General features: G+C 35.4%; 8 protein-coding genes across 10 annotated transcripts; 1 reads left to right on the plus strand and 7 right to left on the minus strand.

Annotated features, from left to right (window-relative positions):
• The first annotated feature begins 7,271 nt into the window (after positions 1 to 7,271).
• LOC110724955 (type-2 histone deacetylase 1-like) lies at positions 7,272 to 9,945 on the plus strand. Its single transcript, XM_021904441.1, has 4 exons — positions 7,272 to 7,814; positions 7,923 to 8,255; positions 8,368 to 8,671; positions 9,224 to 9,945. The coding sequence occupies exons 1-4, from the start codon at positions 7,533 to 7,535 to the stop codon at positions 9,358 to 9,360; spliced, it is 1,056 nt and encodes a 351-aa protein (XP_021760133.1). The 5' UTR covers positions 7,272 to 7,532; the 3' UTR covers positions 9,361 to 9,945.
• A 6,097-nt stretch (positions 9,946 to 16,042) lies between these two features.
• Positions 16,043 to 18,635, minus strand: LOC110724983 (copper transporter 6-like). Its single transcript, XM_021904468.1, has one exon. The coding sequence runs from the start codon at positions 18,601 to 18,603 to the stop codon at positions 18,067 to 18,069; it is 537 nt and encodes a 178-aa protein (XP_021760160.1). The 5' UTR covers positions 18,604 to 18,635; the 3' UTR covers positions 16,043 to 18,066.
• On the minus strand, positions 16,244 to 16,579 carry LOC110691321 (17.9 kDa class I heat shock protein-like). The gene has a single exon (XM_021868265.1). The coding sequence runs from the start codon at positions 16,577 to 16,579 to the stop codon at positions 16,244 to 16,246; it is 336 nt and encodes a 111-aa protein (XP_021723957.1).
• A 385-nt stretch (positions 18,636 to 19,020) lies between the features above and the next one.
• LOC110724964 (probable inactive shikimate kinase like 1, chloroplastic) lies at positions 19,021 to 23,607 on the minus strand. Of its 3 annotated transcripts, XM_021904452.1 has the most exons (11): positions 23,358 to 23,607; positions 23,072 to 23,121; positions 22,073 to 22,127; positions 21,894 to 21,966; positions 21,706 to 21,793; positions 20,177 to 20,259; positions 19,948 to 20,065; positions 19,754 to 19,832; positions 19,601 to 19,665; positions 19,319 to 19,433; positions 19,021 to 19,110 (listed from the first exon to the last, which is right to left on the minus strand). In XM_021904452.1, the coding sequence occupies exons 1-10, from the start codon at positions 23,533 to 23,535 to the stop codon at positions 19,365 to 19,367; spliced, it is 858 nt and encodes a 285-aa protein (XP_021760144.1). In that variant the 5' UTR covers positions 23,536 to 23,607; the 3' UTR covers positions 19,021 to 19,110; positions 19,319 to 19,364. The 3 variants fall into 3 exon arrangements, with proteins under 3 accessions (XP_021760144.1, XP_021760139.1, XP_021760150.1); XM_021904447.1 differs by lacking the exon at positions 19,021 to 19,110 and having other exon boundaries at positions 19,180 to 19,433; XM_021904458.1 differs by lacking the exon at positions 19,021 to 19,110 and having other exon boundaries at positions 19,180 to 19,433; positions 19,601 to 19,662; positions 23,358 to 23,606.
• A 6,496-nt stretch (positions 23,608 to 30,103) lies between these two features.
• On the minus strand, positions 30,104 to 39,078 carry LOC110724993 (uncharacterized protein At2g33490-like). Its single transcript, XM_021904476.1, has 11 exons — positions 38,584 to 39,078; positions 38,175 to 38,247; positions 36,587 to 36,661; positions 35,826 to 35,887; positions 35,675 to 35,743; positions 34,157 to 34,185; positions 33,866 to 34,073; positions 33,532 to 33,765; positions 32,397 to 32,450; positions 31,261 to 32,282; positions 30,104 to 30,425 (listed from the first exon to the last, which is right to left on the minus strand). The coding sequence occupies exons 1-10, from the start codon at positions 38,698 to 38,700 to the stop codon at positions 31,263 to 31,265; spliced, it is 1,941 nt and encodes a 646-aa protein (XP_021760168.1). The 5' UTR covers positions 38,701 to 39,078; the 3' UTR covers positions 30,104 to 30,425; positions 31,261 to 31,262.
• A 13,389-nt stretch (positions 39,079 to 52,467) lies between these two features.
• On the minus strand, positions 52,468 to 55,522 carry LOC110724999 (glycerophosphodiester phosphodiesterase GDPD1, chloroplastic-like). Its single transcript, XM_021904481.1, has 6 exons — positions 55,154 to 55,522; positions 54,862 to 55,049; positions 53,882 to 53,941; positions 53,494 to 53,775; positions 53,097 to 53,389; positions 52,468 to 52,981 (listed from the first exon to the last, which is right to left on the minus strand). The coding sequence occupies exons 1-6, from the start codon at positions 55,377 to 55,379 to the stop codon at positions 52,768 to 52,770; spliced, it is 1,263 nt and encodes a 420-aa protein (XP_021760173.1). The 5' UTR covers positions 55,380 to 55,522; the 3' UTR covers positions 52,468 to 52,767.
• Positions 55,523 to 60,307: 4,785 nt separating this feature from the next.
• LOC110725015 (double-stranded RNA-binding protein 5-like) lies at positions 60,308 to 62,790 on the minus strand. Its single transcript, XM_021904497.1, has 4 exons — positions 62,504 to 62,790; positions 61,990 to 62,281; positions 61,592 to 61,811; positions 60,308 to 61,446 (listed from the first exon to the last, which is right to left on the minus strand). Exons 2-4 carry the CDS (start codon positions 62,230 to 62,232, stop codon positions 60,755 to 60,757), a joined length of 1,155 nt encoding a protein of 384 aa, XP_021760189.1. The 5' UTR covers positions 62,233 to 62,281; positions 62,504 to 62,790; the 3' UTR covers positions 60,308 to 60,754.
• Positions 62,791 to 63,825: 1,035 nt separating this feature from the next.
• On the minus strand, positions 63,826 to 69,727 carry LOC110725008 (probable protein S-acyltransferase 7). Its single transcript, XM_021904491.1, has 5 exons — positions 69,182 to 69,727; positions 67,641 to 67,823; positions 65,743 to 66,039; positions 64,761 to 64,994; positions 63,826 to 64,654 (listed from the first exon to the last, which is right to left on the minus strand). The coding sequence occupies exons 1-5, from the start codon at positions 69,269 to 69,271 to the stop codon at positions 64,133 to 64,135; spliced, it is 1,326 nt and encodes a 441-aa protein (XP_021760183.1). The 5' UTR covers positions 69,272 to 69,727; the 3' UTR covers positions 63,826 to 64,132.
• Positions 69,728 to 70,950: the final 1,223 nt, after the last annotated feature.

The following is a 70,950-nucleotide window of genomic DNA, read 5'->3' on the forward strand; positions in this document are numbered from 1 at the left end:
ATATCACATATTCAAACAATAATCGACAATTCAATCACCTCTTTTACTGATAACGGATATCTCACACGCTTAGCTTTCAGGCTTAGCTCTTATAGATTTCATAGTTAACTTATTCTTTTGAAATTTTTAGCTTTCAAGCTTAGCTTACTTCTCATAAATTGATAACTATGCAAACAATTATCGGCAACACATACATCTTTCACTGATAACGAACATCTCACATTTTTAGCTTACAGGCTTAGCTCTTATAATTTTCATCCTTAGATTTTTCTTTTGAGATTTTTAGCTTTCAAGCTTAGCTCTTATAAATATATAAACACTAATCGACAACAATCACATCTCTCGGTCCACACGACTCTAGAAGAGTATTCGAGTAGGTCAAGATGTGCCACAGAGTGAGCGGCTTCATTTAATAAAATACGAGTAATAATATGCTACATTAATTCTTATAGAATTTTGAACATTTTCCAGACAAACTCTCATGCATACTCAACCTACAATGTTCTTAATCCTTAATTCCATCACTTGAGGTGGAAAACTTACCACCAATTCCTGTCCCCTCTTATGCATCACGGTCCCATAAAAACATATTATGGGTTTCTAAAGATATGGCCTAAATACTTAACAAATTAATCTTTGGATTAATCCAAGTAATCAAATAAAAAAGCAGGGATTATTGCCGATAATAACGATGGTAATGGTACGAAATTAATGGATTAGTTGACACAACGCACTAGTACGTACAACATAGAAAAAAAAAGGTTGATTAAGCTGTCATTTGATCTAATATATATGATAATATTGTGAACTAATCATGATAAATACATTTTGATTTTCTTTGGTTAAAGTTTAACCTAATAAAAGGCTAAAAGGTTCCTTTTTGGGGGCCAAAACCCACCATTTATGTTAAAGGATTTGGATAGTGATTAATGAAACAATGGGGATCCACCCAACATTGCTTATTTAATTTGCTTTTGCATGAAAATCTAGCAATGAAATATTCGGTGCAATCATTATACTATTTACGCAACTCTATCAATTAGATTTTAAATTTTTAATCAAACTGTTTAAATATGTGCCGTATATTTCAAAAGTTGTAAGAAGATTACGACAGTCATAAATTACATGCGTGGTGTTATTGTTGCATAAGAAAGCTTACTTATGAACCAATGAAATCATACAATATATACAACTTATTAAGTAGAAGGATGAATTGAGTCAAAAGGGTATGTATTAGTGATTTAGTGGGGGTAGTTTTATTGATAAAGAATATTTTTTTTGGTGTTCTATCTGGTTCACCCTTTGGGCTAATTCGAATTCGGGGATCAGTTATGGGTGGTTAGGTTTCATTCCCCTACCAATTGTTATTGCGGGGGATCGAACACGGGTCCTCCCTACCAAGTATAGTCTCAATCACCACTACACCAACAACCAATTGGTTATTGATAAAGAATATTATTCCTAGTGTAGTTAGTTAAATTTGAAACCAATGGAATAGAAGACTAAAAACATAAAAATTATAATTAAAAAAGACTATATATGTTATGTTGCATTCTCACTTGTGGTACCTAAAGTTGAAGGGAACAACAAAGGTCAAAAAGATGCCTAAAACATGAAACTTAAAATAGGCCAAGTGTGTGAAAAGGTTAATAAAGCAAAATCCAAATTCCAAAGTAGCCATTACTATATTCCTTCACTTCTTCTATTTTTTGCTTACACTCACACTATGCTAAACTTTTAGAATTGATTCAATCAAATCAAAGATCTAATTAGGGTTTTCTAATTAAAGTCTCAATAATTGGTATTATTAGATCAATATTTATTCTTTTATTATTTCTTGATTAATAGTTTCTAGGATCCAATATTACGGACCATTAATTTGGGTGGATATCTTTATATGATTTAAACATTACTTCTAAGTTTTGTATTTCAATCTTTTCTTAACTTTTAGACTTTCAAATACATGTATCAATATATGGGATCTGATTCCCTTATTATTGGGTGCATTGTTGGAGCTTGTTTTCTATAAGTGGACATTGTCCTTTTTTTTTTTTTTTAATACCTTGGTCAATGGGGTGTACTTAAGTTTCAACGAAAGAATCAATATGATAAATATACTTGTGTGTTTTGATCCTCTCCTTCAATTACTCTTTTGTTAATACTCCATTTAAAATAGATGGTCTAAACTTGCACATGACTTTTACTAATGGATCAACTAAGTATAAGGATGTTGAAAAAAAAATATATATAAATTGACAAATACGAAGTAATAGCTAGTTATTCTTCAAACTCTATAAGACTATAAAAGTTAAATATATATAGTACGTGGTATCACTGTTACGGTTTGAGATAAAATAATTTTAGTTTTATAATTTAAAGGACAAGTTTAGACTAGTGAATGTATAGTTTGTCTATGATTATTATAAAGACAAATTTTTGAATTTTGTAATTGTAAGTTCAAAAATTAACCTGGCCCAACAATATAAAGCAGTACAGTAACATGGAGTACAGCTGTACAGAGTAAGATGACAAGGTTGCATACAAAACTAAATTGGTGCTCAATAATTCCACAATGATATAAATCCAGACACTTCGTGGTACGTTTTAAGAAGAAAGTACATAAACTATAAAAGGTTTTACACTTAAAATTGACTATTCTATGTTTATATAATGAAATTGTCATTCTGGGAAGTGAGATGCAGAGATGGTAAGGTGTTAGGCTCTTTGGGTGAGTATGACAATGAGACTTTTAATTTGAACTTGAGTTTTCTCGATTAAATTTTGTCAATGAAACACAATATACCATGCAAAATGATTTTCTAAATAAATTAGGTCTCAATCAACACCCCATAAATCTCAATGGCTTTGTCAATCGTGAATCGTATAATAGGAAGCAATTTAATTCATGTCAGTGAACTAGCTAGTTTAAGCTTGGTTATTAAGTGAAATTGACAATTATATTAATATTCCAAGAAAATTAAACAACCAATGAATTACCTCTAACAATGCATGTAGAGAGTAAAGTAGATGTATCATACATTTGTACACAACAGTTCAATGACTGATACCCTAAGCGATACATAAAAGTCAACTATATAGATAATTGACTTTTTTTATAAGGAAAATGTGTCTTATCAGACTGAAACCTCTCAATGGTCAAACTAGTCCGGTTTAGCGGGCACAACCTCTTGAGAAGGGGAAGGGAGAGAGATGGGAAAATATGGAAATCCCCACCCCAAATTAACCTAGCTTAGTGGCCCGAAGATTAGTCTCAGGCCATAAGGTTTCAAGATACAATCTTTATCAGTAAAGCAAATACAGAAAACGTAGTATTAGTTGACATTTTGTCATCCAACATAAATAAATGATGTTGTATGGTACACCATACACTTTGTATATATATACTGGTTGACATTATTTGTTATACATGGATTAATTAATCAAGAGTTAAATAATTTCATTCCCATCCGCCTGGTTATGTTCTTAATGACATAGACGTGCTGAAGGTGAAGGTGTTGATGGGAGCATGATTAGCATTAGCAATAGGCAGTCGTTAATTAGGGTGTATACGTCTTCGTCAAAAGTCGACAAGTCTTATAATTTTCATTTTCCATGAACAATTTATTTAATTTACTTTTCGTATTGTACAAAATCTTCTAGCAATACGTTAGATCATATTTAATTTGTAATATTTGTATTGCTAGTCACCGTCAATACAACTTTAGAATAACGTACCACGATACAATTGGGGTAAATTGAATCTAGGCTTAATTAATTTACTAATTTTGTGTATTAGGAGGGCGGTCGTATGTACAAAATTATAAATTCAATTATAGACTAATTATAAAGGGCCCAAATATATACCTGTATGAGGAAAGATATTCTATGATGTTCACAATTCGATCTTATATAGTATAGTGAGATGTTATCTAAGAGAATCAAATGATTTGAAGAGAGATTTGGCAAAGTCCAATATTTGTGTTTCGTGTTTATTTGCTGATTGAAGAGATATTTGGAATCAGTGTTTTTTTTTTTTTTTTTCAAAAGGTTTAGAATAGAATAAAGAAGAAAAATGTATCTAAAAGCTTACATTTACGAAATAAAGCACTTCAACAATAAATCTTGTTGATTTTTATACGTCATGTCATGTTAATGTATACTTTCTTTTCAAAAACAATCTTCCAGATATAATATACTTCTACATCTACAATCAAATACTAGTAACTTATAAGTATCAACTTAGGATTCTCAATCACATTCAGGGGTGAAGCCAGGATTATAAAGGGGGGTATTATTATCTTATTTATGGCATGATACTACTATGTCATACGCTACACTTAGCAACATTCCTAAGATGTTTAATAAATATACAAAATGTTATGGAGGCCAAGAGTAAATTTAATAGACACAAAGTTGGGTTGCGGGGTCTCCACTCTCCACCCCCCCTCCCCCACACCGTGGCTTCGCCATGATCACATTTATACTTTGAACTTGCTGCTAGTTTATCATTAGGTCAAAACAAAATTGTGAAAGATAAGTTTGATCTAATTTGACTTATTTTAGACAACATAAGTTTAAATAAATTAAGACAAAATAAGTTTTCTTTTTTGAAAAAAAATTAGACAAAAATCACACACACATGTAATTATTACATAATTTTTCTTAAGAAAAAAATATAGGTTCACACAAATTTAAAGAATTTCAGACAAATTAAGAATTTAAGATGAACCAATAGAGCCTACTTGAATTGGCTGTTTTGAATCTCATCATGTAAATCTTGCCTTGTGAACTGTGCATGACCGTTGTGTAATGATCATAGTGAATTATACACACTACAAAGAATTACAAATTTTAATTACAAAAAAAAAAAAAAAAAAAAAAAGAAGATGTATGTTAGGTTGAGATACATGAATGGTTTCCATATGTAATGCTTACCCAATAAATTATTCTCTATTTAAAAAAAAAAAAAAAAAAAAAAAAAACTTATATCAATTGGTAATCTGGTAAATTTGAGTTCAAATAGAGTGGATTGTTTTGGGCTAGGCCTATATTATGGTTAAAACAAATTAAAAGTACAAAATTAAAAATTAAAAAAATCTTAGACTAAATTAAATAAATTTCGTGGAATTATGAATTAAATTTAGGTTGGATCTAAACCTAAAATTGAACCTAAGTGCTAAGTTAATGGGATAATTAACTCATGATCAAGTCCGATCCATGTTTAACTAATAAGTCGTAATTTGATATGTTATACCATAATTTGTAAGATTATCTCCCTTTCCCGCTGTCTATTCCACTAAGTTTCTTACTAATTAATATTATGTTTCAACTCAAACGACATATTTCGTTCAATACCTAATTAGGTACATAAAACAAAAGCACTATCCTCACATATTGGTGAATTTAGTTGTTAAACTTCCTAGTTAAGGAGACAATGAAATCTATGTTTTTTTTTTTTTTTTTTTAAGGAAAAATCTATGCTTGTTTAATGTTTTGAGAAGGCAGCAGAGTAACTTTTTTTTTTTTTTTTTTTTTTTTTTTTTTGTAAAAGAAACAAGCACATACATACGGAGTATGTTTTATTAATTCAAACCTTGTGGAAAAGAGTCCATACAAACACAAGTATGCTTTAAGCTAATATGTGTATCTCTCACCTTCTGAAGGTAACACAACAGCTTATTCTTATATACATATTTTTTCTACGGAGTAAATATTACAACAAATTAGTAACTTGTCTAAAACATTTATAAATACCGACTATAATGCAACTTTGTTAGTTTCACAATTAATTTTTACTCGTAAATTGCAGTATTAATTAATTACTTAAATAACTACTCCCTCCGTCCTAAAAAGAACGATCCATTTGGCCAAAACTTTGTCCCAAAAAGAATGACCCATTTGTATTAAAACACCACCAATTTGCAACAATATTTGTGCAAAATTAGCTTCCCTATATAAAAATTTGATTTTCCATGTTATTTTATTATTTTCTTTCTCTATTTTTTTTACAAACCCCATGTAAATTTATCTTTCCAATATACTTTTACTTCTTTTTACTTAACTTCCTTAATACCTGCGTAATCAACCCAAATGGGGTTGTTCTTTTTGGGACGGAGGGAGTAGAAAAAACCAACTAAGATGGCAGCTAGTCAAAAATTTGGTCGGATGAATGACTAAGATTGAGCACTAGGCTCTAGTTGCAAAAGTTGCAACATTACCCGAAAAAGAAAGAGTGAAGTCTTTTTACCGGTTTACAGTACTTAATAACAAAACAAATCCGTAGTTACTACTTGTAATTAGTTGTAAAAACATTGGACCAAGTCAAAACTAAAAAAAAAAAAAGCTAAAAGCAAGGACCACTTTTAAATTTTAAAATTTATTCGGGTTAAATATGAGTCTTAGTTGTGAAGTAAACGGGTATAAAAGTAAAATCGGGTCCCACTCTTTTACTTCCTCACTTTCGTCAACTACTGCATTGTGGTGTATGATCCGGGTACACGTTCTACTTCTTTTAGGGTTTCCTCCTTTTTATTTCATTTTTTACAAAATTTAAAAAAAAAAAAAAATGTTTCCTCCGTTTTTTGTAAGTTACGGAGTACTCGTATTAGTTAATTACCTACTCCGCATTTAAGTTTTTCTAAAATGAAAATTTCAGATTAGTTGTATAATTATTATTTTTAATTAATACGAGTAAATTTTATTTTATTTTATTTTTTTGAATATCTCATCTTAAAAATTGTCTAATAATCAGAAATTTATAAAGCTTAGGAAAAAAAAATTAATTAGTTGTTGGTATAGCAGTGATTGGGAATTTGAGATTACACTTGGTAAGGAAGACCGCGTATTCGATTCCCACAATATCAATTGAGAGGAGACTGAAACTAATCAATCAAAACTAATTTCCGAATTCGGATTAGCCCAAATAATAAATTGGGTGAAATACCCAAAGAATCTATCTATACTATATAATAAAGTAATCACCTAATACTTCGTAAAATAAAACTTGAAAAAAAATAAGGAATGATATGTAAATTTATTTTTACAAAAAAAATAAATAAATTACGGCCCATTTACAGCTATGTGTATACAGATGGGCCGACGCAAATATATTTCCAAAAAAATGAAGATATTATAGACACAATTCCAGACCACATAATCTGAAAATACCCAAATCACATAGATATCACGCGCTTCTTAACAGCGTCATAACCTTCCTTTTTATAGGATTCTCTCATATTATTTTTTTTTTAAAAAAATTATAAATAATGAAAGTAAAAATTAAAATAAAGGCCCACAAACAGATTTTACAAATAGCAGTCGCACCCCACTTCGCCCACTCTTCCCCTTATTTCTCTCCCATATTCCCCCCAACATCAACTTCCTCCACTCCTCCTTCATCTTCTTCCCTCCTTGTTCATATAAATATATAATCCTTTCTATTTTATCTTCAAAAATCAGCATAATCTGTTGTTTTTGAGTTTTTATCTCTCTCCTTTTATCTTTGAAACATTTGCCGCCTTTTCGTTGAAGTTATGGCGGAAGATTTGGATGATGGTGAGTTCTGGCTTCCTTCGCATTTTCTCACCGACGATGATATTCTCATGGATTTTGATTTCTCCGCTCCTAAAGTACCCAACTCGGGTTTGGGTTTTGTTGGTTACGGGTCATCATCTTCTAACTCGAATTCGGATTTGGAGTTAACTTCTGGTTGTACCGAAACCGAGAGCGACGAAGAGGATATTTTACTTTCCGGGTTGACCCGGAAGATTGCTCGCGTCGACCTACAAGATTCTTCGTGTCCTGTTCACTCTAAGGTCCGCCTCCAAGATTTTCTCCCCTTTTTTCTGTTTTTTAGTTATGTTTTTGAATTTTGAATTTTATTTTTTGAACTATTATTTAATATTATTTTTAAAAATTAACAGGGGTATGTGCTGTCAAGTTCGCCGCAATCGACGCTATGTGGGTGTTTTTGCAACCATGGTTCAAGCCGGGAAAGCCTATCGCCGCCGCAACCGCCGCCGCAAAACAACGACAAAAGCGACGACAACAACAAAGAAAACAGCAACAACGCAACATTAGATCTGCTAAATAAGGCGGCGGGGGAGGTGGCTAGATTGAAGATGAAGACTGAAAAAAGTACCGGAACTGGATTCTTCGATTGCAGTCAAAAAGAAGTTTTATACCCTTCTCCTCTTAGGAATCCTGACCACTTTCCTCCCATTTATTACCAACCTCAATTCCACCATTTTCCTCCGGTAGATTCATTCATTTCAAACTTAATTCTTATTATTTATTCTTATAATTAAATTAATTAATTTTAAGGAGAATGAAACGTTTATTAATTAGGGCTTATGATTGTGATTACAGATGGTGTGGGCGCCGTCAAATGGTGTGCAGTATAATCAGGCAAAGCAGCAACCGTTGCCGCAAAACAGAGCAACCAATAACAACAAGAGCAACAATAAGAGCAACGGTAACAACAACAGCAATCGTCCTTTAGGGCTGCCGCCATCTGCTTGGCCTACTCTGCAACAAGTGCAGGCCCAAAATCAGGCCCATCCGATGCCGCCTCAACCCATGTTTGTTGGGCCCAAGAGGGAATGTAACGGCACCGGTGTTTTCTTACCCCGTAGCGTTACCACCACCCCTTCCGTACCCCGCAAAAAAGCTGGTATATAATCTTTTTTCGTTCATGTATTATTTGCCCCTCTTTTTTTTTTAATTATTTAATTCAAATTTGTTATTTGTTTGTCCTTGTGTTATTGGTTCAATATGAAGTGTCTAACTGTCTATTAGTATAAAATTACCATAAGTTAATAAACCCTTGACAGATCTTGATATCCACGTAATAAAATCAACCCCAACATGTGTGGTGTAGATTGTTACTCGTATACGGGTATTTGAGGTAAAATGAAGGTACGAGGTAACATAGTTTGTCTAAAAATTTGCAAGTCCGGTCTAGATCTGAATATTATTCTGTATCCTAAGTAGATGGTGGAGTGGTTCAATTAATTGCGGCTGTGCCTAAATTTCCAATAAAGTTAATAAGGTGTTGGTTAACTTTTGGTGGGATAAGTTGAACTGTCTTACAAAATGATGCAAACTGGAAATAGAGAGTGGTCCATGTTTAAAGTAGGAGTACTGAAAACAATTTGTTGACAGTTGCAATTTGATTTATTTTGTAATAATACTAATCAAATCTGATGTGTTTTTGTTGTTGTAGATGGGAATGCAACAAAGTCGTCTAAGACGGGAAAAGGTTCACAATCACAGTCGAGCAACCGACGAAACGCTAGTGCTACAACCACCCCAACGGCAAGTAATAATGACATCCAGCTGCCTCAGGAGTGGACTTATTAACACCACCCGCGTTGGGTGTTTTCGAATGTTTGTTTCATCGGTAGATGTGGTAGATGATGACGACAACGACGACAAAGACGACTAGAAGTGATGAAAGGATTAGCAAAATTTAGGATTAGTAATATATAGACTAATAGATATGATGCGTGAAGAAAAATAAGAATTTTGAATAACTACAGGATTTGGTGATCAGGTATTTCTGGTCTCCAATGATAAAATAAAACTTATAGGAAATATTATTATTAATAATAATTATAATTATTAAGTTTAACTTCATGGGTTGGTGTTTTCTTGTATCCCACGGAGTTTGTCAGCATAATAAGATCGCAAGGTCTATTTTTTATTTTTCTTTCTTTTATTGGTGATTTTTAATTACCAGTTATAAAAAATCTAGTGGTAGTGCTATAGTGGTGGTGTTGTATCCATAGTGTTACAATTTTTTTTGTTCGGGGGTTTGTGTTTGATTTTGTGTCAATTTGATATTTTGATGTATAACCTTGCCGCGGAAAGTGTGGATGGGCAAAATCAATAAAAACTGCTACTACTGCTTTTGTGATAATAATATTGTACCTATTTTACTTTCAATGTCTCAACTACTAATGTCCCAACTCCCGTTTTAGGTTTTTTTTTCCTTCAATGTTACTCGTACTTGTATGAGTGTATCAAGTGAAACAGCTTGATTTTTATTTGAGTATTATTGGTGTACTCTGTTATTTTTTGACTCAATTTTATTTTCACTATGCTTTATTGGTTTTTATTTTGACTTTGTTTTGTGATAACAAAAGTCAATTATCGTCAATATGTTGTTGTTTATGGAGTAATATAGTGAGATTTAGGGATTATAACAAACATTTATTGCCTCCATATGTTATCCTCATGAGTTTTTTCCTTTGTATCTCACAGAAAGACTAACTGAAATGTATAATTATATTATGAAGAGTTAGATTAGCTAAATAGGCAATTAAAGATATTAATAGTTGAAGTCATGTATTGACAAATGTGTCTAGTTTGCGAATTGAGTAATAATTTGGGTTGACGTAACCTTGGGGAGCGATTATGGCGGGAATTATGGAGGGTAACATGCGTGATTGCGGTGCTCAACTATCTCTGCTTTAAAAGACTATCATTGTTGGGTTGTTGTCTCTTGATGTTGCCGTCAACGGTCGATTCAACGGTTCAAGAAATTAGGTTTTGGGGGCTTAACAAACAACTGTTTTTATTTATTTTATTTTATTCACATTATTACCTTTTATTTTAAAACAATATCAAGTGGGTTACCAAATTTACTACTCTGCATAGATTATGATGGTCAATTGTGTAGATGAAAGTTTAGGGTTTAGTTCAACTACGAGTTATCTTTCTCTAGGCTGGCACTCTATTCAATTGTGTCCTGTTTTGCTGTCATTGTTTGATGCTCGTGCAATATTTTAACGAAGTGTATGTTTTGGAAGATTGTTAGTTTATTTCTACCAAACTATTGTGTACATGATGTACTACTCCCTTCGTTGGTCGGCCCATATGTCGGTCTGTTTTTTTAATAATGCTCTGTTTCTCACATTTCGCTAATAAAATTGAGACAAAGGAAGTACTTCGTATGTGCTATCTTGTACGAGTAACCATGTTAGGATGTGCGAGCTCTACCATTTGTTTTCGTTGGGCTTTCATTTGAAAGGTCTGAAAACACCAAAATGAAAAGAAATGATCACACACACACTTCGTGATATTTTGATGTACAAAATAAACACCGAAAAGGATAAAAAGGGAAAGAAAATTCTAAGGGTATGTGTAAGTAAGAGGAGCATTGATTGGAAGGAATGAGCTGGAGCGTCAGAAGAAAGGGCCCACGCATTTGGTCGGTTATGTGCATACGTGGCAAAAGAACAGCTGTAGTACCACTTGAATCTTTTGTAACTTTTTCATTAAATGGGAAAATCCCTTTGCTGAATCTTGGAACTTGACCGGAAGCCACACCCAAATGAACCTGTACCTTTAAAAAAAATATAAATAAATAAATAATACTCCGTAATAAAACAAGAGTACAGTGTATACATAAAATGCCGTACATATATTCTCCGTTCCCATAATACTATTACTACATCCGTTAACTTTTAGTTATAACTTTAGAATATTTTATGCATTACTCCGTACCTCGTAAATAATAGCCCAAAGTTACAATTAAAAGATGACTATATAGCCATTTAAGCTAATGATCAACTATGTTTTTAGGGTAATGTTATATGTAACCCTAAGAGTTATATATAAGCATTAAATATACTCTTGGAAATTGTATAAAATTAGGAATTTATGACAAAAACACGCGTAAATCAGTGTTATTAGAGTTTATATTTTGATGATTTCTTAACTTTTTACAATTTTCAAGTGTAAATTTAATGCTTATATGTAGTCCTTATAACATTTTCCTTATTGAAAAAAGTAGAGAAAAAATATTGGAAAATAATCTCAAAAGTACATAAATATAAAATAAAAATGAGAGTAACTAATAAAAAGAATGTAATTTTGTCAAAAAGTACACTCTCTAAATAGAATTAGGCCACTAATTTTGACTAATCAAAAATGGAATGCATACCACTAAATAAGTTACGGAGGGAGTATTTGTAAAGCGAAAGAATAATATATATAAGTGGCGCGTGGCTTACAGTAAATGACTGATTGTGAGTAGCTGTGATTTGTGAAACATGACAGTTAAGGTTTTTTGTAAGTTTACCGTGATTAGTCATCGGCGTATATGTTTTATTTTGATAATCAACGTAAATTGCACGGTGTAAAGTGGTAAAGCTTATATAGTTGAGTCAGTCCAAGATTCTCCCTTAAAATTTGTGCCTATTCCTTAGAAAATATTCAACTAATGTCTACAGAATTTCTGCTATCACATCACAATTACTCCGTATTATTTAAGTTAATTTACGCTAGCTATAAAACATTATAGGAGAATCAGATAATTATGGCACCCCAAGACTTGAAGCTAGAAATCGACTGTATAAATAGAACTTAAATAATTATTAAGATTCGCATGCATGTACTGATCGTTAAACACCAGCTAACAAAACTCAAATACCAAAGTTAAATTAAGTGATAAACACCATTGCAATACAAATATCTAACAATAAAATCTAAGTTATTTTCATTTAACTTTACCTTTTGTAGGTTCGTGAATCATTAAATTATTAAAATATGTGAGTGTGTGGGCATAAGAAAATAGAGTAAAAGGTTAAATAAAGCAGAAAAGAGAGATATATGTACTCAGTAAATATATATTGTACTCTGTAGGGTATGATAAATAATACTATAAATAGAATAAAATACCTCTTATAAATATTACTCGTATAAGATAGGTCATTATACAAGATAGGTTTGGACTTTATCAGACCATATCAAGCTGAACCTAAGACAATACATCTAGGTGTATAATAGACGGGTCAAGAAGCAATCTACCTCCGTCTTTTCGGGAGGAGTTTAATTTCAAGAGGTTCTTGACAAGTTGACATGTCATGGCTCCAGAATTGACAACATAACTACCGGTGCCGCATAGTGTTGCTAAGAATAGATTTCGGTGGTAAAGCTTAGCCATTGTATGCATAAATCTAGGCCTCAATGAATGCCGCCATTTGTGGTCCGTTCGTTACTCAAGCATTTAGCTATTTTCGATTATTAAATTTCCGATATTCATAAATTATGTACGTGTACTAGCTATTGTACCATGTACCTTCGTTAGGATATGCATGCATGGGACGTACTAATGCAATATTACATTGTTTCTCAATTTGTCCATTATAACGTCTCCATTCATTTTAATTAGTGTTTATAAATATATGAATTGAATATATTAAAAAATTGAGTGCTACAAGAGTGAGGGTTAAAATTGTAAATTTAACATCAAGTAATGAAAATGAGTGATGTGATATAACTATAAGTGTGTAATGGTGTATAAAGACACATAAATGGGGTAGGGGGATTCAATTTGAGATTGAGCTTTTAATTAAGCTAATACCATATTAGTGCTTTGTATAATTTCAATAATATAGTAGTTGACATGAAAAAAAAAAAGTTGATTTTTTTTTTACTCTATTAAAGTTTGTAGCTAGTTACAAACATGGATTATACGTAATATTTTCGCCTTATTTCAATAATATTCAAAGTATTTAGACCTATTCATATTATTTATATCATCAAACCAAATCAGAAAATCAAAACAAGTTTGATCAAAGTTCAATCTAAACAAGATATATGATCGACAAACCAATACTTTTGTAATATCCATTTATTCCCCATTATCTTAATATATGGGAATAAATTAATTTAATACTCCTTATTAGCTTCAAAATGATACCACATCAATAATCAATAATACTCTTTAAAAAATGTATTTACTTAGGAGTTGATCTCTTCATATAATTTACTTCGTAATAATTATTATAACTTGTTTTAGTATTTACTCCATAGTTAAAAAATTGAGGTCTATTTGAGTATGAATTTAATTCGAATTTCATGAGTATAATTTAATATGACACAAATTAGTGTAGTTATATTTTATCGTAACAAATTTTTAACGTTTTTTTAATTATTTTTTTATTTTTAACACAGGGTATTATATATTATTAATCCAAATTATAGTTATATATGTTCAAGTCATATTTAATTGAGTCATCTACATTACATTTGGTTTACTTGAGTCAATTTCAACATGAGTGTTATATTAGGGTCTAACCAATTTTTGGTAGGGTTTGATGACTATCGAGTTTCCGACTAGGGCACCAAGTCGTGAGTAGGAATGATAAGTGAAATTCGGGTTTGATATATGGTCAAGGAGTCGATATTAGGTCATTGTAGTCGGGTCAGCGTAGGTTAGAATTAGATAGGATAGCACAAAAGCAAGAATAATGAGAGACCAAATAAAATGAGAAGTGACCAAACAAGTTGAGAAGGATAAGGATTAAGGTGATTGAATAACAAAGTAAAGAGGGGCCATGTGAAGGAGTAGTGGGAATGAAGTGGGTTGGCGCAGTAGGGCAGGACATACAATACATGAATTGAAGAATAGGAGATTTTTAATTGCATGTTTCATTGATTTGTTTTCTAAGATTTCACTGTGTCTTGTCTGGCCCCATTTCTCATCTCTTTCCCACTCTTGATTTTTCTTATTCTTGTACCCTTTTTTTAAAAAAAAAAATAAAAATAAAAAAATCTTTTGTTAATTTTGTATTATGTGTTTGTAATTGGATCTTATAATCAACTTGGTTGGTGATTAAAGAGGTTAATGAGGCCTCCACCGCGCCGTTATATGTAGGCTCATCCTTAACCTAATTGATTACTCTACATCTTTACTAAATTGAGGTTATAAGGTGTGATTCATTTGAGAATGTTATAGATTCGGAGTAATGTCTTGCCTTTAATTTTATGATATAAAAGCCAATTTGATTGTGGAGGGAGAATATCTATTTTTTTTTTTAAATTGCTACCCACCTGAAGCCTAATATCTCTTTATTATTATGTAATAATTGCTTTGGTTTGTGATTGATAAGGATGTGAGTTACTCGAGTACGATATGTTAATATTTAAACTCATCTAACTAATAGTCAAACTTGACCTATCATTCAAGCTTAAAATTATACTCCTTATTTGGAATTGTTATGATTAAGACCAATTCTAGTTCATTATAGCAAGCTTTTTAGGTATTAGTATAAATAATAATAACCATTTGTCCAACAAAACTTCTTTAAATTACTTTAATTATCCACAAACTTATAATATACACGATTTGTTTATGTTCAAGCTCAATTCAAGCTCAATTCAAAACGAGCATTCAACTTTGTTCATTTACTCCATAATAAAAACAGAATTTTGGCCAAACTCGAGTTTTTCACCAAAATTCTCCAAGGTTATATATATGAGGCAAATATTACAACCTACCACAAATGCTTGAAAGAACCACGTCAAGAAGATTAGATAGGCAAAATTTCTCCAGAGCTTTCACAGATGCAAGAATATTGAAAGTAGGGTGCTAATTGAGCGAGTTGATTGCTAGCCTGAGTTTAAGTTTCTCAAGAACTTTGACACCTTGTTATATTGATTACAAAAGTTAATTTCAAAGCGTGTAGCTCAGACTTAATTCTTCCAAAACTACGTACGATTTCACAAACATAATCTCTCAAGTTTCCTAGCCGTAGCTAAATATTCCGTCGTACATACAAAGTAGCAACTACCATATATATGTGTCGAATTCATCATAGACGTTACGTACTTGCACAACACAAATTCCCTATCTTTCTGTTTTGTTTTGTATGAATTCTAAAACGTTAAAGCCTACAATTTATCCCCGTGACATTCTTGGCACTACTGTATCGATCAACGGGACCATTGCCCCCTAGACATTGAGATAATTGATAGCAACAAATTTAATGTTGATCAATTGGGTTAATACGTACAAGATATTCATGTACGATTAAACTAATTAACATTAACAACCCTTCAAGAATTGTCGTCTTGTTAAACATGAAGGCGATATATATATAGATAGTAGTTGCATGCACTTGAGTGTACTTAGAAGAGTTAGAACAGGCGTACAACTTGTACTGTGTAACTCTCGAACATCCATTTGAATAAATTAAAATGTCATGTCGATTGCGTTACTTAAGCTAGTAATAAACCTTAAACAAATCTCACGTACAATAAATTTAATTTTCGTTATTCATTAAGAAGCAGAAGGTACTCGTAAGTCGTAACTATACAGAGTGAGTGTACATCTTCAATCTGAAGCTTGTAAGATATGCCTTCGTATCATTCAATGGCATGTCATGGTACTAATAACATAAATACTTTACATGCATGCATTAAAGCATTGTACTGCAACATGGTACAAAGTAGGTTACTGGTAATTGGATTGCCGTATTTTCTCCTTAGGAATAGTGATGGTGAGCACTCCATTGTTATCCACAGAGCTCCTCATATGCTCGGGTTTGGCATTAGGAGGTAGCGTGAACTTACTCATAAACTCTCCATAACCGCGCTCCACATGATGATAATTGTCTTTCTTTTCCTCATTCTCACGTGTCGATTTGGCACTTACATGGATCATCCTCCCGCCCTCCTCTAGTTTCACCTTCACATCCTCTTTTCTTACCCCCGAAAGCTGAGCCTTGAAGTGATGAGCCTCAGGGGTTTCCTTGTACTCAATCTTAGTCCTAGGCACCATACCTCTCATTTCCGGTAGTAGCGGCCGTGGAGGGGGCATAAGTGGTGGTGCTCGGAAGGCTTGGAAGTCGAAGGGAAAGTCATCCCAAAAGTAAAGGGAGAATGGATCAAACACTTCAAGAGGCCGGCCAAAGAAGCCGCGTTGATATGGCATCATGGATTGCATTTTATGGGGTAGGGTTTTAAAGCTTAAAACTTTGAGATCAAAATTTGATATTAAGTTGAATTTTGCATATATGCAAACTGGATTGTTGTTTGCAGCAGACAAGTAGGGTTATATATAGGGAAAAATATTGAGAAAAGGGGTTATATTAAGAATTAAATTAAAGATCATGTTTTATATGCGTTATTTGCAAGTTGTGATGGATAGTTAAGGATCTTGGCCTTGCCGTGGAACCTACCAGCACCTTCTAAGGATCGAATTTACTTTTTAGGTGTATGCTAAATGTACCATGAAATGTGGGTAATAAGATAAGGGAATAAAGGGAGAGCACCGCACTAATCGAAAAATTTAAATCCACAAAAAACTCAAAAGTCGATTCCCACCTTCGCTTTCTAAAGTCATGTTTGAGTATTGGTAGGCCGGTGGTAAGGGTTGTATTCTCTTCACCTTATGAAATAGTATACTCTGTACAATAAAATTAGTGATTTTTAACATAATTTAACTTCGATAAGTATATAATGAAACCGAAACCCGGTGTGTGTGTTTGTTTATTTTTTTCACCCTAATCAATCAACCAAACAGAAGGATATAGAAGGAACGGAGAATCACATCTATCTGATATCACTTTGTGTTAGAAGGTGGTATGTTATTTCTTCAAAAAAAAAAAAAAGAAGGTGGTATGTTATATGCACTTAAAATTTATTGTCAAAGCAGAATCAGATTCTCTCTTCTTTATTGTTTATAATCAATTCAAATTTATTTTAGTTTTTATCTTTTGTTTTTCTTGGAGAAGGTTGAGAGGGAGTTGTCTATAATTGGTTACATCTAATCTAGATGTTACGCTCAATATAAATTCAGTGAATGGGGTGAGTTGTTTATCTAACTTATATTCCAAATCAAATGTCACAGACGTGACTGCATGATGCAGGCATTAGAAAATAATAACAGATACTTCAGTTTTGCCATTATTTATTGTTAATTATACAATTATAACTTGCTAAAGATAATAAATCTATATCATTTTTATTTCGTGCCAATTATCTTAGATACTACTACAAAATCAGATATTATACTATGAGTAGTCATTAGTTGCTGACGGTAAACCTGTTCTAGTTATTTTGATTACTCGACACTGCAGCGTTCATCAGCGCGAGTTTGTTCATTATTCATCAGGAGTTACATTGCAACTTTTACTTCACAAGTAATCACAGTTTTGGTTATTCACACTTTTGGTTTTTACGATCACAATTCACCAAAGAGGAAAAAGAAAAAAAGAAAATAAAAAATCTGCTGACAAATACAGCGTAAAGCTCCAAACACGAGCAAAGAATGCATCATATTTTGGAATGCCCAATTCCAAAATTCGATAACGGACGCCCATCACACTTCAAATAAAGCCCACTTCCAAAAATCAAATACCCTATCGTATGTCCAACAACGGCTGCTATGAATATACCGCCATTGTAAGACATAACAGCCAATATGACCATGTAAGCCATCCCAGCTCGGACAGCTCGCATCCCGGTTCTAAAAAAGCAGGCTGCAACTTGGTTTGGGCCAGGTTTAATAATATGGCAATAGGCGAGGCATTCTACCAAAATGGCTAGGGAGAAGACGAACAACACAGCCACAACATACATACCAGTACTTGTACCAGGCCAGCCAGGGAACAGAATCTGATGTGGTTTGCCCCAGTAAAATGCCGTGTGGAACACCATCTTGTGGGTCCCGGTAAAAATTAAATATGATGGTGATGGGGATAGTGACGGGGATGGAATAGGGGATGGAAATGGGGACAGGGATAGTGGAGGTAGTGCAGTGAGATTGTGATGGTGAATCTGGTGATGAATGGTTTTGAAGAGATACTGCATTATAGTTTAGCACTAGCAGTATTACCTATGATGACTAGGGTTAACGGTTAGGGGTTTTATATGATCAAAGGCGGGTGATACTTGCATGACACCAGAGTGTTTCTATATATTTAATCTAATAAACTGTTGCTATGTACACTTTATTTTAAAGTAAAGGATTGCTCCTTCTAAAAGAAAAGGGTTATATAAATTACAGATTCTTATTTGCTATTTCAGCAATATATTACTCTGTATTATAAACTAATTGATCAATACGGAGTACTAATTAGTAATACCAAACAAAATCTGAATACAATAAGCCTAAAAAACTATCAAAACTACAGGTTTTTTTCTCTTTATGTATGTTTTTGTTCTTTTTCCCATTAAAATATAAAAGCAAAGGGTGAAAGCTTAAAATCAAAGACAGAATCTAAAATGTACCAGACACCAAGTAGCTTTTTCAGCAGGAAGAATTGTATCTTATGCTTGCACCGAGAGTGTGAATGTGCTTTTTCAGAAGGAAATGAGCTGCCATAAAATGTGGTATTAGAATAATGAAGTAGGGAAATAATGTCAGGAAAAGATTTGTGCTATCTCTAGACTGCAAGCAATGTATAAGTATTTTTTTTATTAATTAATTAAGAATTTAGATAAGAAATGCTAGTGTTGTAACAGTTATTCGTAGTTCTTATAAGACTTCACTCACATCATGCTTACAATATAGTAATTTACCAACCAGGACTTAACAGATACATAAATGGAATGGGAGGAGCCAACAATAACTAAAAAGGCCTTCCAGCTTCTTCCATCAGCTTCTTCACTCTTGTAAGCTTCTCTATCTGCGACAGAACCTGTTATATCACATCTAGAGGAGGTTAACACTTACTCATGGTCTATAAATCAGGGGGTGGTCAAACTTAATATGTGCAGATCAGGAGAGGGAGAGGGGGGGGGGGGGGGGAGGAGGCTAGAGTTGCTGAATAAACAAGTACACGAGAGGAGGAGGAGGAGAGGGTACCTCCAGTGCCATGTCTTCAGCAGTAACTTGTTCATATTCATCATAAGCAAGTTTGGTAGCCACTGCTGCCAAAAACAAAAACCATAGGAAATAAATGAGAAAATAAGAGTGCATAATATTTTACAACACAAGAACAAAGTGTAGTAAGTTTACTTTGCAGTGAGATAGTTGTATCCGCTGTAGCATATCCACCTTTGTTCTCTTCATAAAGCAAAGTTAACTCATCCAAAGCCTGACATAATTTTTCAGCATTGATGTTAACACAGAGGAAATACGTTTGCTTAGAAACCTGACATATGCCTGAAGCAAGAGATGCTCCTAAGAATCAAGTGATGGAAAACTCAGACCTCAGAGAAGGTATCTGGAGTAGACATAGTTGATTGTTCATCATCTCTAACAGACTCTTTTGCTATAATGTCTAAAGGAACATCTATCCATATTGTAATTCCATGTCGTAGTAGAGCCCTTCACCAATAGTCAGGAAACAATTCACAAAACCAAATATGTATTAATGACAAGTGAAATAACATGGAGTGCACAAGAGAATTACAAAGACAACCACAAATATATCCTTACAAATTAGTCATACTCTGAACCGCACCATTTCCAGCATTGACTACCAGTCGGCCCAATGATGATAATTGCTTCAACACTTCAGTCTGAGAAAAATTAATATTATAACAGCTTCTAGGGTCTTAACGGCATAACTTGAGAAACATTAATCACATTGAAGCAAAATCCCATAAAATAGGTAGAAAATGTGGCAACATAGCCACTGCTCGATGGAACAGATGGATTGTGCATTTGGTGTATCAAATTGACATATATGCTTACACAATGAGAAAGACCAGACTAATAACAACACCACCAATAGCTCATTTTGTATCCTTAGATCATGGCTAATTTCTTAGCTAACCTCCGGGGATGTTCATAGAGAGATGGAACCAGATAACTATTCAAAGTTCAAACTGAACTATAAACATGAAAAGGACCTTTAGAGACGCTCTCCACCTTCTTTAAAATTTTCTAAAGTATTGTGCGATTTCAGGCTAACTATTCAAAGTTCAAACTGAGCTATAAACATGAAAAGCCTTAAGCCCCTCTTATGGGATTAAGGCTTTGGTTGATTGATTTGATTGTGCAGTTTTTAAGAGACAAAAACAACAAATGTTAATCATGTCAATGTACTTTTACAGTGTTTTCTTCCTTCTAATTAAACTGTCCCAAAAGTGTTGTCCATACATACTGCTTACAAGTACCAAAAAATAGATTATTGAATTAATTATTGAGTGAAATTTAACTATTTTGTATTAGTAAAGTGAAAAGGGGACAGATAACTGAGTGGATTCATATAATAATAGGCAAACAATTATAGCAGAGGAAGCAAAGGCTCTTGCTATCACTAACAAAGGTCCATTAGGTTTAGATTGAGGGGAAAGGCTTTCTTTCGATCTTCCGTCCTACGGTGAATTTGTGCTTAGAATAAGGTGTGATTAGTGATTAGATGATCTGAGTCTACATGATTCAAAAATGATAGTATCAACCCTCTCCTTTTCCTTTCCTTTTATTCTTTTAAAGTGAGGGACCTAGTTGGGCTCTACTGACCAAAAAAGTCTCCTTCATGCCTTGCACTTGATGTATTCAGATACCAAGCATCTTATGTGAGCATATGGACAGTTCATATTGAGTTCACATAAGAGTTTGGGCCTGTTTAATTCAACTTAATTTTAGTTCAGTTCCTAATTTCCTTCTCTCATTAATAGTTCAGTTCAGTTCAGCTCCAATCAGTTCAGTTCATTCAGTTTAGTTCATTTAGTTCAGTTGTTTTTAGTAAATCGGAACAAGCCCTTTTTCCTATGCTTTCTAGAGGTCAACCACATTTTTCAAGGATTGGTATACTAGGCAAGGGGTTTCTTCATGTTCTACAAACTCACAGCTGATAATCCATATTTTAAGAAGGTTTCTTGACATGGGACGTACTTTTACTACTAAATCAAAAAATCAGAAATAATCCATAGATAATAAGCCATGATAGCGCAAAGACATTTAATTCTTAAACACCACGTAAGTATCCAGTTTCCCACAAGCTGCTGATGAAAAACTACCTCCGATTTTTGAAAACCATCTTCATCCCTCTCTTTAAAAGATTTGCCTGAAGAATCCTCACCAGCAGCCTCCTCAACTACATTGTCACTGAAAAATGACCACAACCGAATAAGAAACAATTTAAGTGCATCTGACTTCAATTTGCAAATGGCATATTAGTCAGAGAAGAAAAAGAAAATGAGATAACCTATCAAAGTAGTAATAGCGTAACTCATCTGCAATAAGCTTGCCCACACTGGTCTTCATTGCACTCTTCATACCTTCGCATAAAAGTATTTATACATAAGACATAGAGACCAACATATCAGAAACATGATTGAGTGTACATCATCCAAGGGGATTTTTTAAGGTGCAACTGAGGCCTACCCACGATGAATATTGACGCTCCTTTCAGGTCTGCGCATATATCTGTTGCCTTCTTCTATATTAAGACTGAAACAGTTAACAATAAGCACTGGAAATCACAAGCTAAATAATATCTTGATCATAGTTAAATTGCGAAATGATTAAGAGCACGAAAAGGAGGAATTGCACATATATAACTTACTTAGGATCAACTTCCCACCACAAAAGAGCAACTTACATCAAGACATGATTTCATATAAGATGTAAATACATACATCATGTAGAAGCTGACAGGACATTTAGCAAAACATCTAATTCTGCATCACTATCATTCAAAATCCAATATATTTTTCATAATCATTTCCAAAGGAGGTACCAAGTAGGCTAGTTAAATATAAGGTTTGACAGTTCAATATACTTCGTAATGTTTAGGAGGTCATATTATAAGTTATACTGAAGAATTGCTCTTTGTATATGATGCGAGGATTTAATTAATTAATTTTCATACAAAATGAGTTGCTGTATGTGATTTGTATATGTCCTATATGACATACATAAGACGGTATTGGTGGGCATGGTGGCAGGGAGTACTGTTGAAAATTAGCCACCAAAATGTGCATGAGTCTTAACCCAAATGGTAACAGACGCGACTTCCTTAAAGAGTGCCAATATCTGCACTCCAAGGTGTTCCAGACACCAGGCGGGATCGAGTGCACCGAGTCAAAGACATCACTTGTTTGATATAATAAAGGCAGCCACCACAGCCATACCCATCACCGGAAATTCCCAAGTGTTACATCCACCAAAACTTTCTATTATCCAAATCAATATTCCAAATTCATTGTCATATCCTAACAATGATGACTACTATCAAGTCCTAATTCACAACCCTTAATTTTATTTTATTTCCATACACAGTTTGATTGAAAATGGTTCAATATAGTAATTTGACATGAAAAAAAGTGGGTAATAAAAAAGCAATATATAGCATAATACAAGGAATTAAGGTTATAAAAGCACCTTTAATGCAAGGGATCCATGAGAAGTAGCAGGTTCGGTTGCCAAATTTCCTGAAAATAAAATTAAAAAGCATAAATACTCAAAAATGTCCAAGAAAAAGCAAAATTCAGTCTTTCAGCAAATTAAAAGCACTGTAATTTCCCCAATCTAAAATAATAATCAAAATTTTCAATTCTAATTAAAAAAAAACAGCAATTGAACAAACAATTACCATGCAATAAAAGGAAATTCGTAGAAATAGAAAAGAAAAACATAAGAAAAGAGATAAAGAAGAGTAGTAAGTAACCGTCGGCGAGTGAGCGAGCAGTGGTGAGTTGGTTCCGCCATTGATGGTAGAAAGTCGGAGGTCTGAAATGAGAAGAAGAAGAAGAAAGAGGAAAATGAAGGGATGAAGAAGTTGGTTTACTAGCAAGTGAGCTGCCCCTGCATATACACTGGATTGCTGGCCGTATCCTTATCTCCATTGCCACAAACTTTGCTCAAACGTTTTTTTTTTTTTTTTTTTTTTTTTTTTTTTACCTGAATTCCTTTTGGATATAAATTTATATTTGTATATATACTCCCTCTGTCCCCGAAAGAACGACCCTTTTAGGTTGATTTCGCGGGTATTAATAAAGTTAAATAAAAAGAAGTAAAAGTGTATTGGGAAGATAAATTTACATAAGATTTACAAAAAGCAGAGAGAGTTAATAATAAAAATATATGGAAAAACAAATTTTTATATAGAAAAGCTAATTTTGCACAAATATTGTTGCAAATTGGTGGATATTTTAATGCTAATGGGTCAATTTTTTTGGGACTAAAATTTGGCCAAATGAGTCGTTCTTTCGGGAACGGAGGTAGTACTCGTCTTCAATAGATATACGTAGTATTAACCGTATTATATGTCCCATTGTCCTTAAGTCAAGGGAAAGATTGTCCCTTCATTTCATAATATTAGTCTTACTTTTTTATTTTAAGCATTTTAAAAATACATAGTAATAATCACTTTTTTATTTTTTCTATCACATATCCAGAGATTCTCTTGTTTTCTCATACTACCCTATTTTAATGGCTTCTATACTAAACTGAAAAAATGTCAAAAATGTTCCAAACTTTACACGGTCCGCTAAAAACAAGTCAAACTTTTGATTAATTCTAAATAATACAAACTTTATATGTTATCCGCTTTAATCAGGAATTTTTACTAATGACCGGTTAAACTTCATATTTTGTTTAATAAATTCATATATTTTTTAAAAAAAAACACTTTAACTCTTAATTAAACTTTCATTATGGTTAACCATTAAAATAATTTATAAAAAAATTATTAAAAAAAAAAACATCTCCCACCCATCAGCCAACGCTTCAACCTTCTTCCCTTTCTCCAGCTTTCTGCTGCGCCACCCCTTGCCCACCGGTGCCGGCGCGCCGATCTAACCCAGATCTCCTTACCCCGGCGTCGGCGCTGGTGCCAACCCCCTCCCTCTTTCCCTGAACCATCAGCCCTCTACCCGAAACCCACGAAACTTCTCTCCATGACCCACGAAACTCCTCTCTCTAACCTACGAAACTCCCTCAAATCCATCCCCCACCCTAGAAAAACCCTAACCGGCCGGACCTCCCTAATCATCGGCGATAGTTTCGGTTAGGGTTTCTAATGGTGATGGATGGATTTTAGGGGATTTGTGCGGCGAGGAAAGGGGAATCGGGGAGTGAGGAGGTTGTTGGTTTAGGAGGGAAAAGGAAATGCACAAGGGGAGTGGGGTCAACGTCGGCGTCGGAGTCCAGGGAGGGGAAAATGGGCATTGCCGGTGCCGGGAAAGGTGGCAGTGTGGCTGGTGGGGGAGTGGGTTTATTTTTTAAAAGATAAATTAATTAATTAAATAAATAAATATATGATAATCTTTCAAAAATTAAAAACATTAATTAAATAAACAAATCAAATTATATTGTCAAACAAATAATATTATGACACGTGTCCTATTTAATTTGTTAATTAGGTTACAAAATAGTTATAACTTGTTTTCAGCGGATACCCTATAAAGTTTGTATTAATTAGAAATAATTAAAAGTTTGAATTGTTTTTAACGGACCGCTTAAAATTTGTATAATTTTTGACAGTTTTTCCAAACTTTAATGGTCTTAATAAAAAAAATGGTCTCAATGTACTTTAATGTCCGAGATATATTTTGTTCCAAATATAAAGATGGTCCGAATGTACTCTATTCCAGAGTAATTTCATGGCTCACTTTACTCATGATAGTACACAAATGAAAGTGTACCTAGTACCTACAAGCTACAGACTATGAAAATTTCTCAAAAAGCGTGGATATTTGTCTTTAATTTGGGAATATTTTGACTTTTTTTTCACCTGTAAATAAAAATTGCCGAAATATTTACCATGGTCCCTAATAACCTTCAGGAGTCCAATTGGCTTAGTAGAACCATCCAATTTGCCTTTAAACGACCAATTTACCAGTTTAAAACTTGCACCAATTTCATTAACTCAAGCCTACCACGAATATTTATGACAACATATAATGATCATATATGGATCCAAACGACGTTATATGATCTTAAAATGTATTCCCTGGAATTTCAAGACTTTTCGACACCGGGCCCCGAAGACTCCAAAAATTCTCAAAAAGCGTGGATATAGCTTCAATTTTTGAATTTTTAGACTTTTTTTCGCCCGAAAATAAAATTGCCGAAATGTTTACCATGGTCTCTTATATCCTCCGGGAGTCCAATTGGGTGGGTGGAATCATCCAATTTGCCTTTAAACGACCAATTTACCGATTTACAACTTGCACCAATTTCATTAATTCAAGCCTACCACGAACATTTATAATAATATATAATGATCACATATGGTTCCAACGGCATTATATGACTCCGAGATGTATAACCTAAAATCTCAAGCCTTTTCGACACCGGGCCCCGAAACCTACAAAATTTCTCAAAATACGTAGATATTAGCCTTTAATTTTGGAATTTTTGGACTTATTTCGTCCGTAAATAAAAATTGCCGAAATGTTTATCATGGTCCCTAATCCCCTCTAGGAGTCCAATTGGGTGGGTAGAACCATCCAAATAATGTGCCTTTAAATAGCCAAATTACCGATTTTACAACTTGCACCAATTTCATTAATTCAAGCCTACCACGAACATTTATGACAACATATAATGATCATATATGGTTCCAAACGGCATTATATGACTCCGAGATGTATAACCTAAAATCTCAAGTCTTTCGACACCGGGCCCCGAAACCTACAAAATTTCTCAAAAAACGTGGATATTAGCCTTTAATTATGGAATTTTTGGACTTATTTCGTCCGTAAATAAAAATTGCCGAAATGTTTATCATGGTCCCTAATACCCTCTAGGAGTCCAACTGGGTGGGTGGACCATCCAAATAATGTGTCTTTAAACAGCCAAATTACCGATTTACAACTTGCACCGATTTCATTAATTTAAGCCAACCACGAACATTAATGACAACAAATAATGATCATACATGGTTCCAAACGACATTATATGACCCCGAGATGTATCCCATAGAATTTCAAGACTTTTCGACATTAGGCCTCGAAACCTCTAAAATTTCTCAAAAAGCGTGGATTAGCCTTCAATTTTGGAATTTTTTTACATTTTTTCGCCCGGAAATAAAAATTGCTGAAATGTTTTCCATGGTCCCTAATACCCTCCAGTAGTCCAATTGGGTGTGAGGAGTCATTCAATTTGCTTTTAAACGACCACTTTACCGGTTTACAACTTGCATCGATTTCATTAATTCAAGCCAACCACGAACTTTAATGACCACAAATAATGATCATATATGGTTCCAAACGGAATTATATGACCTTGAGATGTATCCCATAAAATTACAAGACTTTTCGACACCGGGCCTCGAAATCTCTAAAATTTCTCAAAAAGCGTGAATATTAGCCTTAAATATTGGAATTTTTTGACATTTTTTCTCTCGGAAATAAAATTGCTGAAATATTTACCATGGTCCCTAATACCCCCCGGTAGTCCAATTGGGTGTGTGGAACCATTCAATTTGCTTTTAAAAAGTCAATTTATCTGTTTATAACTTGCACCGATTTTATTAATTCAAGCCAATCACGAACATTTATGACAACAAATAATGATCATACATGGTTCCAAACGGTATTACGTGACCCGGAGATGTATCTCATATAATTTCAAAACTTTACGGCACCGGGCCCAGAAACGTCCAAAATTTCTCAAAAAACGTGGATATTAACATTCAATTTTGGAATTTTTTTGACTTTTTTTCGTCCGGAAATAAAAATTGTCGAAATGTTTACCATGGTACCTAATACCCTTTGGTATTCCAATTGGGTGTGTCAAACCATTCAATTTGCTTTTAAATGGCCAATTTACCGGTTTACAACTTGCAATGATTTCATTAATTCAAGTCAACCACGAACATTTATGACAACAAATAATGATCATATATGGTTCCAAACAATATTATATGACCCCAAGATGTAACCCATTGCATTTCAAAACTTTTCAACACCGGAGCCTGAAACTTCCAAAATTTCTCAAAAAGCGTAGATATTAAGCCTTCAATTTTGGTTTTATTGATTTTTTTTTCGCCCAGAAATAAAAATTGCTGAAATGTTTACCATAGTCCTTAATACCCTCTGATATTCCAATTGGGTATGTGTAACCATTCATTTTGCTTTTAAACGGCCAATTTATCGGTTTACAACTTGCACCGATTTCATTAATTCAAGCTAACCACAAACATTTATGACAACGAATAATGATAATATATGGTTCCAAACGGCATTATATGACCCCGAGATGTATCCCATAGCATTTCAAGACTTTTCGACACCGGGCCCCGAAACCTCCAAAATTTCTCAAAAAGCGTGGATATTAGCCTTCAATTTTGGAATTTTTTTACTTTTTTTCGCCTCGAAATAAAAATTGCCGAAATGATAACCCTGGTCCCTAATACCCTCCGGGAGTCTAATTGGGTGGTTGGAACCATCCAATTTGCCTTTAACCGACCAATTACCCGGTTTACAACTTACTTCTATTTCATTAATTCAAGCCTACCACGAACATTTTTGACGACAAATAATGATCATATATGGTTCCAAACGACATTATATGACCTCGAGATGTATTCCCTAGATTTTCAAGAATTTTCAAAACCGGGCCCTGAAGCTTCCAAAATTTCTCAAAAAGCGTGGATATTAGCCTTCAATTTTGGAATTTTTTTACTTTTTTTCGCCTGAAAATAAAAATTGCCGATATGTTTACCATGGTCCCTAATATCCTTCGGGATTCCAATTGGGTGGGTGGAACCATTCAATTTGCTTTTAAACAGCCAATTTACCAGTTTACAACTTGCACCGATTTACCGGTTTACAACGGCCAAATTAACTAACTTGCACCGAACCCGACTTGAACCTAAATTGTCCCAAACCTGTTTTAACCCGTCAAAATCCGAATTTAACCCGACTTGTTATTAACCTGACTTGAATTCAACCCGACCCGAATTTAACCCAACCTGTTACAAACTCGACCTGAAATCAACCTGACTTATAATTGACTTGACCCAAATTCAACTCGGCTTGTTATTGACCCGATCTGAATTTTACCATAACTATTACTTACCCAACCCAAAAATTCAACTCGATCTGTTACTAACCCGACTCGAAATTAACACGACTTGTTATTAACCCGACTTAAATTCAATCCAATTTGTTCTTGACCCGATTTCAAATCACCTTAAGTGCAATTTAGATCACCTTATTATTGTTGATCAAAGAATTATGTCTCCAGACCAGCAAAAGAAAGGAGCATCATCCTCAAATTTAAGAGTTAAATATAGTAGATATTTGTTGTATGGTCAAAAATGATAATTATCTTCCTAAATTATAGACTATATTTCCCTAGTATATTGCCATATATATTATAGTCAAAGGAAATAATTAGCTAATTAGCTTCATAAAATGATAATTATCTATTTATAGTTAGTTGAACCCGAATATGACCTGACTTGGAAATGACCCGATCTAATTGTAATTGCAAATTATTGACTTGAACATAACCCGACTTGAATCCGAGAATGACCTGACTTGGAAATGACCCAACCTGATTATAACCCGCAAATTATTGACTTGAACCGAACCCGACTCAAACCCGAGAATGATCCGACCTGATTCTAACCCACAAATTATTGACTTGAACCAAACCCGACTCGAACCTGAGAATTACCCTAACCCGTTTTAACCCGTAAAAACCCGAATTAAACCCGACCTATTGTTCACCCGACCTGTTATAAACCCGACCTAAACCCGATAAGAAGTATGACCCAACGTGACCCGACTCAAGCATGACTCAACCCAAACCCGACTCGCATAGGTTATGGAATTAATCTGAATTGACCCGACCCGAATTGACCCGACCCATTCTTACTCAACCCAAACCCGACCCGTTTATCCGAATTGACAGCTCTACTTATAGGTCCACCCATCTGGATTAGCGGTTTGGGAGAGGAAGGGTGAGAGAATCCTCACCCCAAATTGTCTCTAGTCTAGAGAGACACAAGTAGAGTTTGATGCCACAACTTTTTGATTGTAAGACGCCTTTTAGTTGTAAGATGACAAATCTTACCTCTAGTTTGCTTTGTACAGAGTATGTCTTTGAGTGTTCGATGGATATTGTGTTAGACGGTTGTGTTTCACAATTACAACATACAAAGTCTGAGATACTACGAGTATATAACTTGGGAGGAGATGGTGGGAAAACACAATTGATATATCAAGTAGTAAAAATAACTACACACTTCAATTTTATAATCCATCTCATAACTGGAATATGTGACAATACTCAAAGCATCCAGCCTTCAACAGTTCATTTACAAGCATCCGACCAAAATGCAACCTAAGAATTATTTCCCTCTTATCATTCTCAACACATAGTCCTTGAGAACGGTCATACACAATACACAGTGATCTTTGACTTTTAAGAGCTAGAGCTCAGCAAATAGCCACCAAATTAGAACAATCTTTCTTGCTATATTGCTATGATTAAAACTAAACAGCATTATTTTTTCAAATCTAAACGTTTTCCCCTGTCGGGGAAAAGAAAAATTATTCACTTAAAATACAAAGGCTAAATGTTACTCAACTTACAAGGACTGTTACATACAATTGCCCCAGATGTGAATTTGCAAAGGCTACAGCTGATATAACAAAATTGCAATTTATATGCCTACACAAGACGGGGAACCTAATATATACATAGCTGCGCCCATCACAAGAGGCAGATAAATTATTACCTTTTGTCTTGGGAACAAAACTGCGTAAACTTTTTACACCTGAAACAAGTAAAAAAAAAACACTTAGAATGTTCATCAGTTAACAAATGAAAAAAAAGGGAGAGATTTTCTAATTGCTAACAGAATATTTTACTATGAGATTGATGTATGCAGTCAACAAGGCAAGTACAGAATTGTTCATCCTTGTGGATGGATACATCATTACATCATACACAAGTAGCACAAGAGCACAAAGGATTATCTAACAAGAAAAATGTCAGACTCTGCTAAAAGAAAGTCTATAATGAATAATGATAAGTCAGTTCGAGTATGACAGAATTGTGCCAAAGGGTTTATAAGTCGTATGTTTATGTAAAAGGTGAAAGGCTTTGAGTCGCAGAAAGCAGAGTAACTTAGCCGCCTAAAGCTAAATAGGTTAAATAAAGTGTAAAGGGATCCTCATCTACTGCAGAGAATATCCTGCTACTTCTCCAGAATCTCAACTTTATGGGCCAACAATTGCAGAAGATATAGGTATGAAATTATTACTTGTTCTTCCTCTATAAATATACGGGGGGCAGTAGAAATACAGCTAACCAGTAACAATTGAAGATAGGGTTCTGATGGAGGAAGTGAAATGAGAAATTAGAGTAACAATGTAGTTTTATTAATCCTGCACAAGTTTCATAAGGCAAGACAATGTGATCTGAGTTCTTAGCTATTCACAGCAAAGTTTTATTCATCATCAAGTTAAAAGCCAAACTTCAGAATGTTCACGGTCCAAACAAGTAAAAATTTAAACACCACAGGCACTATATATTCTCACAGATCTAGCAGGCATGTGAAATCAGGAATCTGCCAGAGGAAAAGTAGACGGTGCAAGCTATATAGTTACCTTTATGTTCCACTAGACTGAGCCCCAGCTCTAGGAGATGTTAAAACTGCATTAGCGTTAGCTAACGACATAGGCGTCAGTGGAGGAGAAGCAATATCTTTTTCATTAAGTTGAGGAGACTCCAGAAGCTTTGTGACATTTGCCTTCGTTCTGTAGTGGCTCGAAGGTATAGAGAAACTTCGTGGAACAGTTAATGGGGGAGTTGGCAAGGGAGATGCTGTATTGGAGGCAGCGAAGATGTTTTTATTTTCTACTGAAAACTCTGAGTTCTTTGACCCTAAAGGACCTGAAAGACCACTTGAAGCAGAGGATGTTGTAGGCTTGTTGGATACAATACCTGGAGGCCTAGGAAGTTCATGCAGCTCACTAATCTTGGGTGGTGATACAGATGGAGGAGAATGACGTGAGGATGTTTTTGGAGATGAAGGCTGAGGCAGCATGGGGCCAGAGGCTCGCAAGGGGGGAAGCTTTGAAGAAGTAATGGGGCCACTAGCAGAAAAACCAGGCTTCCCTGACCGGGAATTACTGCTTAAAGGACCAGAGAAAGATTGTCTTTTTAGTTTCTTATGATCAGATGTATCAACTGAGTCCCTCTGTTGATATAAAAGTCCATCAGCCCCAGAAGGGGGCAGAAGTGTAGAGGCTTGGTTTTCATGGCTGGTATCTCTCTCATCATTTAATGTGTGTGCTTTAAAGAAAGATAATGTCTGGTTATCCTCTTTTGAATCTCTCTTATTCATTTTGGTCTCCAAAGGAGATGAATGCCACACATTGGAAGTCGTGGTTGTTGGCCTTGTACGAGGAGCTGAACTTGTTCTTGAAGAATTGGAACTCTTTGCATCAGAAGGGGTAGGCAGTACATAAGCATGAAACTTTTGTGTGCGGGATGGACGCATTTGCCTTGCTCTCTCAGCTGGATCAAACTTTTTCTCTGGAATAATAGGTGCAGAGTGGCTGTAGCTGCTTGCCCTAGGTTCACTTTCTAGCATTTGAGAATCTCCATGGACTTTCTCTAAACTGAACTGCAGCCAGAGAGAATGGCCTTAAACTTCAGAATAAAATAAAAGCCATACTTTCATCAATTATGTATCAGAAGTTTGTAAATTCAGAAGATGAAAATCTAAATCTGGAGATACCTCTGTATTGTCCACGGTTGAGGCTTTAGGAAATAATTGGTCTTCTTGATCCAGCTGAAATGAGAGCCAATAAATATAGAAAATTAACAAGATACATACCTTGAGAGGCTGAGAGTGCATGTGAGTATGGTAGGGGTGAATTTCAGGAGTAAAGTACTCATTATAATTATTATTTAAGCAAGTAGATACAGATGCCAGATGCTACTAGAAATGCATAATTAGTTGCAGGCAGCTAAAAACCTTTATGTGCAATGACTCCTCCATATTGTCTCATGCTTTGACTTCATTTATTAAATCAGACAGGAGAAAGTATAATTGATCCTAGTGTCATACTACTTTATAAACACTTCTTTGAGAGTAAAAACATACTGCACAAATAAAATGAAATCAGGTTTTAAGACTTTAACAGCCACCAGAACGTAACAGCTATACAAATATTCATATACTTCATTCTACAAGTATTGCACCATTGGGGGAGGATGGGGGGACAAGAAATTTGGCAGGAGAGAGAAAGGCAAGAGACAAAAGTGTCCTTGTCCTTGCAAGGAATGACTTTAATTTATAATTATATGCAACTGGGGAGGGGGCGCACTTCACATGAGTTTTAGTAAGGGTGGATTGGTAAATGTACAAGGTAAAAGTTTCCTAAAAGGGATATGGTACAATCACTCATGACACACACATGTCTTCAACACAGCATGAACCACCAGAAACATTTTGATCAAAGTTGTCAAAACACAGATAAACGCCCATTCACTGAACCAAAATGACAGCTACCAACCATAACAGAGTTGCCATCCAGCATAGAGGCGCGACAAGATCCACAGCAAGTTAAAAAAGTAGAATGACTTCCATCTTCATAAACACTATTAAATGTGAGAAATGTAGCAGTGACTTCAATAGCAAAAGAACTAGAGCACATAATCATGTAACATGTGAAATTTATCAAGACAAGTATTAAGACAAAGAAGATATTACTCAAGGAAGAGCCAATTTACTGACTACTGAATATACAAGGGTTTATGAGGGAATACAAATACGCACAGACACAGCTCAGTAATAGGCAATAAACCTTGGCATGCACTAACAGCTTAAACATTTAAGATACAGTGATATCATTTCCTCAGATGCTTACCTCCATTGAGTTTCTAGATGTTGCAGCAGCTTCAGTTCCCATCTTATGTGGCCGATAGTCAAAACTTAATTCGCCGTTATCATTTGAATCATAACTATTTTCTCCCTCATCCTCCCCATCTAAACCCTCATCCAGCCCACTAAGCTGGTAATCTATATGTTGCTTCTCTGTAATCAACTTTACAAGTGGGTCAGCTGCCTCAAGTGACTTAAGTCCCTTTCTGAAGAAATTCAACTGCAAATCAAACAAAGTAAATGTTTAGCGAGAAAGAATTCAGCCATGGAAGCAGTACCAGTTTCATATAATATGATAATTCAAATTCATATGGAAAAACCTGAGATGTATGATGACGAGCTGCCTGTGTTAAGAGACTCCGAGATTGTCCTTGCTTTAGGGACTTCAACCGGAAAACGCACAGTGTTGCCTCCTCTTCATATTCAGTGTGAGCTTGTTGCAATTGCTCTACAGAAAAACCTTCTCCTTTTCCACTTTTTGACCGTCCCTTTTCCTTATGTTGGGCTATCATGTATTCGTAAACGCTCCTGAAGATAATGTACAATATTAAAATAATAATTTAAAAAAAAAAAAAAAGAAAAGACAAGTGCTACAGAACCAAGGACCATACCTTTTTTCATCACACTGCTGTTTCATCTCCTATGTGAGCAGAAGAAAAATACATCTAGTTAATTTCTTTTGCAACAATAACATTCAAACTTCAGATACAGAAGTGTGCTCAGTAATCTTTACCAATCTTGGCTAATTATTAATCCAAAACAACAAAAAATTACATGAAAATTTGTAAGGAACTCAAAGCTAATCAAACATCACAAGTCAAAAGTGTAAAACAAAGGAAGCCTGACCAAGTTCAAAATAGATTTACTGATGAAGCACATTTCATCAACGGTTAGAAAGAACAAGATTGACTGTGTTGATTGCTAGATAAGCATCATCACTTACTGCATTCACTAATCGCTATTAATTCAATGACCCTCGTCCTGGAACACAAATGTTTTGTTCCAGTCACCACTGCCCCAACTGTCCATGCTATCACAAACCTCGTTGGATTTTCGAGTGTTGCAACAGGAAGTGGTTTGACAGTGTGTAGGGAACAATCAAGTGGAAACAAAGATCCGATGATGTGCTGCATAAAAGGGGTTGATTATAAAATAGCCAAGTAGAGGATATGGTGAAGCAAGACTTGCAGCCTAATGGAGCTCCCAGAAAACTTGTCTAAATCACTAGAAAACAACTTCATTGAGGATCTGCTATGATTCTTACAATTTCTTGTGAACACATGTACAACTGTACAAGTACAACCAAGCTTGCCAAAGAATCTATATTACTTGAGAATTTGTTGAGAATCTAACCAAGCTTGTCAAATAATCTGCTATGGAACAATATTTGTTGAGGATCGGATTCTAATAATTGTTATAATACCTTTTTTGAGGGTTAAGCACTTGTGAAGCTTGATACATTAAATTTTAAACTAATTTAATTCTTTGTTTTACACACATGTACAGCTCAGAATGCTATAAAATTATGGTATATGTATCTTCTAATTCATGAATCATGAGTATAGATCAAGTACTGCCTTAACTATTTTCAGTCTGCACTCTAATCCACATGCAACCTCAGCTGGGGATAGTAAAGCAACAGTCACAATTGAATCTTTTGTAACCAGCCTAACAATAAAACAATGTAGTAATCATGGTCTTACATCAACAAATAAGATTTTCTAAATATACTTGAATATAATTAGATCTGATCTTAGATTATGCCCCAGGCACAAAAAAAGAACCAGATGTGCAATCCCACTAAAGCATTTCACAGCCCCAAGGAAGCTTAGAAGAGGTCGCAAACTTCCTTAAACAATGTGATCTGTAGGAGTTAGGAATAGATTATTCATATTGTTGTAATATCCTATATATTAACACAAGACTAGCATGACAATGGTAAGAAGCAGAACCTAAGTAGCACAGCACGTCAGTGCTTTTGCTAAGTTACATAACCAGAGTTTTAAAAAAATAAGAAAAGTCCATGCAACAGTGCACTTTGGAGGAAATATGAATCATTTCACACAAACAAAATGCAAATAAGGTAACAGCAACAACAGGTAGCTTATATGAAGGTCATGATGGTAAACCTGTACGGTCTGAAGTTCATCAAGAAGAGAGTCTGATGGCTTTGTAATTGTTAAGAAAATATGGGAGCGCTGCAAATATATAACCAAAAGAATGAGAAACTTGTTTAAAACAAAAACTATATGTAATTAAGTAGCTGCAACTACTACTCACATAATGGTCAACGAGTTTCTGAAGTTCGAATTGAACCTTTCCCAGCATCATGAAAACCCTTTCTGCAAGGAGCCAAAATATAACAAAAGAGTATTACTCACGAAATTCACAATACAAATCACCACAGTATAATTGTCGATATGACTCTCTTGTTGTAAAATGAGGTATAATAACCCCAACAAACATGCTGCAGAAGTAAATTTGTAGATTCTCGTGAGTATTTTATAGACAAAGTTTTGTCCATTATCTCCTTTGAAACACTCAGAAGAGTACACACTACTACATACAGGTCTTATAGATTGTAAATTCAGAAATATAGAAATGAGTAAGAATACGAGAAAGAGAGGAAGTTTGATAAATGGCTGTTTTAACAATACATTTAAATCATCAACACGGAGAAGTAGAATCCCAGGCCTTTGAGTAACTAGACAATCTCATTAATTGGCTTGAGAAAAAGTATCTTTTAACTCAATAATTTATTCCTCTCACTGGCCTATATATTTACTGCCATTTTCTGTAGAGTCCCTATTCCTAGATCAGTCTATTCCTTCATTATCATCAAATCAAAGATAAAGTCTCAAGTGATCAAGTCTCAACAGTTGAAAAGTACACAAAGTCACCAATTTGCTAAAGTGTTTCCAGAGCATACAGACAAAAAGTTTAGACTGTTGGTAGTAATTAAAAAAAAAAAACACAAAGCGACAAGTATACACATAATACAAGCTACACTTTGCAATCGTAAAATAAGATGTGTCACATACTGCTCTCATCATCCTTGTACAAATCTGCTTTCTCCTGTAGACAGCCACCCATTTCGTGTAGGGACTCAGAGAACTCTGCAGGAACAGTAGAAGTTATCAGTTTTGAAATTGAATTTTTTTTCAAAATGCAAGGAATTTAAATTACTCAATAAAAAAGACTGCCTGATTGCACCCAAAAAAAAGGCAACACTAGTTCCTCCTTTTCACAACAAACACGAACACCACTCCAAACACTTCCAAAATTTATACTTACCCCAATACCTCTATAATGGCTCCTTCTTCATCCTAGAGAACCTAACGTCCTAAACCCTTTTCAGTCTAGAAAAATTCTCAAACTTTATCTATCACAAGTACTTGAATTGAATCTCCCATTAATATAATTACTCAAGATAAGTTAGTCAAGCAAAATAATGGAGTGTTAAAGTAAATTCTGACACAATATCCCTGCAACAACTTCTTAGACAATACAGTAGCTCTCTCTAATAGTTGAAAAATGCCAAGGGAAGAGGGCATTAAACAGCCAACAAGCTAGAAGAATTTGGTATCATTCTCAACTTTACCAAATTATCAGAAATCGGAAGCTCCACCTATTACTATTAGTCACTTCTTAAAGATCAAAGGGAATGTCCAATATTATTCCAATAAATCAGACATACGATGTATACCATAATTTATTATCATCCTAATATTTTGGGAGCGCATAATGGAGGCAAGAAAATAAGGATAATTTCCAGGTAAAAAACCAATTTTCTTTTATGCTAGGGTGATCTTATAAAAGTATTTCATCAATCAACATCATCAACATCTAAGGGGACATCATAGTTAGAGGCAAAGGACCTTGACAATTACACATGATTTGTACTTAGATAAGAAAAAAAGCCAAATTGCCAAGAGAAGTTACTGAGAAGCAACTAAAGGCTACAAGGTACCTATTTCCCACATACGCAGGTAATTGAGCATAATGTGTGTCCTTACCTTTACAGACTCCCTTCATGGGATGTTCTTATGAGCCGAGTAGGAAAGTATCCTAAGGTTAACATTAACTAGTTTTGTTGAGGACATCAAAATATCAACTTTCCTAGAGCCCTAGACTCTACCAAAAGTAAAATTTATACTGCAAATCAATATGTCTAATACTCAAAAGAGTATGGCCACCAATACTAGCTAAGTTCACATAGAACAAAAAGGTTGCACCCCAATCTATATTACAGAAGCTAATTGTTGATGAATATTGGTCTCCAAACTTTAAACTAACTGAAATGTCATAATCTCGCTACACTCTTTATATGAGTGGGTCTCATTAGGCAAGTAATTGATCATCAACTTAAGTTCACAGCATGTATATATACTCTTTGAGAAGTCACATAGTTGCAACAACTGACAATTCCTTGTAATTCTCAATTCTAATCGAAAAGGACGAACTATAACAGTGAACTGGTAGAGTGGTAGATAATGGCCCAATTCAACAAAATAGATAGCTAATTACAAACGCAATTACAATCTCATAGTAGCGAACTAGTTACTAACACCGATAAAAACCTATATCGACATGCATTTCGATTATCGAAACATTGAGCTATAACCATACCGTATGCCGAATTCGCAGTAGCAGCAGCAGCTGAAAGCAAACTATCATAACAATTCCTCATGTCCTGCATCTCCTGCAATCAGAAACCAAAAAACGGACATAAATAAATAAATTCACTCATGCATCCTCACAAATTTCAGTAAAAAATTACAGTAATCAAGTTCACCAAACCCTAACTCCACTCATTACATTCACTCACAGCAAAAATTCACCCTACTCAAACAATTCAAACGGTTAAATCAACAATCGAGTTGACAAATTGCAGAAATTAGAGAAAATGCAGTTCATAAAAATTCAATCCAAAATTAAATTCAAGCATCAACAAATTCAATTAACAACATTACAAAGCATTTTTCCAAATTAATCGAAAAAATTCAAGAAATCACTAAATTAAAAAAAAAAAAATGACCTCAGAAGCAAGAGCAAGATGATCGAGTTTAGGAGGAGGAGGATGAAACTCTTTCCTATCTTTTCCATCGTTTCTCTGGAATGCAAATCTCTTCAGCTTTCCTAACGACGACTTCATTTTTATTAATTCAAAAAAAAAAAATTAAAAAAACCTAGTGAAATTGTTGAGTAGAGCAAAGGGCAGAAATAAATTGATTAATTAATTACAGAGGAAGAAGAAGGAGGAGGAGAGAGAGAGATTGAGGAGAGAGAAAGTGGGGGTGGAATCACATGATCTATTGAAGGTATTTGCAGTAGAAAAGGAAGGAAGAGAGGAGAGAGAAAAGAGAGTCAAAAAAGGGGTACGCAGTAAGTAATACTAGTAGAGCAGATCAGCATTCAGCAGAGCCGGAGGAAAAGGAAGGAGATGATCAAGCTCTTTTTTTGGGTCATTTTTTGGGCTTATACATTACACGCCCAATTACAGTGTGTACTCACCGACCCACTCCACTCTTTTCCTACATCTGTTATGTTACGTTACGCCACATAGTTATGCGAGAGGTTGAGCCGGGTGTACGATACACCTGTGAGTATTTGTTTTTATTTAGATGATTGTTTTTCATTTTATAATCAAATATAAAGCTAAAATTAACTTTGAGTTAACCTTGAGTTAGTTGAGTGTATAGTACACTCTGGTGTATATATAACAAATTCTATAGTTATGCAACCCTTTCACATAAATACTTACGGAAATATAGAGTATAAAATTTGAGTGTTGTTACTTGTTCATAAATTTATTAACTTTTTATACGGTATATATTTTTTTAAATACTGGAGTAATATATATTGTTGAATTGATTTCCTTGTATAGTTATAGTCAATTTATACATCAATATGTGCGTCTATCTTTAAACTCCCACGGATAGTCTCATATTGTTATAATAAGTATTTAGAATGGGCAATAATTTATATTAAATTAATACATAATTGTACGTGCTTCCATCAAAACGTAATCAAATACGTAGTACTTGATTACAATTAAAAAAAAAACAATAATAGTATACGACAATAATACAATTGCATGAATTTTCTACACTCTTATAGTCTTCGGGTGTCTCGAGTTGAAACTTTTGACACCACCGTTTCATCAACTTCTTCAGTTCTTCCCTACCAAAAATATTTAAATAACTCTTTTAAAATTAACAAAAAAAAATGAAGTTAATTTTTGACCCAAACGATGGATGACCCAAATCCTCATACTGGCCCAATTTCTAGTATCATAAATAAAACTCTTATTATAAGTAGAAGATGTTCGTTTTGCTTAGTCCATATTCTAGTTGATCTTTGTTCTTAACTAGTTTAGGTCCCGTGTCACGCACGGTAATTTTTAAAAAATAATACCTCTATCAACTAATTGGTTATTTTACAAAAAAAAAAAAAAAAAAAAAAAAAAATTAAAATCTAAAAAAAAATCAATAAATATCCACTACTTTGATGTGAATTCTAATCAATAAATGAACAATTATTTTTATTAGGGAAAAAATATGAATACTTCCTTGAAGTACATTAAAATATGTCGCAAATTATGTTAATATTATCTATAATAGTCATAAATGTTTGTGTGGAAAAATATATTAAATCTTTTTTATTTATAGTAATTATCTTTGTTAAATTATATAAGAAATTATTTTTGTATAAAATTTTATATTATAATTAAATTTTTGCTGCTATGTCTTTTAGTATATATATATATATATATATATATATATTGATATTGATTGATATTAAATTTTATATTAAATTATTTTTGCTTATTCTTGTAAAAATATTAATAAAAAGAAGATGAGAGTTTTTAAATCCAGTGTATGATACACTCGAATATAATATAATAAACTACTACATATATATTATTAATAATGTACATTGCATTATGTAGAGGAACCAACTCCCACTTTTTTCTGAAGGGTTGAGAAGCTAAGGATCCTCACAAAGTCACAATCATGTGTACAGAACTAAAAGGGCAAAAAAAAAAACATACAATGAATCCAAATTTTGTATCTTTATGTTTACTACGAGTATGATAAGAAAAAAAATGTGATCTCCTAATCTTTTCGTTTGTCAACAGCTCCATGGGCATGCTTCTTCTCGTCGGTGTCGGAACCGGAGAAACTACCGTTACTATTGTTAGTATTGTAACAGCCAACCGCGGCTCCGAACATGGTCTTCATACCTATATGTTTGGGTAATATTCCTCGAAGCCTACACCATATTTTTGGTTTGTTGGGTGAATAATTCGTTGATTCAACCTGGAAAATTAACATGCAACTTAAGATTAAAGAACATAATAATTAATGGACTAAAGTCTTCATGAAAATTAAACCTTGCATTAACTATCTAGTACTCGTGCTTTATAGATTTCATAATATCTGAATTGTATCTAACCTGAAGTATCTAAGTTTTATGTTTACATGATTAAATTAACAGATCTTTGACTCTTCATCACTATGGCACAGCTCATAAGGTATTTATACGAGTAATTTTATATATAGCCCTTATATATAGTATTTTTATTTTTATTTTATTTTTTTCATTTTTATCTTCTTATATTGTAGCCCTAAAGACTATATATAGCATTTTCCATTCTATATAGGAGTTGTAATGGACGGAGATGTAAACGAAATTTGGTGTAAGTTCTTTGGAACATGCAGTCCACTTAAAAGTACAACCCTTGGTTATGAAGTTTACCTGGTCTGTATCAGTGGATGTTGTTGGCGGTTCATTTTTAAGTTCTCCAAATTCAGAATTATCTTCTTTTGAGTTCGATCTTGATCTTTGTTTATCTGCATAAGTATAGTTAAGTTTCTAATAATATAAAAAATTACACTACGAAATTGTAATTTGTGCCTCATAAGGTCATTAAATGAAATTCCACAAAAAAAAAAAAAAAAAAAAAAAAAAAAAGTAGTGAAGAGTATAATTAGGGCGAAAAATCATATTTATAAGCATTAATAATGTTGTAAAATATCACAAAAATCACAACAAAAACACGTGGAATATGATTGCAAGAGGTTATATGTGAAAGCGCTCAATCATTGTGTAGACTCATGTAATATTTTAACTAGTACTATTGAACGTATAATGAAGTGTGATGATGAATCATATCATAGTAAGTAAATGTTATATTGAGTTTTAAAAATGAAAAATAAAAATTACCATCAATTATATCGGATTGGGTTACATACACCTTGAAACTAGGTGAACGGGACATTTTCATAAAGTCCTCATGACTTTCTACCTCGTCTTCATCACCAAAATTATAACTAATTTGATTATCGTGCTCTTCTTTCTCCAATCCTACGACTTTAAGGTGATCCTCATGAGGCAAAGAACTCATTGATGAAGACGACAAACTAATAATTGTTGGTTCATTAGGGCCATGGCAAAGCAAACTTTGGCGGGAAAGGATCGAGTCGAAGCTCGTGTTACGACGCATAATCATGGTAGCCTCATCACCACCACCATCCGTCTTTCGACGATTCCAAAACTTGCAATAATGCCTCTTGTTGTTGGTTACACTTCTTGTAAACGACATCTTTGAGGTTGGGAACCCCATGCTATTAGCTAGCCGCAAACCAAACAATTATAATGTGACCATTAAGTTGGTTGTTCGTTCTATATCAATTAGTGCTAGAGGTTACATGCTCATCCATATAATTAACCAACTCAAAAGTTTAGAGATTGATTACTCAAATTGAAAGGGCTAGGTAAAATTTTGTTAAAGACTAAATTAAAGAGGTAAAATCACTAATTAAAATTAAGATCAAGAATAATGATATTTTTTAATGGATAAAATTATATGACTAGGTTGTTAATCTTATTTAAATATATTGACTTTTCTTTGCCAATATTAGGTGTATATATCTAGCCTCAGCTGGAATAATAATGTAAGTTGCGTGCCACATAGATGTCATTCAATTCATCTATTATTTTTTAGCACAAGATGTCATACAACTAATTAAGAAACTTCTGAAATAATTTGTTCGTTACACACCATCTAATTTTGGGTGGAGAGGAGATAAAATTATTAATTTAGATTACATGATTGCCAATATATATTAGCTACTTGTTCAATTGAAATGATAGTTTTGGTTGGATTAATTATCTTATGCTCTTTAATAAATTAATAGATGATCAATTATTAAAAGTTTGATTGAAACATAAATTAAACTCACTTATTAAGCACGCAAGCAAATTCATGCAAAATTGAAGCAACATGTGAAGCAATATGATGGGAGACAAAGTTTTCATGTCATATGACGCATGATGGGTTTTTAAGGAAATACCATAATATACAATTACAAATTTCCCTCTTAAGAGTGATTAATTACGTCATTTTAAATAGATAGTGATTAGGGAATTTTGCTCCCACCAATCGGAATGCGCCACGTGGGCCAATCAGGTCCCGCCAAGTGTCCCCCAGTTGGACCCCTCAGGGCTTGCCACGTGGCACATGCTTATTCGTCCACCCTGGACTTATTATGTCATGACACGTGGCATACTCCATGCCTAATGGAGAAGCCGGTCACCTAGGCCCAACTTCCGAGGGAAGCCCAATCAGCCCAAGGTTAACCTAAACCTAGATTGGCACGTTTCCCGAGGTTATAAATACCTCCCTTAATCCTCATTAAGGGAGATTACGCAGATTACACACATTAAACACTCTCACCTAGAGAGACCCAATCACTTTAATTTCCGCATTAATTACTCCTTAATCAAATACTAACTTGACCGTCGGAGGCGGATCTCCAATCATCCGGAGCATCCGTTTGTTTTGCAGGTACAGGCGTCCGGTTCCAGTCTCGGAATTGTAACTCTCCCGCAGGACATCAGAAAACCCCGAAACATTTTGGCGCCGTCTGTGGGGAGAGTACTTCTGAGATGGCACCCACGTTTGTACCGGCTCCTGAAGAGAGACGTCCCTTGGACGATCCTCTAGTTCAGTCAGACCACGATACTGAGAATGAATTTGAAGTTGAAGCTCACACAGCTTCAGACGGGACCCTAAGGGCCCGGCGCACCCGTCCTACCGAAAGGAGGGAACGAGAGGCTGGTCCCAGTCGGCCAACCGGCCCATCGCCTGAGACTCAGCAGGCGACCGAAGGATCTGCTCCTATTACTAGGACAGAACTCATGACTCTCATAAGTACTTTCAAGGGAAAGATCCAAGAGCTTGTCAATAAAAAGGCGACTGCTCCACCAAAGGAACAGTCGGCCAGATCAAACAACTCCCAGTTGAAGTTACATGCGCCTCGCATGAAACTACTGGGTACAACCGGCAATATACCAGCCTCTGAGCATCCGGCCAGGCGGCCAACTACTGCAGGCGTCATACGGCCGAATGCAAAGAGTCAGACGGTCAAGCTTCTCCACCTAAGAGCCTTAGGTGGCAACCTACTACAAAGTTAATCTTAGCATTTGATATTATCAAGTGGCATAAGTAGTATCATAACTACCGGCCCACATCGCTATATACATAGCCGGCTCCCATGATGCTTGTCACGAACAGCTTCCTCGGTCGATTGTTCTACATGTCTAGGAAGCCTGCTGTTTTTCCTTCGATAAAGGCCCGACTATGAGTGCAGTAGTGGCATGCCAACGTCGAGCCTTTGAGCTTTTAGGCGGCAACCATAAGAGCAGCCCTCATTCTCGCATAAATAGCCGGCTCTATATGATGTTTTATCAAGGTACAGTCGCAAGGTTTTTGCTCAAAATATAATGCCAAGTATACTTGATACACATGAGTTTGGTTCCAGCTTGTTCTTCCAAAAGCAAACAGCCAAAATACTCGCACATATAAAAATCTCTCGGCCTGCCGAGAGGAGTAGCGCTTGGCTCGTAGTAATATAATTGGCCATGAGAGTGAATGCTTTAACTTGTTCATGTGCTAGTCTCTTATTGCGAAAGTTGGGCATTGGCGTCTCGCCCAAGGAAGCAGGCGGCCAGATGACAGCCGACCTAGTCCTAGCCACGAAGCATGACAAATCAGCTAGCCATGCTAATGTAGGCGACACCTAAACAGCCATCCCAATCCGATCCACCAAACAGCCGGATTGATCACTTCAAGAACAAGCAACTCAAAAGGCCGAGACGAATGAGTTCGTGTGTATGTAAAAAATAGGCAGCTAGGCAGCTGTATTTATGTATGGGAAGCATTGAAACCGGCTGTTTAGCCATCAAGTAAATCCAACAAACCACTTGTCTTTCATGAAAGCAGGCGGCATCCACAGCGAACGCATCAAGCAATGCGTGAGGTGATATAGGTCTTCATGTTTTGTAATGAGGGCCGAGTCTTGAATCATTTTGGTCTAAATAATGCCCAACACGATCAAAACATAATTAAAACAAGCGGCAAGCTGATCATACGGCATCATGTGGCCGAATAAAATTTTGAAAGTTAGCTCCATTGAGAAGAGCAGCTCGGCATCCTTACCAAAGCACCATGTAAGCTCAAAATGAGTGCCTTTTGAAATTTCATAGTATCATGGGTAAACATCAAGAATCAAACGACACATTGCTATTGTTTGTAAAGAAACAGCCACCATGTGTATGCACGCAACAGCAAGTCCCTTGTATGTCTATAGACAGCCGGCCTAGTCCTAGCAACACAGCAAGGAGGCGGCTCTAAAACACACCCGGCTTGGCTGAGTTCAGATGGTCGAAGCATTCGAGAGCAGGCGGCATCTAGGTGTCGTAGCTCAAGCTAGCAGGGGGCACTTGCAACCAAAGAAGCTAGCCATAGTAAAACATGCGGCACATGAAACACAATTATCGTGCTAAGTTCAAATATCATGCTGAGATTTGACGTTGATGCTGGGTACGAGTACATGCCAAGTAGATGCTAAGATATCCATTCGTCCAACCAAGTGTGTATCCATGTGTTTGAAGAGCCGCATGAAGTGATCATCCAAGCCAAATTTATGAGCCCAAGAGTATATAACTCAAATTGCTAAGTTAGGGAATCCTCATTGCTCTTATTTCAGCCGGCATTCAGTGCTCAGACGCTCAATAAAATCAAATAGTCGGCCACCCTTGTTAATGAAAACAGGCGGCCACAAGTGCTCTTCAAGACTCAAGCCCAGTCCCAGCTAGACTCACCTTAAACAACCGGCACTTGGTTGAAAGGGCATGAGCAAAAGTGGGTCTTCATACTTTTTAAATAGGGGCCGAGTCTTATGATCATTTTTGTCTAAATAATGCCAAGCACGTAAATAGCATGCAACCGGCACATCATGGTAACAGCCGGCCTATAACCAAGCATGATAAATTTTAGGAATTCTTATGGCAACAAGAGTTCTATGGTCACAAGAACAGTCGGCATTTAGTGGTCGGATGACTCAATGAAATCAAGTACCACCTCGTAAACGCTTGAACTTTAGTGGCCGACACTTCAATGTTTGGCATTGATAAATAACACTACATTGGTCCTTATCATTATTATGATTTTCCCTCGAAAAAAAAAAAATTTTGCCTAAGGTTATTAAACCCGGCAGCATAGTCAGTAACCAATTGAAGACCGTCTCCCTTCAGGGATTACCTCCACTTATTTGTGTGACAGTAAGAGAGGCGGCATGAATAGTAGCCGGCCCCCTATACAATGAAGTCTCGTAGCTATGAAAGCAACCGACTCTCATTAATAACACCATCCATCCTTTATGGAAGGGAGCTAAGTGATCTATCTACTCTAACACTTGAAATTATTTCAATACTTGATACTAATTCAGAGGGGCAGGCCGCCTATACCTTTACAGTCGGCTACTCTCCATTGAGTATTTTACTCTATCTTCAGAGGGGCATGTCGTCTGTACCTTTACAGTCGGCTACTCTCCATTGAGTATTTTACTCTATCTTCCGAAAAGGCATGTCGCCTGTACCTTTACAGTCGGCTACTCTCCATTGAGTATTTTACTCTATCATCAGAGGGGCATGCCGCTGTACCTCTACAGTCGGCTACTCTCCATTGATTGTTTTACTCCATCACCAGAGGGGCATGCCGTCTGGACATACATTTGGCTACTCTCCATAGAAGAGGGCCGGTTGGTTCTAAAATAGACAGCCACCCCCCCTATACTTAGCTAAAAAATGATCAGGGCCTGGCCGACCCTGTGCCTAAACAGGCGGCTACCCTCCTCTTACTTAGCACCTACGTCCACCAAAGGACTAACCAAGGCCACGGGCCGAATGATCAGACCAGGCGCCAAGCCAACTGATCTAATCTTCAAAACTAATACGACCTGTCCCAACATCATAGCAGGCGTCCGGCGGCATCCCTCCGGATGAAATTCGTCGCAGAGAGCAGCTCCCTTTTGGGTGGAACATTGCTCTATAAACTAATTACACGGCACCTATACGACTGTCCCCAAGGGCAACCACGTAGCCGTTTTTGAGACAAGGATAACTCTATCACTAACCAAACCAGTGGTAGCAGTTGACATCTGAGTCAGATGACCGCCTGTATTACTTGGGATAAATGCAGGGGGTACCTCTTGAGTTAATAGCCAACAAACATTGGCGAATCAAAAGGTTCAGCCGGCCTCCGCCGCCTGGTACCTTTACTACTCAAGCAGGAGTGACGGCGACTGAGTAACACCAAAGTTAACTCATAGTCACTCTCTCAAACTTAGTATGGAGCCTAAAAGGTATGAGTCGTCCGCCTGTTTTTAGCAAACAGGGGCTCTCAACCACTACTCCTGCTAGGTTAACAACCTATGAGTTAAAAGCCAACAAACATTGGCGAATAAAGGGGAAGAACCGGTACCCACCGCTTGATACCTCTACTACTCAGTTACTTGGCGACTAGGTAACAATCATGTTTACTTGGTCACTCCTTAAAAATTTAGTATGAAACTAAAAAGGTGTTCATACAGCACCTGTTCACACTAGATTAAATATGGCGGGGAACAGTCGGCCTAGACGGCCTAAAGTCTCTAGCCTAAAAACATGACAAGTAGGAAACCACTTTCCTACTTGGTTAATTTTACAAATGACAGAACCGCCTGCCTAAAGGGGATCCAGTCTTTAAAATGGTTCGAATACCGATTGGATAAATGGTCGACTGATCGTCTAGCCTGGAAACAGACAACCAGTCGTCCAGGGGCATAGGCGGCGTGACTAACTATCCGTACCTGTTTGCAACTATCGGCCATGTAAAACAGTCGGTATAGTGTACAATTGGATATCAGAATATTCAATACTTAAACAAATTTGAAGCAAAACAAAAATATTCATTAAAAGGAAGCTGGTCATTAAAGACCGGCAAAATATTCAGAGCCCCGGCCCCCTGGCCGGGTAAATACAAACAAACGGCACGCAGGCCGGGGAAAGAAGACATAAAGCTTATGAAGGGGGCAGATCTTCAATATTAGCAGCTGCCGCCTGGTCAGCACTCTTTTTGCTGGACTCGGCTTCAGCTGCATCCTTTTTCGATGCATTACCCCCAAGCGGCACAAGCGCCACTACCGGCTGCTCCTCCTCCTCCAACGCCTCTTCCTCAGCAGCCGCCAGGATCTCTTGATTATATCTATCAGAACACTGGCAGTACGTTTTTTCCCAGGAGGCAAAGTCGGCATTGGGGAAGAGGCGACCCCAAGTCATGCGCTGGATTTGAGCAGAGTCTTCCATCATCTCCCGGACCAGCTCTTTCTTTTCTTGCTCGGCCTTTTCCGAGAGCTCCTGAGTAAGACTCTTCTCCTGGGTCACCGGGCGTTCCTTTATGCTCGCCAAGGATTTCTCCAAGGTTTCGTATGAGGACATCTTTTGGCGAAGAGGTCTCAGCTCGGTCTTGAGGTTGTTGATGGTCGCCTCCAGCTCGCTATTCCTCTTCTGGGCCGCCTCTAACTGAGCCCGGATAGCGGCGGTAGCCTGCGCCTGATAATAAAGAATATCAATTGTCAGAACTTCATTTTGGGCAATTTGAAACATTGCCTTATCACAGTCAGAGGCGGCCATAGCTTTTGCAGCCTTTACCTCTTTGTTCTTCTGGTCAAGCGGCTTGCGAAGGCCGTTCACTCGGAGCAGGGCCTAAGTAAAAAGGGGAACAGGCGTCAGTTTCCAAACAAAAAAGAAAACAGGCGTCCTGGAATTCAAATACTCAAAAATATGCTAAGTATACCTCAGCAAGGACCCCTGCAATCCCGTCTAGGTCAAGGGTGCCGACACCCCTGACCGCCTCCCTTTCAGCTAGAGGTACGGCTTTGATCATAGACTTGGCCACCTCGACCAAGTCAGGCTCCTGAGGGTCGGCTGCATCAAGCATAAACAAACGGATTAGACCTAGTAAAGGAGGGAGCAAGTCTAAAATTTACAAGGATAATTTCATACTTCTAGGTGGCCCAGCTGGAGTTTTAGAAGAAGTGGCCGGCTGTTTCTCAGCCGCCGCATGTTTCCTGGCAGAACCAGGAGAGCTCGCAACAGTCGTCCTCCGGGCCTTGGGGTCCGGCTGTTGGGAAGAAGAAGATCTTGGAGCGCCCGTCTAAAAAAGAAGAAAAGAGTCAGTATATGCATAAACACAACTCCAAAAAGAGGGTGAAAGGTTCGAAGCCCACCAAGGGTGCCCCCTTGTTGGGGGAGTCGGTTGAAGACTGTTGCATGATGGAGGCCCGCAACATGGTCGCCGCAGTTTTGGAGGCGGTAATTTTGCTCATGGCGTCCGCTGCAAAAACAAATAGCAAAGTTAATAAAAGTCATAACAAGAAATGCACGGAACAACAGAGTATTCGACAGGCCGGCTACCTCTTGAGCACCGACAGCTGAGGCCACAGGCGGCCAAAAAGTACTCGTTGTAGAGCCATTTGAAGCTCGGGACGCAGTGCAGGGGTACTTGCTCTCGTACCCCTGAAGAAGAGTTCACCTTCGACTCTACTTTGAAGAGTCCTTTATCTAGGATCTCTTTATTAGCCTTGGGGGGAACAGGCGGCATGCTGCGGTCGCCTGCAAGAAGGGGCGGATTCCTGTTCCACCTATTGAAGCGCTTGTTCAGCTCTGTGTCTGAACTCTCAATGATAAGGAAGGTGCTCCGCCAGTCCTTCCATTTGTTTGCTTTACCTCTCGTCATGAGGTAGCCCCTGTGGCTCGTCAATTGATACCAGCCGGTACCGCCTGCCTTAGGGGTCCGGCTGAGGTAGTTCATGTGGGCGAAAGCCTCGAAGTTCGGCTCCACCCCGTGCAGTTCGCACCCGGCCACATAGCCGAGCACGTTGACCCAGGAGTTCGGGGCTAACTGCCATAACCCCAACTCATACCCATCCAAGATCCGTTGAACAACCGGATGTAGTGGGAAGCGCAGCCCAGCCTTGATGGCCGCCTCGTAGCAGCCAAAGCAGGCGCCATCATAACTGGTACCAGCCGGCCAGACGACTGTGTCTTCTGGATCCGGCACGAACACTAAAAAGCCGGGGCCCATTGTGTGGTTTGCGATAAAGCTCTCCACTTTCTCTTGCATGGCCGTGATCCGACCCCGAGGTACCGTGCAGTAGTAGGGGGTATTTTGCTCTCTTTGAGAGGCGGATGGCTCCGCCCAATCGTCCCCCTTCTCAACTGCGTGAGAAAGCCTCGCCTCTTGTAGGCGACTGTTTTTCTCTTTTGTGTCCAGAGAAGCATGGCCAGAAGAGCTAGACTCGGATTCGTCCTCTGACGAGTCCGAAGAGGACAACTCCTCCCCTCTCCCGGAGGGGCCCGCATCCTCCCCTTTAAAAGGAGCAGGAGAGAATGTAGAATTGTCAACTGTAAAATGGGAAGGGGTCACTTTGACTCCTCCCTCAGAACTGCCGGCTTTCAAGCCGCTTTGTTTCACTTCCACATCTGGCGCCTGGTCAGATGTTTCACTAATCGGCACCCTGTGGGAGGAGCCGTCTGAGTTTGAGATCCTGACAGTCTTTTTTGTTCTGGCCATCATGCTCTGCATAGACACAGATACAGTCGGACTTTGTATAAAGGGCAAAGATGGGTCCAGAAAAGGGCAGGCGGCACTCCTAGTCCTAGATTCATCCGTCCCCGGTGACCGGCTGATCACTAACCTAGGTCGTGTCGTGTGTTTCCGTGGTGCCATTTCAAAAAAGAATAAAGTAAAGAGGAAATTAAGAGTAAGAGAACCAACGGTTACCTGAACGAGTGACGATTGATGAAGTTCTGAAAATCCTTTGCAGTCGGCTTGTCAGAGCAGGCGGTAGGCAGAAATCCAAAATGTTAGAGCAAGTTCAGGGGTCCGAATGTTCTCTCACAAAGTTTTCAAGTGTGAAAATGACCGAAGTCAACACTCCTTTATATAGGCGAAGTGAGAAGGCGAAGGGTCACTTCCAGAATTCAAAATTTTGGCGGGAGAATCTCTCGGCATCTCGCCGAGTGACACCTGTAGCAGGCCGTCGCCTGTTACAGGGCGACACCTGTCACAGGTAACACGTGACCAGTCACGTGCCACCTGTGAGGGGCAAATGATTAGGGGATTTTGCTCCCACCAATCGGAATGCGCCACGTGGGCCAATCAGGTCCTGCCAAGTGTCCCCCAGTTGGACCCCTCAGGGCTTGCCACGTGGCACACGCTTATTCGTCCACCCTGGACTTATTATGTCATGACACGTGGCATACTCCATGCCTAATGGAGAAGCCGGTCACCTAGGCCCAACTTCCGAGGGAAGCCCAATCAGCCCAAGGTTAACCTAAACCTAGATTAGCACGTTTCCCGAGGTTATAAATACCTCCCTTAATCCTCATTAAGGGAGATTACGCAGATTACACACATTAAACACTCTCACCTAGAGAGACCCAATCACTTTAATTTCCGCATTAATTACTCCTTAATCAAATACTAACTTGACCGTCGGAGGCGGATCTCCAATCATCCGGAGCATCCGTTTGTTTTGCAGGTACAGGCGTCCGGTTCCAGTCTCGGAATTGTAACTCTCCCGCAGGACATCAGAAAACCCCGAAACAGATAGGTTTGTTAATAAATATATTTAATTACGTTTTCATAAGAACATAGAATAATTTTTATTTATTTATTTATTATTATTATTATTATTATTTTACATCAATAGAATCCTAAATTAATTAATCATAAACTAAATTACACATTAAAAATATTCGGGATAGAACCCTATAACAACTTTCTATTTGGAAATCATAAGATCTCGGTGGGGTAGTTAGTAAAAACAAAGGAAGTAAAACTTATTAAAATTTAAAATTTATTTCCAGATATGTAACAAAATTAATTCAACAAAAATTAAAATAATATATATATTTTTTTTCTTTTTATATACCTGTATATTATTTTACTCTTCATAATCATATAATATCAAAGTAGTATAGAATTAGTGTACAAAATCAAAATAATACCGGAGGACAATTAAGCTAATATCCATTTGCTCCATTTAGATACCATACACTGATACGCATATTCTGTTTTCATACTCAAAGATCTAGAATAAAACATAGATTTCAATTTTCAATCCCAACACAGCCGAAAGTAGTTATAACTACTCCGTAAGAAAGATGTAGCAAGCAAGCAATAATCACAAAGCTGCAAGAAAACGCGTTCGGATGTTCCGGATCCACACTTGCACAAAGCCTTGTGCATTAAACTAGCTTATACCTTTTCTCCGATTCTTCTTGCTCGTCTATTTCGCTCCATCATGACTATAACCACTAACCGAACCCAGGCCATGAACGTGTCTCGAGCCCATTGTCGTGCTAGGCTTACATTTACCATAAGTTTAAATTATGGCATGTAAACCACAAGTTTATCATAAGTTTAAATTATGTGATCACATAATATTTATTCATTGCATTGCTTTGTTTATTCGCGAGATTAAAAAACTATCTAGTCATTAGAGTACCATAGATAAATGCCAAAAACTTGCAACTGCGAATGGTGAATTCAACATTAAAAACTCTGTTACAAGCTGATAATACAATCGCATAAGCTTACATATTGATAGATCTCAATGGAGGTTAACCTTCTATACGGAAGACACTATGTACAAAGTTAAGCAATGATTACAAATAATGTGGTTACCTCCAAACTCAATTATCTGATCTAATGAGTGGTGAATCCTAATTCAAAATCAAAAATTCCACGAATATATAAAGATGCTTCAACAATCAACATCATAAGATGCAATACAAGCTTCCCTAAAATCAATCAATTAATCAATTTTTACTGCTGTATTAACTCAGGAATAAGCTTAAGCAGGAATGAAAGCTCTGTCTGAGAAAATTGTGGCTTTGTATCTTCGTGTGATGAAACTTCTTCCTCTGCCTTGACTGGCTTAATTAGAGTATTTACTGCTTCTGTTATGTCTTGAACGAAATCGACTATCACTCCGTCGATCCCCATCAAATGTTGCAGGTAGACTGATTCCGATACATTACTGTTAACACCAGTCACAAGAATAAAGATTAGTCATGTTTATAATAATGCAACAGACTCAAAAATTGAAACTGTTATTTTTTAACAGACTGTAAGATGGGACTGATGGTGCTTACTTTAGAGTGCCGTAAGTGAGTAAAGAGAGTTTAGAGTCCTTGATCTTGCTCACAGCTCCAGGGTTTCGGAACACCCCCTTAACCTCAGAAACAATGCCCTGTAAACTGCCTTCTAGGCAAAGCTTAATGGCTTCCTCTAACGAATTTCGTCTAACATCATAGTAAGCCTCAGTACCTCCATTAGTCAAGAAAAACACAGGGTATGTACCCTGTAGTTTCCTCACTAGAAGGGCCGCGTCTGGCTGAAATGTCGAAAATATTATAGGCCTGTCCTTAGCAGACTCATACACAACCTAAAACAAGCAAAATATTCGTTAGGACTTTCATAAAATTATACTCCTTCCGTCTCTAAATAAAAGCCTCATTTGATTGTTGTCATGTATATATAAATTTATACCTGCAAGACTGATTGGAGAGTATTGACGAGTTGATCTTCTTGGTAAACAATGTGATCATCGAATTTCAACTCGACATTAAAACCCAACTTAGGATCAACCTTGTCGAAGGCCTCTTGCAAGGTGCAAAGGGTGTCATCAGAGTTGACATCCCATTTAGTGATTTTGCCATCCTTGTTTTTCCTCAAGAGTGGTTTATAGGCCATTCCTGCATCCTTTTGTGGACCGTAGGCAAGAAACTCGTTTAGAGTTAAGTCTGTCACTCTCTTTTCATATACTATGCCCTGTTTTATGTCACAACATAAATATATTATGGTTAGTAAGCTAATCCTAAAGTAAGCACTACTTTGTAGAGTCAAAGCAAGAATTAAATTGAATGGATGAACTTACATGTTCCTCTGTGTAGATGTGATCATCGTGGAAAATAATTGGGCATCCATCTTTTGTCACCTATAATAATTGCAATATATTGTCATTACTCATTAGAATAAATATTACAATTCCTTCTAATATTCGTATTAAAGAATCAAGTTTTTTTTTTTAAAAAAAAATACTGTAAGAAGTTATCATTAATCTATTTTTAATCTATTTTGAACTATTTTAAAATACTCTTTATTAAACAATTAGATTTACTAATCAGAATCTTTGTCATTAATAATATACATAGACACGAATTAAAACCCGTAATAATATTCTAATATTTGTAGGGTGACAATAGTTGGTCTAAGATCGATTAAAGATTTCCTTGAAATCTAAATTGTACGGAGTACTTTTTTAACAAAAGAAAATTCTTTAAATGGTAAAAAGAAAGACCTTATTCAAAGTTCCTAAACTCCAGTAATTTTATCCAAGGTATTCCATAATATACATGACTACATGAATAGAAATCAAGACAATTTTTTTGGTTTCTTAAAAAAAATTTGCAAAATTAGCAAAGTGAGAATCGCAAAATTAAGGTATGTCACGTGATGACAGTTAATACCACGTGATCAACTACAGGTCTACAACTAAAAGTTTATTGTGTCCATATTCTGCCGGGAAACCAGCTGCAATCGTTTGACCCCTAAATATATTTATTTCCAAATAGAAAACTTAATATTAAATCCCTAAACTACCCTCAATAATACGACACAAACAACTCTGATTGACCAATAATATTCCATACTGAACAAAATACCGTTGGAATATTCCTATTTCCAAACTCCCAACGACTACCATTACGGCGTTTTTATTAACAATATGCGGCAAATCTCCGCCGTACAGCCCTTTTCCGGCAACACAAAATCAAAATAAAATAATTTTTACACAAAAAACTTAAAAAAATTCCATTAAAATAAATTAAGATTGGATCATAGAGGAAAAATATATACCTGAACGTCAAATTCGACGTAATCAAGGTTGAATGAAGCAGCAGTATTAAAAGAAAGAATCGAATTTTCTTTAATCGACTTCATCCTAGGATCGGAAGACTGTAATCTATTCATCCCACTCCCACGATGTCCGATCACCATGAACTTCCCCGCTTTTAACACGTTACTCTTATTACCAACATCCACCCCTGTACAACATTTCACGATCGATTATTAGTTCGTCTATTGTTCAGACAATGTCTCGAGTTGTTTCATGTAATATTAAAAAAAAATAATGAAAAAAAATACAAACCTCTCGGGGAAAACCGGGAGGAGAGGAGGGAGGCGGATTCCGGGACATGATCAAGATTCGGAACGTCGGAAACATGAGCAGCCTTCAAAGCAGCCATCTTTGTATAATTTGGAGAAGAAAAATAGGGTTTAGAGAGAGAATAATATTTAAAATAAAAGGGGATTTCGCCAAGAAAACGGGGTTTTATGTAAAAAGAAGAGATTGTATTGAATTTGCAACAATGCATAATTTTTGGGGGGGTTTTATATGAAAAGAGGAGAGAGAAAAAGTTTGATGAAAAAAAAAGTAAAAACTCGGGTTATGTTTAAGCATAAGCGGGAAGAACCTAAGAATATTCCTAACGAATCTTCTTTAAAAGGGTATTATTTCTTCAATGTTCCGTTTGTCATATTCTTTTGGATATTCTATTTGGGTTTTAAAAGGGGAAATTAAATTTGCTAATCATAAATTAAAATTAATACGGTGAGATTTGGAGATTATTCAAAATTGGATTTAATTAGTGCGTGAATAAATTGGAAATTGACAGGTGGAAATGTGCTGCCCAAGTTTGAATTGGGTGGTAGTTGAGGAAATATGGATCATGATTTTGTCATGTCCTACGAGGATAGATAATAAGATTATCTATACACCTTTGACGCCCAATTTTCGTCCAATCTATGTTTTTTTTTTTTTTTTTTCCTTACTTTATTTTATTCGCATATATATTTCACATTCTTTTGCTTGTAAGATTAATGAAAGTTCCTGTCAATAAAAGTTGAAATTTCTTACTCCCTTCTTCACTTGCAAAAATTGCACGTAGGTGTAAGTAAAATGACATACTTGTCTCATATTTGGGTATAAATCTTGTACTCCCTCCGTCCCTAAATTACATTCCTCCTTTCTATTTTTGGTATTTCAAAATTACATTCTTCCTTTCTATTTTTTGTAAGTTTTTTTTTAGTAAATCAACTCTATTTTTCTGTTTTATATTTAATGTTTTCTCACTCATCCTTACCTAATCTCACTCATAATCCTTGTGCCAAATTACAATGAATATGATTGGTTAAAAATTTTCAATTAGGAGCATGTGATTGGTCCTTTTTTTGCAAATGATTGATGACATGTCATGAGTAATAACTAATTTATTTTTGTACTTCCCATTGCATTATCTAATTATTGTTATTTGTCTTATTCTTTCCTCCTTAATTCCCGTGTAAATTTCCAAAGAGGAATGTAATTTAAGGACGGAGGGAGTAGTATTATAGTTTTTCATATTCAATTTCATCTTAGTGATGAGTGAGACCGATTAGCGTAAATGTTTGTGTTAAATTTAATACATGTAAGACAACATGCTTTTAGTCCTTTGGAATCGGATTATTAGACATTAGACTGAAACAATGTAAAATGATTTTTTTATTGTACATGAAATTTCCTCTATTCTGCCCTAACTCACAAATTTTGAAATAAATGTTTTGGCATTTAACAGAAGAAATTGAGGTGGTTTGATTTCGTGAGATCAAATATATTATGTATTGCTATTTAATGGGGGTGGATATGTAATTATTATATGGATTGGACTCCACCTTTTATTAAAATAGGATTGACATAAATCATACACCCATCACTTTAAATGAGATAGATAGAGTAATATTCTTTGTACTCGCATTTGAGAAATTGGTACATGTGGCTTTGGTCATCTTTTGGGAAAAATATTTGTTATAGAAAAATTTGTCAAAACTACTATGTTTTAATGCCTCTCTGATAATTAATACCAGCGAATTAAAAAACTTGCAAATTACTATCGCATTTTTTTAAAAGAAATTACTATATTACTACGTACTAGACTCTACTTTAGGCCAATGACATCACATTTCCTTGTTAACCCATGTTTAACCATAAGTTAAGCAATTAAACAATCAAAATAAAGAAAAAATATTGTTTAGATTTTAATTAAAAAAATTAAAATAAAAAAAAAAACCTTTTTTTTTTATTATTATTGTTGATTGTTTAAATAAATCTAAATGTGAGGCATGCATGTTAAGTGTGTTATATTGCATGTATGATTTGTTGATTAAATTATTATTGATTTATAATATTCAATTCAATTAGGAAATGTTGAATAATTTATCTAATTCAAACATATTCAAGATCGCAAAAGTACCCAATTTTCCATTCTACAATTCATGTTTAGCCCCTTCATTTAACTGCCCCAAACTCAAAAAAAATGATGGGGAAATAGGTAGTTCAACTGTTCAAGTACTAGTAATGTACCACATAGGAAGGAAAAATTGGTATATGTATGTTGAAATTTTCCTATGATCCAGAGAAAAAAAATGAATATATAGAATTCTCGAAATCAAAAAGAATTACGAAAACATTGTCATTTTTTTCAATTATTAAACTATCTACGAGTTCAATATTTTACAAAAAAAATTTGTCAAACTATGTGATGTTTAATTGTTATCCCCTAGTAAAAAAATTCTTGACTCCATAATCGTACGCTAATAGCTAATACTTCACCCCATCATGTGTATTTTTTATATTTAACCCGCGTGATCCTCGAGCCAAAAAATTAGTACTCTTAGTACATAACACATGGATAAATTGTCGACTTAATTTTAGTTTTTCTACATTTTATTTTGTCAATTTTTTTCATTTCTTGGAAAGTCATGGGTTTGTTATTTGTTTGGGAAAAAGGGTCAATCAGAGTTCCAGGATGCGCGGAGAGCATGAGACTCTGATGTGTAACCACGCCGATTTTGGTTGCCCTCATCCACTAATCCCTCTCTACTGTCTCTTTAATATATATTTTTTTTTTCAACATGACTGTATTATTTCATAGGACATAATATACATTGCATTTATCAACTCTTATCTTATCTGTTACTCCATACGTAATTTAAGACAAAATTTGTAGACATAGTACTATGGTAGTAACAAAATTCCCCACATAAATCCTTTAATTTCAAATATAATCCTTTAGTAAGTAATCAAATTATTTTTTTCCTTAAAAAAAATCAATTTAACTTTTAGGAAAATGATAAATGTAATAGTGTAATACTTATAGTTATAAAAGGAAAGATTAATAATAACCGATATGTACTAGGTTGATTAACACATGCTTTTCTGATTTTCTCGTCTTGGCTTCAAAAAAAAATGACACATGTTTTTGTCATAAATTCTCAAATTTGTACTCACTATGAACTTATGGAGTATTTTTAAAAATGCTTTAATGTTTATATGCGTCCTAAAGGCTATATATACCATTTTTTTACTTTTTACATAACGATGTGGATGTTTATTACATTTTGTTAAGTTATTCTCCTCCTATGGACCTATGGCAAGCAAATAGGTTAAAATCTTAGCTTTTGTGCAACTAATACAAGTCTTTACTTTCCATCTATGCTAAAATGTACTAGCGATTGTTTAATAAAAATGATGATGTTGTTTCTTTTTTTAAAAATGATGATTGTTATTGATTGAAACATGAATCTTGCCATCTTGGTAGAGCTAGTCAACAAACTTTGGCATGATACGGCACAATAGACATTAGACATGTCCACAATAGTTAATACTCTATAGTTACTAGTTAGAGTATTCAGTTCTATCCTATATATAGAAGTGTATATAGGAATTTATTTTGGTTTGAGAAGCATCATTTCACCTCTGTTTGGATGTCGTTTAAGATCCAGTTTCGCTTGTAGGTGGTTTATTATGTATAATTAATTAATTAATTAATTATCCTTTGCTTTTTAGTATTGATTGCTATTGCTGTAGAACAGTTTGCTGGGTTTTGATTACCTTCATCACATTTTCTTGTATCTATATTTATATTGATGTAAGGATAATCTTCTATATTTGCTTGGGAAATAACAGGATTTCTCATTAGCTCCTCGTTTTACTTTCAAGAGCTAATCTGCAAAGCTGAGCTGGCTTAACTTGTGAGACTATGAGAGATATTAGGGCATGTTTTCTTCAAATTATTTTCATTTCACTTCAGTTTTTAATTTTCTTCTCTCATAAAATATTCAGTTCAATTCAGTTCAGTTCAGTTCAATTCCAATAAATTCAGTTCAGTTCATTGCCAATAAATTCAGTCAATCAAAACAGACCCTTAATTCAATAGGGTCTTTCTTATCTTAGGAAAAAAAAAATAGAGTACATGTCTCCCCTCTCCAAGTCTACATGGGCCAAAATTCAAAAATAGGTACTTACAAAGGCTCGTTGGGCCAAAGCAATCATCAATAAGCCCTTTATGGACCATCTTTTAATTTCAGAGTATCGGTCCTGCGATCCATTGGTCCCGACCCAAAATACTCATTGACCCAGTAGCTCATAATCATTTGGAGTCTGAACTATCAGGCTATCAGCTATGTACACAATTACAAGCAGTGGATTTTATTTTACACAAATTTCTCTCCTACAATTGTTACTGTCTGCGTTCTTTCATTATTTCAGCAATTGAAGCTAAGTTTAACACTATTTACAAATTATAATGTGATTATACAATATATGTCGCAACGTATACTTTCATAATATCAAAATTTTATAATTAACTTGTAAATAATCGAAGACATATTATAGTGCATTTTTATGCTTGAAATCTCAATTCTTGCAATAATTAAAGAATAAATGAAGTATTTTAGAGTTTTATAAGAATAAGTAAGGCTATTTGAAAAGAATTACAAAGAATTTGAAGTACTCCATAAAATTTGAGGTTGAACAAAATTCATTCATTTTCCTAAGACAATAATTCAAAAATCTACTTTCGCAACTCACCTCTCACATTCACTCTTACAACTACGAGTAGATCAAACAACTACTTTTACCAAACAAACTAATCGTAATTGTTACAAGTGAAAAAAAACTTGGAGATCGAGTTGAGTTTGGTTACAATTTAACAGTTCCGTAGGGAGTAGGGGAGGTTGAGGGTAGCATTAATGGTAAGGACAAGCACAAATAAATTGGGTCTGAGTCTGACTAACAAAAATTGTAAATGCATTGCGTTTATCACTGCAATTGTCTGCTCCTACACACTCTATACCCTTCCATTTTATTGCCATTTTCATCTTCTCTCTCATTCTCCATTTAATGCTCTCCCATCTCTCTCTTAACTAACCAGTTTTCATTCAATGCCCTCTTCTCTCGGTCACCCAAAACATTTTAATTCCATTTATTCATAAAAATAAACAATTAAATAAGACAAAAGTATGCCTTTACTAGTATTGTAGTACCATTTCGCAAAAGTTTACTAGAAAGGATTACTATGTTACATCGACTCTTCAATAGTACTCGTACATATTTCACTACTAGTACCGTTATACAAATTTTTTACCGTGACTAACAAATTTTGCAACGACCCTTCAATGGCACTCCGACATAGATATTGACACTCAGATGCTTGATTTTGCAATAAAGCATGTCATGTTCCGAAAATGACCAAGTGCGATACTTAGACATGTGCCTGTGTTAAATAGTTAATACCACGTAGACACGTACTATTTGAGCCTAGTCAATGTAACATTGTAACATACTGATACTACTACTAGAAGAAAGGTTACTTACTTATTTCTAATACTACTTTTAACTAGTTACTACAATTAAATTAAACTACCTAATTACTCACTCTTCTTTGAGCTGTAACTTGCTTACTTTAGAACTGAGACTGGTAGCAGAAAGCTGTTCAGAAGATTCAGGAGGCAAAATTACAGCAGCAGAAGAAGATTCAGATTCATCTTCTTTTACCAAAGGTTTAGCAGGAGGAGCTGCACAAACTGGGATTACTGATCTAATTTGAACCGCAGGCGCAATCCCTCTAAGATTACTGCTGTAATTACCCATAATACCCATTTGAGCACAGCTTAATGACGATCCCAAAAACAAGTTCTTGAATTGGGTTTCGCCTTGTTGTTGAGAGGTGGAAATTGTTGATTTTACAAGATGACCTTCGTTGAGGTTCAAGTTTGTACTGCTAGTCTTTAAAGTTAAAGGCAGGATCTTTGACATTGTTCTTGGAGGTGGTGGGGGTAAAAGATCAACAAAACTAGTGCTTTTCTGCTGTGAAGTTGAAATTTCTGAAGGATTTTTCAAGGGTAAAGTTGTAAAATATTTGTGTGTATCATCTGATCTCCAAGTTCTTGCATTTCTTGATGATCTTCTATGATGATTACGATTATGATTATGATTATAATCCCTATGTTTTCCTGTTTTCTGAGATTTGAAACTTGATAAAACCCTAGCAACAATCACTTGATCTTGCTCTCCTCCAAGATTGTTATTCTCTGCTGTTTCTATCTTTGAAAACAAACTTGGCACTGCATGACACAAAGTCACAAACATAACAATTAATCATCATAAAACCCGTGCATCGACTTGTATAACAATTAATTTGGGACGGAGGGAGTAATACTTAAAGTCGATATATATAATACTTGTACATAAGATTATAAGACTACATACTTGTTTTTAAGGAAGACCAAGCAGAAATAGCAGCATTTTTCTCAGCTTGCTTCTTAGTTTTAGCTGATTCACCAGTAAAACTCATACCAGCAAGCTCAACAGTACAAGTGAAAACAGGAACATGCCCTGGTCCTGTTCTTATAGTTGTATAAACAGGCAGATTAAGTCCTGCTTTGTGAGCTGTTTCTTGCAGAAGGTTCTTGTACACTCCTGTCTCATCCTTCCCAACAACAAAAACAAAAAATAAAGACGGGATTAAATAACACCACCTCCGCTCAGAATTAATTGTCACGTTGATAGTCTAATTTAAAGAAGAAATAAAACCCGAAACATGACAACTAACTCTAAACAAAGGCCGTATCATATCATAATTAAATGAAATAAAAATAGGAGCGTACAAGAACTCTAGCAGTAAGGGACTTGGACCCTCTGGAAGAGAGTAGATTAAGGGCAACTTCAGCAGCAGCATGTTCAGCTTGTCTTAAAGTAGGTGAATAACCTGGACTTTCAAATACTTCTCCATTAAAATTAACTGAAGCTTTAAATCTAGGAGCATGATCTGGTCCTTCTCTTCTACAAGAATAAGATGGTAGATTGAAGCAGCTTCTTTGTGCTAATTCCTGAAGTTGATTCTTGAACATGTTTTTTTTTTTTTTTTTTATATGATTCTTGTATTTATGTTATATAAACCTTGTAAAAAAAAAAAAAAAAAAAAAAAGAGAAATTCAAAGTTGAGTAAGTAGACATGCATAAATGCAAGACAATTGAGATAGTAGAATGTACTTAGAAATAAATAACTATTACTACCAAACTCATTTAACAACAGTAGTAGAAAGAGTAAATGAGCTAAAACAAAACTGGTGAAGAAATGAGTATAAAAAGGGAGTGAAATTGTATGAGAATGAAACAAACCTGCTATTTTTTTTCTTTTCTTTTCTTTTCTTTTCTCTCTCTTAAATTCTGTTTCTATGAAGATGACTTTACTCCCACATTTGCATGGAGATTGATTGTTGGAAGTACTCTTCAAGTTAATAATAATAGGGTAGAGAAAGAGAGGGATAGGAGATAGGACAGCTGACCAATAACAAAATTATTTGCCCATGTTTGGACGTTATACTGAACCTGACCTCTCAATAAAAAGTTATTTTTGTTTGAATGGTAATTATCCCGTAAAAATGGTCAAAACAGGAAGAATTTTTAGAGACGGACATAGTAACTGTTTTTGTTTATCATATTACGAGTAGAATTTTGTTAGATTGCTACTGTACTTAATGTGTTAAGATTTACAATGATATATTGCTACAGGTTTTTTTGTATTATAATGAATTAATGAGTATCCAATGCCACGTAAAATTATGTGGTATATATGTCATAAAAAATCTAAAAGCAACCAAAAGATTAGATTAAACATTAAACTAACCAAATCATGTGAAATTTTTAACTTAATATCAAATCAAAGTCAAAGAGAGAAAATATTTTGAATGGAAGATTACAATTTACAACAACCATAGAATGAAATTGTTTGTATTGAGACATTGAGTTTCCCAATGCAAATAAAAGCACATTTTCCAAACAAAATTTTCAAATTTATGAAAAATAAAAATAAAGTAAAGTAAATCATCCTCTTCCCTTTCTACTAGGCTATAAAAATCATAGCTTACGCATTAATGACAATTTCAATCAACGTGTCTGTTTCTTTCTCTCTCCTTTGTCTTATTTAAGTGGATGAGTTATTACCCAACAAAAGGTTGTCCAAGTGTTGACCAAACAGGTACCTTCCAAAGTATTGACTTTCTGATTCATATTTTTAATGACTCACATCTTTTCTTCTGTTTTTCTTTTATTTATTTATTTATTATTGTCTGTTTAACATATAGTACATCTTTGCTCGGATAATTCTTTGATTTCCTTTTTGTTTTCTTTTATCTATGCTCTCATCTGTCTTAAATCATCATAGGGCCACTCTTTTTTTTTTTTTTTGGTATTAACATCCCATTTCTTGTTGTCGTTGACTATTGTTTAAGGTTATGCATAAGTATTAAAGATTCAAGAGTGTACTGGTGTTATTATGCTAGAACTCGTTTTCAAATTTACGAGCATTAGCATACATGTATGGAGGTGTATAACTATGAAGCGTGAAGTTGGAAGCATAATTAAACTCTTGTATGGCTCTAAGGAAGCGGATATTTCACTTGCATTGAAAGGAGGAGCAGAGTAAGTAAGAGAAGTGCGAGTGAGGCTGAGAATACAAGCAAGTGAATACAATACAAGGACCACAAAGGTGGAAGGAAAGAGAGAATTCATACATCACACCTCACACCTGTATCTATCATTTCAAACACCATTTTTCGACAACTGAATATCAACAACACTAAGGAAAAACAAACTGCGCCCTACGAATTCACATACAATTTAAACGTGCTGTTGAATTGGATGACCACGTTTCCTGAATCACGCCCCAGCCAAACACATACCCCGCTAACAATAGAACACACTGATGTAATGAAAAACTTTTACTTAATCCCCAGGGGTTGTCGCAATTCACAACTTAATGTCTGTATGCTGATTTCCAGCAGGCATCGCAGTAGTGCTGCTGCCACCTACTCTAGCTGCCAATGCAAGAACTTCGGGTGACATTTCCCAGTTCCCGCTCTGCCTTCCCCAACTAGAACGTCTAGGGTGTAGTCCACCACGCTCCCCAATTTCATCTACATGACCCCTTGTTTCAGGAGATGCTTCACCTAATCTTCCATCTTTGATATTAAGGATGTCATTGTCGCTTACTTGTCCTTCACCGGATTCAAGGCCTGGCCCAAATTCTCCACCCCATGTTGCCTTTCGGCCTATCTCTATGTCATCTGTGCCCTTTCCCATGCTTGGGCTGACAAATCCTGCCCCCATTGGCCGGGCTGATGGAGGAGACTCCCTAGGCACCAAGGCCCTGAAGTTGTTCTTTGATGGGGGAATACTTGTGCAAAATATCTCCTTGAAATTCTCCACCACACCCTTGTTGTATGGGTTAGCCCGCCGATCATATCTATATCTGAAGTTTTCATATGTTGTCTGCAACGAGGGCATAAGAGGGAGCAATCCCGATAGTCATTAGAACTAAGCACTGAGATATGTCAACTAAAAAACAAGGAAAGATTAAATTTATAGAATGCATTACCTGATTCGTACTTATCAGATACAAGTGGAAGGCCGTAAGGCCACCCACAAACCAAACTGCGATGAATGTATAAACTATGAGAACAATGGACGCAGGAGTCTTAATCATAGCCTTCCATATTGACGTCTCTTCTGCATCCATGATCCTCTTAATGTAGACCCAGCAAAATGCAAAAACATATATACACAAGATTGTAGTTGTGGAGACGAACATGAAGAAGAATCGATAATTTCTCTGCAAAAAGTAACTTATCATGTAAGCATATGCACCTTCTCAAGATTCCATCACCACGGGAAAGCAGGCACCATACAACTGAGAATAATGAGCTGCAGAGTAGATAATATGAATATTCCTAGAAAAAGGAACACGTTGAAAGTGTTATAATTTCAATTCCAGCTTGTCCCATTTTATTGTCACTTTATATTTCTTTTTATCGCCTTCCAATAATTTCCACCATGCTAACACACAACTAAATATCTATAAGAAGTCAACTAACCATACACTTAGCACAGCACTATAAGACTGCAAAACATTCCTTATACCACTCGAAAATTGCAAAAAGTTAACCCCAAAATTCCTTAATAAGTTGAAAATCCAAGAGCTTAATAAAAAGCGAGTAGACCTAAAACGTTGAAATGCCAACAAGAATGTCTATATCAGATTTTATATCTAAGAAAAGTGACTTCGATGTAAAAACTATTACTGTGAAGGTATTCCAGCAGCAGGAGAAAAAATTGTAACAGCATGTCATGCTACCAAAAAAAAAAAAAGTGACAAGACGAATAAAAATTTATAGTGCATAAGGCTAAGAATACAACATTCTTAAAGCCAACGAACAAGAGCACTATAATTTGCATCACAATGCATATTTCTAAACACAGACTACATCCCCACGTATGACTCAGCCACAAGGATGATGCATAGCAGCAATATTGGCAGAAGATACCACTATAATACCTGTAACCAAGCAGTAAGTACTCACCAGCCCAATGCATTGCCCAACCCATGGACAATGATGATCAAATCTTTCCACACAATTGTTGCAAATTGAACAATGAGAGCAGCGAGGAGGTCTGTAAAGCATGCAAGTATCACAGTATTTAATTTTCACTGGGATTCCATTGACCTCTACTTCTTTAATTCGCGGCAATCGTAGCTGTGGTGTCTGGGCGCCCCCACCTTCAGCACTCCCATCAAAACCTTCAGGTTCTGGAGGGTGCGCATTGCGGGGTATTATACCAGGATCTCTTCCAGAAGTAAGTAAAAGGAGGACTAAATCCTGGAGAAAAAGAAAAGAAGTGTAACAATTTGACATACCGCAGTTTTTTTGTTTTTTTGTTTTTTTTTTCTGAAAAAATATAACATAGGATCAAAATTCAACACAAAATTTTAGATTTCAACAAGAACTAATGACTGGAAATGCTAAAAAGGATAGTTTTTGCCACAAATGGTAACAAACTTACAACCAATAATTATTCGGTCAACAGCAGTGACGACTTATGACGTCATGGTGTCATACATTACACAACCTTAATCTTCAGCTTGGTGGAAAACTGGCAGCAGTTCTTTTAAAAATTGAAACTAGTTTTTTTTTTTTTACGTTTAATAACCTAAGCTGCCAACAAGAAACATCTTCAAATTTCAGGACAATAAAGACCCAAACAGCAAGTTACTAGATTTTACCTCAATCACATCAAGCTGCAAAAAAAGGAAAACTGCATAAATTCCACACGTGTCTTATCAAGCTACTTTACTCAAACTCTTCATTTCACCTAAAATGCTGGGGTAAATTCATCAAAACTCCAACATAGATATGGCCAGGCAAACTACACTTTTTATAACATAGCCTAAATCTGAGACTATGACGTGTAGGCATGTAGTTGTGTCAATCATGAGTCAAGGAACCTACTAACTAGTATATCATTTCATTCATAAAATCAAAAGCACTACAACTCACATACTACTGAATGAAAATAATACAAGACACGTATAAAAAATGCTTGGACGTTCAATTAGTCAAATAAGGCCCGACAGAATGAATTTGTCAAAAGTGATTTAACAGACTGAATTTATCCATTTACAATGTTATGCACATATAAGCAACATGGTTTTAACTTGCCTAAACCCAAAGAAAGTGCAAAGAAAAGGTACAAGGACTCAATACAACCTGATGTACAAAGGGACTTGTTCCAAACAATTAACTGAAGGAAAAACACAAACTTGATGCATCCCTTCATCTTAACAGCATGGGGCCCACTTTAACAAGGATGCAAATTAAAGCAAATGCAGACAATTCTTATAAAGGAATGTAAAAGAACGAAAAGGGTGAACAGAAAGCTACTTAAAGCATTATACGGAGTAACAATTAGCGTGTAAATGTATTGGCAAATAATTGAATTGACCACAAGAAAGAAATGAAAAGGAAAGAAAAAGGTGTACAGATAGTTACTTATGGCATTATAACAATTAACAAGAAAATGTATTAGCAAATAATTGAATTGACCACAAGATTATTTGGGAAATTCTGGATCTTCAACGATTGACAATGCCTCGAAGCATTTCAGCAATTAATATCCTAAGCTAACATATCATGCATGATACTTCGTATAATTTATCATTCATTCCATGAAGCTTCGGCACGGACAGCACAGGTCATGCTGTAAATACTGGTTCAACTAACTCAAGGAGCAAGCCACAAACCAAGCCATGTCAATTCGAAAAGTAACAATTCCAAATATGAAAAGTTAGGATAAGAGGAACCCAACAAATCAATCATCTTGAGTGATTGGTTATGAGTAAAAAGAAATTAAACATGAATTAGGATGAATAGAATGCCACAGCATTAAATAGGAGGGAGAATGAGGAAGATAGAGAACTCACATAAACGGTGACCACCACCACCACAACCAAGATTGATATTCCCGAATTATGAGAATAAACATGCATCAGCTTTCTAGCAACAAAAACACAAAATACTGCAATCGGGGCAACGATGAGGAATATGGTCAAAAATAATGACCTCACATCTGGTCCAAATATTAGCTGCCCCTGAAGCAAAAATTTCTGCAGAGTAACAAGTAAAAAAAAAAAAAATCATAGTTAATGAGCAGAAAAGGCAATGTCAAATTTACAGCAACATTCCAATTCCAAATCCCAAATATCTTCCAAAATCTGAATGATTAATATAGAACAATCAAACAAAATATAAACAAAACTCGACATAAATAAAACAAGAAAGAAGACCAAAGACTACCAAAATGCACAAAATGTAAACTCAGATTCCAAAGACTATGAAAAAGAGGATATCACAAAATAAACACAGCTTCTACAAGAGATGAAAAGAGTAAGTATCAGAATGTATACGTCAGCATCCAGCATTGCATCCCAATTAACTTAATTATCTTCAAACATGAGAAAGATCACTTTAGTGACCAAACAGCATTGCTTCTCAATTAACTTATTTATCTTCAAACATGAGAAAGATCACTTTAGTGACTAAAAATAAACAGTACATGAGAACATGACCATAGGCAACTTAGAGTCACATTGTACCATAGAAGTATGTTTTGGTAAACAATTGACAATTAAAAGGAATAGAGAAGAAAATGATATAAATTATATGAACTGAACACTCTTATCAGATACTTCATATAGTATACAAAATTTAGAATAAACACAATTGTAAATAGTTCACAGTTTGTTATTATCCTCCATTAACACCACCATGAAATGCTAATCAAGAGAATGCAAAAATGTGAAAATTGCCGCAATAATTCCACAACGCAAAGGAAAAATCAATGAAGTTGCGGAAGGCAATCGAAAATGCATTCCAACCCCAATTAATTTTAGTCCCCTTCTCACAGGACCATGTCACATCATAAAGTAGTGGCTCCAATGCAAAAACTTAACTTTCCTAGTCATCCAAAGCAAAATCATTCACTATTGCAAAGGCCTCCTCATCTCATCAGTTCAAGACACACACATAGATTCAACAAGCATTGAGGTTATTTATTCATACAAAAGATCTTATTGAATCAAGATATTAATATTCCACATTCACTATCAGTATGCTCAGCAAAGTTCAACAAACTATCAAATGCAAAGTTCAATCTTCAGCTAAACAGCTACTAGTAGAAACTAGAAAGATACAGAATCACCAAATACTTAGCTCACATTATTGCACTTATTATCAAAAACACCCAATTTTCAATTCACAATAAAGCATACCAAATTCAAAAGCAGCATTCCCATAATATCCAATGGACATTACATTCAAATCTACCAATTAATATCAAACTAATTAAACAACAAATTCAACACTTCAATAGCCACTAAAATGGAAAAAAAAAATCCTAGAAAATCAAGAATACCCAGAACCTAAAAATATCTATATAAAAAAATTTAATAAAAAAACAACTTACATTACTGCCTTTCCATGTTTGATAAACCCTTAAATCAGTAGACCCAGATGCCGGATCCGACTTCTGTGACGGCGGCGGCACAACGTACATGCCTTCCTTTTTTTTTTTTTTCTTTTTTAATAATTTTTTTTTGGGGTGAACCCAACCTTCTTCCCCAAAATGCAAACTTTTCAAACCCCAGAAAAAGAAAAAAGATGAAAACTTTATTCTAGGGTTTTGCGAAGTAGTAACAGCTGAACCATTTGAGACCCACCAAAAAAAATTAAGCTGAAATCGACGGCGAAAAAATTAATTGATTCACCGGAAAGTTAAAGAACAAGGGTTATACTTAAATTGATCAAACAAACACCCATAAAATTTGAAGAAAAAATAAAAGGAAGAATCTTTTTTTATAATTTAATTAGCTTTTCTGAAATGTTTTCCCAAGAATGAGTGAAGAGTTTGGTGGTGTGAAGGAGAGAGAAAATGAGAAAGAAAGGAAGAAACTTTACAGGATGTTCAAACTAATTTGATAACGTGACTTCTGTCTGGTCCTATTTCGACAGCTTTTCAAATGGGAAGGAACTCCAGTACTAATATAATTAATTGTTTTCACCTAATTAATTTGATTAATTAGGGGTTTAGACACTTAAAAATGTTGTAAATACAGGTAACTAAACTTTAGGAGTGTGTATATATATATATATTAGGGGGTTAGACACTTAAAAATGTTGTAAATACAGGTAACTAAACTTTAGGAGTATATATATATATATATATATATATATATATATATATATATATATATATATATATATATATATATATATATATATATATATATATATATATATATAAAGAGAAATGGTTTTAAACCCTATTTAAAAAAAAAAAAAAAATTACGTTGTAGTAACACGTTTGGTTTACAGTGGTAAGGGCCCCTAGGTACTTCCTTCATTTTGTGGGAGGTGGAAATTTCCATGAATTTGTCAATCAAACAATTTCAATTTATAGGAATTTTAAATTTCTATATTTTTATTTGTCAACCAAACAACACTTTAAGTATTTTCTCAATCTGTATTATACTTTGACTTGTCAATTAGCTACAATTCAACAAGACTACCACCATTGACTTTTTATTTAATGTCAAATGTATTTTCAACCTTTTATTTCAAAACCCAAATAAAAACAAAAGTTTTTTCTATATATATACAAAAGTTTTTTCTATATATATATATATATATATAAGAAAAAAAAAACCAATAGCTGAAAAGCATAAGAAAAAATGAATATGTTGAATCATGATTACAAGTCACAACTCTTGATATCTTCCAAGTAAAATGAAATTTAGACCATGATTTTATTAGTAGTTCTATTTGAAAATAATGATGATAAAAGACCGGGCAATTCTGACTCAACCCGAATAACCCAATTTGTGACTCGAAATTGACCCAAACCCAAACCGAATTAACCAGACCCGACCCAAAGTGGGGTTGACCCAAATGTGGCCCGATGCCCGAACAGACCCAACCCAAAATTGGCCCAAAACCCGAAGCGACACGACCCAAAGTGACACGATAACTACTTACATCTTTTTTTTGTGCTTTTTTTTAGAATTTTACTTTAGTTTCTACGCAGTAATTATTATGTAACAGTTACTACTATTATTGATTTCCCATATTTTTTGTAAGTTAATTTATTTTTGGCGACCCGACCCGAATTTGACCGAACTATTGACTTGGCCTAAACTTGACTCGAAGATTAGTTCTGAAAATTGACTCGATTCGAAC

This window comes from Chenopodium quinoa, unplaced genomic scaffold, assembly GCF_001683475.1.
Source record: "Chenopodium quinoa cultivar QQ74 unplaced genomic scaffold, ASM168347v1, whole genome shotgun sequence".
Lineage (NCBI taxonomy): Eukaryota > Viridiplantae > Streptophyta > Magnoliopsida > Caryophyllales > Amaranthaceae > Chenopodium > Chenopodium quinoa.

Coding starts and splice junctions, on each gene's coding strand:
- LOC110724955 (XM_021904441.1), top strand. CDS start 7,533: ATGGCGGAAGATTTGGATGATGGTGAGTTCTGGCTTCCTTCGCATTTT. Junction 8,256..8,367: donor AATTCCACCATTTTCCTCCG/GTAGATTCATTC, acceptor TTGTGATTACAG/ATGGTGTGGGCGCCGTCAAA. Junction 8,672..9,223: donor CGTACCCCGCAAAAAAGCTG/GTATATAATCTT, acceptor TTGTTGTTGTAG/ATGGGAATGCAACAAAGTCG.
- LOC110691321 (XM_021868265.1), bottom strand. CDS start 16,579: ATGAGAGGTATGGTGCCTAGGACTAAGATTGAGTACAAGGAAACCCCT.
- LOC110724983 (XM_021904468.1), bottom strand. CDS start 18,603: ATGCAGTATCTCTTCAAAACCATTCATCACCAGATTCACCATCACAAT.
- LOC110724964 (XM_021904452.1), bottom strand. CDS start 23,535: ATGGAGATAAGGATACGGCCAGCAATCCAGTGTATATGCAGGGGCAGC. Junction 22,128..23,071: donor ATGGATCCCTTGCATTAAAG/GTGCTTTTATAA, acceptor GTCTTAATATAG/AAGAAGGCAACAGATATATG. Junction 19,434..19,600: donor CTGAAGACATGGCACTGGAG/GTACCCTCTCCT, acceptor GTGATATAACAG/GTTCTGTCGCAGATAGAGAA.
- LOC110724993 (XM_021904476.1), bottom strand. CDS start 38,700: ATGAAGTCGTCGTTAGGAAAGCTGAAGAGATTTGCATTCCAGAGAAAC. Junction 35,744..35,825: donor AGAAACTCGTTGACCATTAT/GTGAGTAGTAGT, acceptor ATATATTTGCAG/CGCTCCCATATTTTCTTAAC. Junction 32,283..32,396: donor CAACCGTGGACAATACAGAG/GTATCTCCAGAT, acceptor CTCTGGCTGCAG/TTCAGTTTAGAGAAAGTCCA.
- LOC110724999 (XM_021904481.1), bottom strand. CDS start 55,379: ATGCATTGTTGCAAATTCAATACAATCTCTTCTTTTTACATAAAACCC. Junction 55,050..55,153: donor CTCCCGGTTTTCCCCGAGAG/GTTTGTATTTTT, acceptor AATGTTGTACAG/GGGTGGATGTTGGTAATAAG. Junction 52,982..53,096: donor CTCACTTACGGCACTCTAAA/GTAAGCACCATC, acceptor TGGTGTTAACAG/TAATGTATCGGAATCAGTCT.
- LOC110725015 (XM_021904497.1), bottom strand. CDS start 62,232: ATGTTCAAGAATCAACTTCAGGAATTAGCACAAAGAAGCTGCTTCAAT. Junction 61,812..61,989: donor CCCTTACTGCTAGAGTTCTT/GTACGCTCCTAT, acceptor GTTGTTGGGAAG/GATGAGACAGGAGTGTACAA. Junction 61,447..61,591: donor TTGGTCTTCCTTAAAAACAA/GTATGTAGTCTT, acceptor TGTGTCATGCAG/TGCCAAGTTTGTTTTCAAAG.
- LOC110725008 (XM_021904491.1), bottom strand. CDS start 69,271: ATGTACGTTGTGCCGCCGCCGTCACAGAAGTCGGATCCGGCATCTGGG. Junction 67,824..69,181: donor AAACATGGAAAGGCAGTAAT/GTAAGTTGTTTT, acceptor GTTACTCTGCAG/AAATTTTTGCTTCAGGGGCA. Junction 64,655..64,760: donor ATCTGATAAGTACGAATCAG/GTAATGCATTCT, acceptor CCCTCGTTGCAG/ACAACATATGAAAACTTCAG.